The 60,948-nt window shown below is 43.1% G+C and overlaps 1 protein-coding gene across 1 annotated transcript; it reads left to right on the plus strand.

The window, feature by feature from the left end:
* Window positions 1-21,123: 21,123 nt before the first annotated feature.
* KCTD1 (potassium channel tetramerization domain containing 1) lies at window positions 21,124-55,102 on the plus strand. The gene is made up of 4 exons (XM_074146573.1): window positions 21,124-21,308; window positions 48,606-48,750; window positions 51,083-51,388; window positions 54,924-55,102. Exons 1-4 carry the CDS (start codon window positions 21,145-21,147, stop codon window positions 55,080-55,082), a joined length of 774 nt encoding a protein of 257 aa, XP_074002674.1. The 5' UTR covers window positions 21,124-21,144; the 3' UTR covers window positions 55,083-55,102.
* Window positions 55,103-60,948: the final 5,846 nt, after the last annotated feature.

Raw genomic sequence — 60,948 nt, forward strand, 5'->3', positions numbered from 1 at the left:
CCTACTTCATAAAAGTCTTGAGGAGAACCTCAGCGGGTTCCTGCTTTCAAAGACAGCTTCATCCCTCTTGGATGCAAAACAGAGCAAGAGCAGTTCCACTGCATGATGGGGGGGCACACAGGAGGTCTACAGGGTCTAGAGGAGAGGAGACAGTTGGAGAATCATGTTTTTTCCCGTCTTTATCTGATTTGCAGTTTCCTAGTGGAATTATAGTGTTGTTGAATTATTTCCATGAGTAGGTGTCTGCATCCAAAATGACTTGTGTATGCTCATCCATTCTGTGTGTTACTGCCTGTTTTTTTTGTTGGGTTGTCTGTTCTTGTTATATATGAGAACCTTAAACGCCTCAGTGGTGTCCTTGATCAACGCACATTTTTTTTCCCCTAAGGAAACAAATGTAGGGTCAAAGCTCTGAGAAGTCAGGAATTTCTCATTGGTTCTGGCAGTAGATGGCTGGATGCTACCTCTCAGCAACCCATTCTTGGGAAGAAGTTAAGCTGCTATCGTACGGTACTCCACTTTTTCATAAATATATTTCAAACTTCTGTACAGGTTCTTGTCAGATCTGTCTTCTATCAAGTTTCAACCTATGTATCTTAATGAGTAAAGACCTTAGATCAGTGTTTACAGCACGTGCTTCCATGCTTTATATACGCAGCTATATCAAGGCGCATGGTCATGCACTCTAAGAAACTTATTCAAGGACAGATGTTCACCTGATCAGCAATACCCACCTGTTGGCAATGATAGGGGGATGCTTTGAGTGGTCTTGTAAAAGCAGTGGTATTGGTGTTTTGGAGATGCTGTTGAATATGCTGGTTTTGTCTTCCTTGAAAATACGAGCTCTATGTTTGGCAGAAAAAAAAAATCATAGGAGAAGTGGCCATCAAAACGTGAGGCCTCCCTGGAGCAAGAAGCATGCTGGCTGTGTGCCAGCAGGACAGGGACATGAGAGTAAGAAGTTGGTGCTTGGAGAGATAGGAGATGGCAGTGTTGGAGATGGTGTACCAGCTGATTAAAGGCTGTAAGGAGGAGACAGGTTGGGAAGAGATGTTCATCTGGTTGCACCAGCAATCTAGCCCAAAGAGGAAGGGGGAAGAAAGGGCTCATCTGTAGTAATGGAAAGTCCTTAGCTGTTCATAAAGCAGGGGGGGTTTGTGACTTATGTGAAAACTATGGTCTCAGTTGGATCCTAGTGGACACGTATCCTCACAGAGGAGGAGGCCACCAGAACTGAGACTAATTGTCACTCCTGTTGGCAGCCTGAGTGCTGCAGTGGGGAAGAGCTGCCCTCACCTCGGAGGTGAGCTCCTGACCATCAGGATGGGCTGAGGCCGCATGAAAAAGCTTGCTCTGCTGGTGCTGCACTTGCTGTCTGGATGGTCTGCTGGGCTGTGAATGCAATGTTATCTAAAAGTAGCAAGACTCGTGTACCAATTTAAGTGGAAAACCAAGACTAATGGCCAAATTCGTACTCTCTGTGTTTCACTAATTGTGAAAAATAGCATTTCATTTCTCTATTCTCCTGGCTTTACCATCTTCTTCATATAACTGCTCTGACGTTTACTGATGGCTTCTTGTGTCTAACAATTTCTCAATGAAGCGGGCAAGTATATTTTATTTTATCTTGCATGGACTTCTTTTTGTCGCTGATTCTTTTTTTTTCCTCCACTCCATTTCCACTCCAGGCAAAAATTAGTTCCAGCTGAGAGGAGCTGGATGCATGTCATTCCAGAGCAATTGTAAATGACCCTACAGATTCGCTTGCAAAAAGCAGAACATACTTCCCATCGGTGCACACCCCCTTTTCTCACCTAGAGTGCATGCAATAAAGGTCATATGGGGGCACACCCGAGGGGCATCTGTCTCTGTAGCCCATCCCCAGAGCAGTGGCCAAGAGCAGATGTCTGTAGAAGAGAATAGGTACAGGCGAGTAGGTGATGCTTCTCACGTGGGTCTTACAAAGAAGTTTGCCAGGTCCCCCTCTGAGGTGTAAGTGACGTGGCAGAAGGACATTAATCATTAAAAAGCAGATATTAACACAGTCACGTTGGGTCTGTGGGATGAACAGACCCCTCTGTATTTTCATCTCAAAACGGCTTTGATGGGAATGTTGATTACAGACAAGGTAAACTTGTCTGTACTTTATTCATTAATAACAAACTATAAACTGCCCTGCCTCCCCTCCCCACAGGCAAGGCACTTGAGGAGATGCCAGGCAATTAAAGTACTTAAGACCATAATTATAGTCAAATATACAACAAAAATAAAATCACTGCACATTATTCTTTTTTATGCTTGGTTTTGTTCTCTGCATTTATTAAACCACAATTCTTGCCTCATGATTGAGCAGGAACCTCTCAACTGGCGATACCAAAGTGTGCGACAAGTTTGCTTTGGTTTTGGACCTCTTTGAAGGTCTTACTATTGAATTCTTCACAGCTCTGAAACTCCTACTTTTAAGATGCATCTTACTATATAGAGCTGGTGCACCTCTGAGTCTTAGCACTGATCAGTAGGGAGGTGATACCAATAGTCTCTTGAAACTTTTCCTTTCTTGCTACTTCTCTCATTGTAGAGGGAGTAGCATCTCTCTGGTTACTACGATACTTAGGAAGGGAAGACTGAAATAAGCTGTTGTTCAGTTCATAATTCATACTTGGCTGCAAATATTTAAATTTAGCTGATGCATTTTAAACTTCAGAAATAAGTGTCCGCAAACTTGACTTGTTGTGAATCTTTTTATTGAGTTAGTGTCCTGCAGTGTAAACTTGTGTGTATGCCAGCTCAGCGTATTTTCAAGTGAAATTCTTAGTGACTTCCATATTCCAGATAAAGTACACTTTAAAAAGAGAGAAACTTAACCATAATGAGATCCAGCTGGTGTGCATAAACCTTTCACATTACATTACATAATTAAGTTGGTAAGTAATGTATGGGGAAAAGTTCTTGTTGCTTATTCTTTTGTACTGGAGTTTTACAAGGCTATATAAATACTGTAAGTATTTAATGGGGGAAATGCAGGATTAAAAGCAAACAGCAGATGATGTATGGTACAAAAAATGTCATAAACCAAATGTGTAATATTACCCTTTCAGTATTTAACATTAAATGACTGAAACTTGACAGTGTTCTGAATGTCACCTATAAAATAGGTTAAAATCGATCTATAAGGAACAATTTCCAATTGATTGGCTTAATTAACATTTAAAGTTAGATCATTTAGAAGTTTAGGTAGATCAAAAAGTTTAAAGGTAGTTTGTCTTATGCTGGACGATATCAGAGTGTGGATTCCTTCTGAGTAATGTTTTGACCAGTCTTTTTAGTCGGTAAAATCTGCATTGCTGTGGTATTCAAAGCAGCATGCAGGCTCACGGACTCCTTACCATAACTTAACAACCTGTTCTCCTTTTAACAAACGGTAATTACAGAAACATAAACTACATCTTCATTTATTTCGATGGGAGAGGAATGTGGGAAGGTATTCTTTGTGCCACTGTCAATTTAGTTGCCTACCTTTGCAGTTGTTTCATAAACATCCTAGAAAGCTCCTGAAAATACTGAATGTGGAATGTGCCAAAAATGGCTAAAATGCAAGACTTCGTCCTCTGAGGGACAAGCCCTGGCAAATCGTAGCTTGATGTTACCGCCCTCGGCTGCCCTCCTCCTTTGTGGAAGGCTTTTGCTCCCTTGCGGAGTCAGCAGAAGGAACCATGTTCCTGGGCTTCAGCGGCTACAGCAAACCTTGGTCAAAGGATTGTTATTTCATGGGTGCCGTCGTCATCACCAGGAATTCGAGTTGCCGTCTTTTAGTCTGTGAACAGGAACACGGGAGGCTTGGGCATACAGTCTGTTTTGCCAGCTCTGCGACTGGGGTGGGAGCCCTGGGGAGAGCAGTGTTGTTGTTTTTTTTTAAAAAAAAAAAAAAAAAGCAGTCCTAAATTGCACAGCTGTTTGCTGTGTGATGGCGAGTCTGAGCCTTCAGCTAGCCGCATTTAAAGTGACTAGTCGGGCAGGTATCATAAAGTATATAAAGTTTAGGCTGTTCTTTTGTGAGGAGTGTAATTTACAGTCATTGCCACTTTTAATAATGAACCGATCTGTGTGAGATGTCTCAATGCCCACTAAACAGTTAAAATGATGATAACTTAATTTTGGGGTGCTGTTACCAATGTAGGTATAGTGACCTCAGGTTGTTCAGGGGGGTTATTGCGGGCTGACTTCCATATAAAAGGTGTATTACATTTAGGCTCCCTTTTGCAGAATCACACAGAATCACAGAATGGTAGGTGGTTGGAAGGGACTTCTGGAGATCATCTAGTCCAACCCCCCTGCCAAAGCAGGTCCACCTAGAGCAGGTTGCACAGGAACGTGTCCAGGCAGGTTTTGAATGTCTCCAGAGAAGGAGACTCCACCACCTCCCTGGGCAGCCTATTCCAATGCCCTGCCACCCTCAAAGTAAAGAACTTCTTCCTCGTGTTTTGGTGGAACTTCTTATATTCAATTTGTGCCTGTTTCCTCTTGTCCTATCCCTGGGCACCACTGAAAAAAGACCAGGGAAAAAAAGAAGGGAAACTGAATTTTGAACTAGAAATAAACTTTCACTTGCCCGAGAATTATTCAGCAAGAGGTGAAAGGAACATTCTGAATGTAAGTGAATAACAAATATCTTTTGGTTTTGTGGGTTTGTAAGTTCCCATAAATCAGTCAGCAAGTTCCCAGTCGTGACAACCACGTCCCATGCTCTGACATTACAGCCACCACAAAACTCTAGTGAAGGGTGCAATCAACCCGTAATAAGAGTAGCAAGTCAAATGAGTAGCATTAAAAAACCAGGGTGCTCTCTTGCAGACTTCTGACTTGGCTTTTTGCAGGCTGTTGGTACACTGACAGACTCTTTAAATTGTCCTCTCTTTCCTCTGCGGGCCCTCACCTTGCCCCTTGCTACTTGGATGAAGCAGCAAGCGAAAATCCATTATGGGGGAAAAATGGACTGAAGACCTTTAATGGCTTGTTCCGAAGGATTTGACATAGCTCAGTATTTTGTGATCCTTGTTTTTAGGGAAATGCTCATGTTAATGAGCAGTTATTGTAAAATATGGAAAAGAAACGTGTGAAAAGTCAAAGTGGTGAGGATGAGTGATTCTCTGTTTTTCTCTCCCTGCTCCGGGGGGGGCTGAGGTCCTCACTGCTCCTGGTGAAGCCAAGGTGGGGAACAGGGCCGCACCGCTGGGCAACTGGCCTATCTCAGGGTTCCCAGCAAGGGTGAGCTCTGGGCGCGCAGCCCAATGCCACCCAAATGTCCCCGATTAAAAACCGGGGCTAGGAAGCGGTGCCGCTTGGCAGGGCTCCCCTTCTCGACAGCTTCTTGCTGCGTGCAGGACTTGTGAACGGCCAGTGGACCTGCCAAAGCAGTGGTAGGTGCTGATGGGGATGTCCACGAGCGCCCAACACCTTGAGTGCTCCGACGGCGTGGAGCAGCCTCGCTGGGAGCGAGGTGCGAGCTGGCTTCAGCCTTGGAGCGGCCAATTCCAGAGCTCTGCCAGACTCCGGCCAAATGCCGGCTTGAACCGACCCTGCTTGGCCTGCGATCCGGTGGGATCATGGTTCGGCCAGGAATAAGAGGCGCTTTGTTCTCCATGGTAGATGCACGGCGATTAAACTGGGTAGTCATGAGGCTAGATTTACTGCTGTGCGCTCGCTGTTTTGCGTTGCACAACAGCACAAGCACCCACAGAGGGGGCGAATTTGATCCGCGTTTCCTAAGGATTGTGAAATTCTCCTTCTGTATAAATTTGCTGGCTGAATTTTAAGCATGATTTACAAAAGAGGCCTTTCCTCTTACGGTAAACATGATTTCCTTTTCTGTAGGGCTGTAAGACAAATGCTCTTCGTCTGCAAGGTAATGTTGTCAGTGTGCTATCTTTAACATGGTTTTGGCTCATCTTTCCTGCTGCACACTTACTTTCTGAAGCTATTTAAGTGAGACGCAAAAGAAAAATACTGTTTCTTCAGCGTTTGAACCTCATGTTGGCTTACGAGAAACATAAAGCAAGAAAGGCATTTGCTTTGCACCATTCAGAAGCTTTCTAAAATCCTCTGAAGTGTGCTGTAGTTCTTCTTTTTGGTCCGTTTCCTCAGTCTGCCATTGCAAGTAGACTTTCTCTTGCTAATCTGCTGCCTGAAATACTCTTTGTTCAGGAAAGCAAGTCTCTTTCTGTTGTAATCAGGGCTAGGAATTCAGCTGCAGGGTCACTCTTGGTGCTGTAGAGTTCACTGACCACGTTTTGCTTCTGGCAGTCCTAGCTTTGGCCCCTTTACACAGATCAATGCCAGGCTAACCCCATTTATTACTACTACTGAATCAAAACTCTGCTTCTCCTATTTAATTTAGCTCAAAATAGATGTAATGCAAACAAGCATCGGCATGGCAAAAGAGCCGGAAGAAGGAGAGGAAATAAAAAGGCGCTCGGGTTTTTTCTGAATTAAAGATACCAAATGGTACCAGGCTTCAGATGGGAGAAATGAGTTTGCACCTTATCATTAGACCCTTTATAAAAATCAATTGTCATCATTGGTTCTAATTTGCACGTGAGTATTAGAGTTTATCTGGTTGTCTTCAGTTTCCTTTTTGTGTTTAAAATCATTTCTAATGTAAATGCTACTGCTTAAGCTTAGCCACGTGTTCAGATTTCTTCTGGGTTTCATAGTCATGGGGATGAAGCTCCTGGTTTGCTTTGTTTTGCCCCCACTAGGTGAACCTCCATCCTTATTGCTTGATGCCTTCCACCAGTTTCCGTGGCTTCAGCCTCCTAGAAACTTCCAGACTTGCTTGTGGCCAAGTGAAGTTCCTTTGTAAGGGCTGATCACTGTGAGATGGGTTAAGAGGTTTTGTTAAAGCAAGCATGTGGCAGGTAAGACTCCTGTGGCTATAAAACCCTGTGACTGCAATATAATTTTTTTCTGTATCTGTGGCACACCTCAATATGAGAAAATGTCAGGATCCTCAGGACATGACTTGAAGTTTAGATGATGGGACCTTTATGGTGTGGTTGGCATTCAGCCACCATTCCCAACCAGGGCTGGAGTTAGGAATTCCACTCGCCACACCTCATTCCACACTGCTCATCAAATATGTGGAATAAAGCGCACACATACTCTCACCCATTGTTGTCTTCTGCATTGAAGCTTTGCAAGGCAGTGCTGGTAGAAATAATGATCTTTAGTGTTCCTGCTGAAAAACAAAACAATTTCACCATGCATCTGTCCACTGTACCCCTGTACCCCCTCTCCTGCCCCAGAAAAACCTCTCCCCAACCTAATCCCCTTCAGTTCTTCAGGGTGCTGTTTATCAGAAATCAAGTGCTCAGTCAAGTGTGTCTGTCATGGGATGGAGAATCTCTGCCATGAGACAAATCCATAGTTTAGGAATTGTTGCTGAAGTTAATTTCTGCTGCCCGCTACTAGATGATCGCCACGAGACTCCTGAAACTTCTCCTGTTTGTTTCAAATACTCTTTTCTTTCTGACATGACAAATCATCTGTTCTTGAAGGCAAGCTTTTCGAGTACTGGTTCCAGAGGGGAGACCAAAGCCTGTCAAATGTGTTTGGTTGGGTTTTGTTTTGTTGTTTTGGTTTTGTTTTTTTTCATCACCCTTCTCTACACCCTTACCGATCAAATGCCACCTCTTTCTTCTGCCTGCCCTTTTCTTTTTCTTGCAGGGCTTTTTTCCAATGGGGGATGCATTGGTTTCCCTCTCCCAACACACGCTTTATGTCTCTGCTGCCTCCCTTCCTGGCTTCTTGCAGGAATAGTGGTGCTTCAGCCTCTCTGCTTTCCTCCCCTTCCCTGCCAGGGAGGGAGCTGATGGTTTCCTTCACTGCTCCTCTGGGTTGGAGACAAGCCCCAAGTAAAATGACAGGAGACAAGCATCAGTTAAGACACAAGCTTTAAGGCCTTCCTGATGTTTCCCTCAAACTTTCCTGGTTCCAGATAAAATCTTTTGCAGACGTTATCTCCTAGACTTTATCTGGAATTGGTCTTTTAAAGACTCCAGATGTATCACTGTGTGCGACTTCACTTTATCTGCTTCTTTACCTGTCAAGTCCTTCACTTGTGATGGTTTCTTCCACTTTTCAGGTCTCTATTGCAATGTAGCGGGATTTTTGCTTGTGATTTTTAAAATTATTATTTCATCGTAGTTGGTGGTTGTCTCTACCTGACGCCTTCTCCTACCTTTGATGCTTAATCTGCTCTTTTAAAGTTTGGGGGGTGGGGAGTGTTTGTGTTTTTTTTTTTCTTTGATACTTCCAGATCTTTTATTCTTGATCCTTTTTAATTTTTTTTTTTCTCTATTGTAGAAGCTATGTGTACTTCAGAGTTGTCAGTTTGGACCTATAGAGGATGTTTTCCCTTGTTGGCATGGTCTTACTGGTTATTACCACTAAAGATATTTAGTGGGTTTGTTTTCTCTAACTTCTGTTAGTGACGTCTTCCCCCCCATCCAAACAAAAGATTTATTCAAGTGTTATTTTGTGTGAGGGTAGTTTCACATAAAGCTTACTGCCTCATCAGTGGATAAATTTGCTGAGCTGAGCCGCTTGGCAGGGGCCAGCTTCTCCAAGAGCCTTGTTACAGAACAGCCTACCAAAAGAGAAATTTCATACCTAAGTGCTTACTCCATGGTGGTTGGTCCAGCTTTGGCAAGCAATAGTGTGGCCTGGGTTGTCTCACTTAACTTCTGTATGTTTTAATAATAAAATAATTGTGTATTTTGTTTAGCTTTCGTTTTCTTGGTGAAGCTGCCTGTTGCCTTTTTAATTTTGAGCTGTCCCTCGGAATCATCTAATGATGGGATTCTTTGGTGTTGGCTTGTGTCATAACACTGCTATATGTACTATCCGTTTATGTTAATGTGTCTTTATTTTGTGCTTTTCAATTTTATTGAAATATGTTGTACATTGGAGGCAATAAAAGCCAATAGCTAGAAAAAGTGAGATAGGCATTTCTTGTTGATTGACAGGCATAGTCTTTTCTGCTTCTTTAAACGTTTTCAGGTCCTTTTGTTGTCCAAGCACTGGTGCTTTGTGTGTTAGTAATGACCGGAGAAGCACAAGGCAGACTGAGAAGCAGGCCACACCATCCAAAGAAATGTGTATTGTATAAGATTTCATCCACTGTTATAAGGTTATGTGCATGGTCTGTTGTGTCTGGTCAAGTGAAAGCCTTTTAATATAAAAACCAAGAGTTTTCTGAGCTAGTTAGCAGAGGTCATTCTGTCTCCACCTAGATAGTGGAGTGCTGCTTCATGAGGTTGGCAGTGATGGCTTCTGTTAGCATATAGCACATGGTTATATAGATTCGGGGTTAATCTACCCATGCGGTCTAATATTAGCTGCCAAATGGATGTTTTTATCATATGAGCTAGAATGACTACTTGGAGAAATCGCTACAGGTCTGAAAACAATAATAAATATTTCTTAGCCTTGGATCCTAACATATCTTTTACACATGATGGAATCAAATGAACCAAATCTAAAATATGCTTTGTTCATATGCCATATGGTTGTCGTCTTGCCAAGAACTCTTCCTGCCTTCCAGAGCAGACTCTGGTGTTCTCCTTTCCTCAAGTCCTGCCCTTCACACTAACCAAAACAATTGCCACTTGACCCCATAGTCATATACCTAGCATTCCTTTTCTCCCTTTGTCCCTAAATGCTTTCTTAGCATCTAAGAAAACCTCAAATACCAGAAAAGAGGTAAAATGAACTAAAAACTGTCATGCACTACTGCGTAGAAGGAGCCTTTTGGATTTAACCTGTATTTAGCTTAATTTGGGACTTCAGCCCCTTCCTACCAGCCACCAAAAAGCATACCTATTCCTCCAAGGGATTTAAAATCCAAAAATGGTCTGATTTTAGTATGGGGCGGGGGTAGGGAAGTATCTGGGTCACTGATGTTTTTCTGTTCAGGTTGTGTATGCCGAGTGCATAGCCCATTTTGGGAGCCCTGGGAAGGCCTCCATCGATGAATGCTGCCCCGTACACGTATTTTTTAGCAGGAGGCTGTTTCCTGTCCCCACACCGGGAGAAGCTCTTTGGTGTTGTGCCGCCTGTCCTGAGGTGTTAAGTAACCCACGTGTGTTTTGAAATAGCTAATGATAATACGATTTCTCTCGTGATAGTGTTCGGACTTTCTCATTCTCCTGCTTGTTATGAAATCTGTAGGCTGATAATTTTAATGGGAGTTACAGTAGGAGAGGAAAAAGTCCCAGCCAGCCTTGAAAATGCATGGGATTGTGGTAGAGCTGGGTAAACGCTCCCTCTTGCAATCTGTCTTAACAAGGACTTCCAAAAAGCCCGTCGTTTCAGTAAGTTCAGCTTTTATCCTTTCCTCGCACTGTCCTCCCTCTTGGCAGTCTCTGTCCCTCTGGTGGGGTGTCAGTAGATCATCGTTTTTGAGAGGAGAAGGTCATTGCTTTGCTAAGTTGAGCTTCGGAGAGCTGCTGGGAGGGGAGGTAGACGGGAGAGAGGAGAAAAACCCAGCAATGACATAGGGTTTCTAAAAGGTGGTCCTTTTTGTCTGTTGTGTTGCATTGATGCTCCAGCGAGGGATGTATAATTTAAGATTACAATTGCAGACCGTATTTCTGCAGCCTGAACTGTAACTGTCAAACCTGCAATTCTGTTTACATCTTCATCGTAAATTAGATAATTATGAATGTATGGCTTTAAAGCCCTTTCGTCCCTCTTTTTCTGCAGTTAGGTTATAGATGAAGCTATCTGTCTGTTTTATTGTCTGGTCTTGTAATTACTAAGTGGACGCGATGTCTTCAAAATTACGATTCTGTCTGAGAATATTTTATTATTAGTTGCTGCAAGAAACATCTGGAGAGTGCTTGGAGCTCTTGCGTGTTACAGCATTTCAAAGACACGGTTTTATTGGATCCTTATAATTTGCCCCTTTCCTTTTTCCTCTTCATATGGCAGGAAGAGCTAAAACAGGGTTTTTTTTGTGTTTTTCTTAAGTCTGGTGAGGTGACTCCAGATATAAAATTCTTCACATAGTCTGAAAGTGGGGGCTTTTTTTGGTTGTTTATATGTTCAGTCTGAAGTAGATAATGTTCTGTTGATATGTCCAACAACACATCTTCTCTAGATGGGTCAGTATTATCTCTTTCTGCTCCTAGGCAAATTAATAAACCAAATTTAAAAAGTGCTAAGGAAAGCAGGCGGCTGGCTGATTCAAAGGGAGAGGCTATGTTTTTCATCACCACCCTTTCAAAGCCTCTCTGAATCAAAAGAACCATTGGATTGCGAAGGCAAGACCTATGCCACACCAGAAGCTCCCAGTTCAGCAATTTTCCCAGGGTAAAATTATAACTCATGTTTCCTCAGCACAGGCTGTAACTGGCAGTGTTCCTTCTACTTCTAAGGGTGAAATTGCTGGGGGGGGAACAGACATCTAATGTGCCTCTGGAAGTTTTACAATGGGTGTTAGCCTCCCTTTGTGGAAAGGTAGACATTCTTCTGGAACATACCCAAGGGCAGGTGCTATTCAAACTGGAGTGTAAATTAACTTCAAATAAGGCGGTGCGGGCTTATTTTTGTTCAGTTTGAGAGTCAAATTTAAAGAAGAAAACCTCATTTCTCAAATTCTGACAGTTCATTATGATCTTCCAGTTATCCCACTGAAGTCTGCATTTTTATGGGTCTTTAAAATCTTCAGATATGACTGCAATTCAAGATGTTAATCTTTATTCATGTACTACTGATAGCATCTTAACTCGCAAACAAAACAGACAGATTTTAGCAATGCTTGTGTTTTGGTGTTGCTTCTCACCAGAAGATTATCGGACAAATTGCAAACTAGGTCCGAGAAGAATGTAACCACTTGGTTTCTTTCCCACTCAAATTTTGACACCATCTTTAAGGATTTGTTTAACTTTGCATTCAAATATACCAGCATGGTTCTGGCAAACAGAAGTCCTTTCCTTTTAAACCCAGGAGGGAGTGTTGTGTGGTGGTTTTTTCTTGTCCTTTTCTTATGTAAAGACTCTTACAAAATATGCACAGAGTGCCTGCTAGAAGTGGATAAAAGGCAACAACACTTGAGTGAGAATTCTGACAAAAAATTACATTATTAATATATCTCAACCTATGAGGCGTCCACCTGGGAACAGTTAGAAGACGGATTCCAGTATTCAGAGCTCCTCTGCCTCTTCCCATGTCTGTTCCTGGCCTGAACCCCGTGTGCATGGGGTGGAGGTGGCTGTTGCATGCCTGCCTCCACTGGTGCAGGGGATGAGCTGAGAGATCCTCCATCCCTCATGGAGGCAGCAGGAGCTGGGCTATTGCCAGCAACTGGGGAGAGCTGGCGCTCTCCTCAGGGAGGAGGTATGGACTCTGGACGGTGGCCCAGAGTACATAGGTGTGATACCTGCAAAGGCGCTGGCAGGCCACACACCTCCTGCAGCAGGGATGAAGTGGTCCAAGGCGTTTGGGTCAATGCTGCTGCTCGCCAGAATAAATGAAGCCTTGTATGGAGGAGAACTGGTCTCTTACCTCTGTCCTTCTCCAAAAGGTGAAACTCCCTTTGCGTGTTTGCTTTCCTATGAGGTACAGGTAAATTTACGTTGTCTCTGCTACCTGAGGTTTGATAGAGGTAAGAGAAGAAAAGCGACCTATTTTCCAGGTTTAAAGGAAAGTAAATGAAACTGTCCTCAGGGCAGCAGAAGCAAAGACTTTTGTCTTTGCTGTAGTGTTGTGGGCAGGGCTCCCGGGCTGCTAAAGGCTCTTCAGACCTGGCAGCCTCTTTCCCAGGGACTGTTCATCTTTTTAATAGCATTTGCCTTTTTTTAAAAAGTGTCTACAATGACTGTGGCCTTTCTCTGCTGAGACGGAGGGATCTGTTGGTGCTGACTGACTTGTAATAGTTTCTGCAGCATCTGGCAGGATCCCCCCCCTTTTTGCCTGTGAGAATAAAGAAGGCTGAGTGGAGGTCGCTGAGGTGCCTTGCTTTGCACCTCGTGAAATATTTTGAGCTGGGCATGTTTAGTTAGCAAAGGCTGAAGCTGGGGAATTACACCTCCTTTGGATCACTCTTAAATCAATTTTAGTGCCACTTTGAGTAGAAACCAGTTCAGAACAGGCAAGCTCCTGGTGAAGAAAGTGAATGCCAGGTATCCAGTCCAACCCTATCATAGGACACCATTAGAAGCAGCACAGGTGTGTTGACTCTTGATCTCATGTCCTCCTGCATCTAAAGACTGCGTCTGCCGGCATGGTTAGGGGATGTTTTTGCCAGCTGCATCCTGGGGTAAATACCCTGTGATTATACAGTGTTGGGTGGGCAGTGGTGTGCTGTGCAGTAATTGAGAGCAGCTTTCCAATCCGGTTTTGCTTGTAAATTAAGGGGCCGCTTTTACTGAGCGAGAATTGAATCAGCAGCATGCCTGAAGAGCGTAGAAGTCATCTACTTCCATTATGAAAACCAAAGTGGCTAGTGGAAGTGTGTGTGTGATTGGGGCGGGGGGGGGGCTAGTCACTCTGGGCTGGACCCCCAAGTTATATGTGGATTTTTGCAGTGGGTTGGATATATATGCCAAAGATCCTGCTTGCATTATGGGCTTAGGTCAAGCCCTGTGTCAGCCACGTTTACCGCTTGCTTGACCAAAGCATAGAGGGTGTGCAGAGCAAGAAACGGGTAGGCTTTGCAGAAGAACAGAACTTTACTTGCAGGTCATCCTGAATGTAATAAATGAACACATTTGGGCTGGCCTCAGCACTGCTTATCCAGACAAGCAACGGGCTGAGTTAATCTTCCATAAAGAGTACAAATTTATAGAATATCTTGAGGGGGGTATTAAACTTTTGTCTGCTGTTTCAAGGCTTAGGGGAATCTTCAGGGAAGTTTATAAGCGCTTGAGAAGATACATCCTGTCTCTGTAAACTTGACCTTTTCCAGATTTTGGCCTTGCCTTTACTGCTGTACTGGTATAAGCACAGGTCCTTATTTGACTCTTGCCCTTATTCCTAGGTCTTTTTTCTCCAGTTAGAGATTTTTTCTTAAACTCTTAGCAGCCAGTTTCTGATAAAGGGTTGGTTTGAGCTGTTCTGCTGAAGTTAAGTGTGTGCTGCAGATTCAGCTACTGGGCACTGGGATTCTCAAAGTATCTTCCGAGTTCTTGTCCAAGGGCAATTTTAACTGTCCTGCCTTTCCATGTAGGCAGCTCTCTCCATCCAGCACAAATACCTTGCTTCCCTCAGCCCCTGGCCTTGCATTTGGTTCTCTGCACCTGTGGCATTTATTCTAGGTCCCGATCAGCTCTGATGAAATCCCAGCAAGGCTTGTTCTACCAAGGAAATGCAACCACAATCTCTCCAGCACTCGCAGCTCTGAGCAGGTGTACGTGCTCAGCAGTGTCAGCATCGTGAGGAGGAGGAGGCAGCTGTGAGCAGCCAACGTGCGGGATGTAGAACAAGGGACCCTCATCTTGAGGGGCCAGATCAGTGCTCCACCCCAGGGCCAGTGCCTCTGGGACACGGAGGATGTAGCAGTTAAAATTATCCTGTCAGGTAAGTGCTCCAGTCACCACTGCTATAGCCACTCTGGTGCGACAAGAGGTCCATCATTGCCTTGGTAGGCTTGATCTGTATTTGGGCTATTGCGGGATACAGAAGACAGCCTAACACAGTTTGAAAAAATGTCATGGCACCTCCAGGAAAAGGTTTCAGCCAAGGCTTTGTTTCATGATGGCCTATACCTAACACCTTGGCTATGATGGACCCCTCTGGGTATCTGTGTCCCCTCTCTCAGGTAGCCCTCTGGCACCCACCTTTCTAAAATGCATTGCTGCACGTATTTCTGCAAATAATACTGAGTGCTGCAAGCATGGCACTGGTGGTGGGAGCTGCTTGGGATAGTAGCAGGTCTGCTGCTGTGCTTGGGTGCTTCAGCATCTCAAAACCTTCCGAACTTCTCAAGCTCTCCATTGTGTTTGACTGTCTCGTATAGGATAATTTGACCCTGTGTCACATGTTGACAGACATTCAGGATTTAAAATGAGACTTTTTCTCCAGAGGTCTAAAATAATAATTCTGATACTACTGCTGAGTCTCAGAGGACCTGGTATCTCTGCTTACGGTGGCACTAAACTGCAGCTGATAGTGTTTTGGGCCTGCTTCTCACACAGCACTCAAACACAATTGTTTTAGAGTTTTGCTTTATAAACATAATTCGTAATGTTCAGAGTCAGCATTCCTAAAGCTCGCAGCTGCAAGGGAAAGAGCACTTGGATTATATTGATGAAAGGCAAAACATAACAGTGCAATCGGCATATTTTCATTGGGGAAAACAATGCACTTTTCTTTGTTTTTCAGACCCAGTGGCAGCAGTACAGCCCAGCTATCTCCTCGGAGAGCTACCGATCATCAGTATCGGGTGAAGAAGCAGAAGAAAGGGCATGGATATGCTCATGTGTAAAGACTCTTAGCCAAACATCTGGGTAACTTCGTTGTGCTTATGGGCTCTTGGGAGCGAAGGTGGAGAGAGAAAGCACCACAACAGCATACACACCTTAAGAGACCAAAATGCAGCTTGCACGCTCTGCTCTGTGCACATGGTCATCTTTGACCACCTTGCAGGGCTCTCTCTGAGGCGTCAGCACAACCCAGTGTCATCTGTGGATATAGCGTACCGCTGCCATAGCCGGAGACTTCGGTGTGAGGACGTCACCAGCCCACGGAGGTGCCCAGGATGGGGCTTTCCGCTTCCAGCAAGAGGAGCACATGGGCTTCCTGAACACGTAGCTCTGTATCTCTGCTTGCTACACCTTCCAGAAGTGCTGTTTCTACTGTACTGATACTGTTTATGTTGAATAAATGCTTTCTCCATCCTCTTTGTTGTGGCGACTGTTTTTGCTGAATTGAGAAAAAGTGGGGGGTACTTGTTAAAGCATTGTGGCGAGACAAGATCATGATTATTTTTTTTTTTAATCTTTAATGAAATGTTTGTTTTGAAAAAGTACATCTTCAAAATGGGGCACACTTGTGCAGTAGCCAAATCTGAGAGTAGTCCTAATGTTCCTGATTAGGATGGGGGACTTGAACTAGGCTTTCCCACATCCCACAAGTGCCCCCAGGCATCAGCCTGCTGCTTATTTTGGAGCTGGGCACATAGCTATCCATGACACTTGAGAGATTTCTGCTTCGTACTGAAGGAAAAGGGATTTGTGCCTCTAGCTTCCAAAGTTAGTTCACTATTTGAGCTCATTCTCTGTACAGTGCGGGTGTTCAGAGGAGACTTTTCTGCCGGAGATGGGTGATGTTGGTGTGCTGACTGCTGTTACCAACTGTTCCTGGGCACCAGGCTTTTGTGAGGAAAAGGACCTTTCTTGTGGCTTGCTGTCGTGAAAAAAAATTATAATGAACACAGATGGATCTGATGCTTTACAATAAACTACTGCATGATTATGATTTCTGATGTCTGGAATAGATAAGACAAGCTTGTAACCTCACCTCCCCCCAAAAACTCCAAGAGAGTTTGAAATACGTAACTTTGAGTTTCTCAGGAGTGGTAATTGCTTGGGCTGTGACAGGGAGCATCCAATAATTTTATAATTTGATACAAAGTTTAGAGCTACAGTATATTGAGTAGCCGATATACACTCCTGCTTCAGCTGGGCTGGCTCACGGGGAATACGTTGGCTATGATAACCCTAGCCAGCAATGCTTTGGCCTGCACCCTAAAGTGATCCCCACAGTCCTGTGAGTCAAATGGATGTTTTGTATTTGAATGTTGGTCCTCTGGTAAGTGAGCTTGGCTTGTCTTGTTAGTGGTGTAGTTTTTTGTCAAGGTTTCTGGCTTAAGAAGGGAACTGGAATGACTTTACTCAAGACCACAGAGTGTAAATAACACTTCTGGAACCACTGCTAATCATAGCAGTCTAACGTGAGCAAATATTTTGAGGGGAGGAGGAAGCCTCCCATCTCTTTGATTTTTGTACACTTAGCAGCATGTTGTAATAACCGATGTTCTTCAGATAACTCTTATTTATTCCACTTACTGCCGGAAGATCAGCATGGTTCCTGTGTTGTTCTTTGGTAGACCAGTTGCATGGGTGTGCATCTCAGCTGTACAGCTACTGCCGTTTTTCAACCCAAATGTAAAGGCTTATTCTTTAACAATATTCTTGAATGGAATGGGGGAGAGGGTGGTATAGAGGAAAAAGGCAGGGAGAAGAGATCTGAAAGCCCTCCTCCATGACCCTCAACCCCCTTTGGCAGAAAGACTTCTAAATCCTAAGGATTTTTGTAAATCTCAGGGAGGAGGAGTTCAGAAAGGGCTGCTTTTGCTTCTGTTGAGCCTACAGGAAGGCTTCCCTAGGGCAGAAAATGAGAAGCAAGTTCAGATATACTCAAAAGATCTGGGCATACCAACTGCTTGTTGAAAGGCTCTTTCAAATATCAGCAAGAAAGTGGAGAAGCTCCAAACTGTTTAGAGTTCGCTCTAGTAGAGCAGAGTTTTTGCGTGCTGAACCAAAACTTAAAATGTTTTATAAGACCTAAAAGTCTTTAACCTGACTAGCACATAGATTTTAGCACTTTTGAGTACATAGTTTCAGTAATAAATTCATTCTGATTTAAAATCAGAAGTCGTTATTTTGAAAAGTTGTTGGTGAAAAAAAAACCTCTGCTAATAACGATAAATGTATTACAGGGCATTTCAAATATTTTCATCCAGGGGAAGCATTGTAAATCCTGGGATTTCCTGTTCTTAATTTTTTGTAGGGTAAATATTCAGATAATTGAGAAGAAAAGGTACAAAGTGAAAAACGGACTGTTGACAGATCGGAAAGGTTGCTGCCCATCCAGCCTGCGCAGGCTCTGGCTGTGCTTTGTGTCCTACTCGTGAATAAAGTTGGTGCGGTTCCTGAGGCAGACGGCAACCTCTGTCATCTCCTGTGTGGGAACAGCCACGGCTATAACCCTTCCTGGGTGCAGGTCTCACCTGCCTGACACCAAGGAAGGCTTCTAAAGAGCTTTTTCATCCTTTTTTGTCATCAGCTGTTCTAGATAGCGTGCTGGATCCCATTGAGTTTTCGTTTCTATGACTTCCTTCTTCCCTCCTGTATTTGTTTCTTGGGAATTATATTTGTAATCAGTTTAGGTAGTAGAAGCTTAATTTGCCAGCAGTGCCTTGCTGTAACCACTCTCATGGTTAACCTAAGCTCGTTCACTTCCATGTTTGCAATAATCCAATGCTAGCCGTGTATTTCTTCAGAGAGACTGTGTTATCCTGTCCATAGCTGAACGAATACAGTGATTTAACTAGTGCAATGACTTAACTTTGATCTGTTAAACAAATGTCGATGGTCTTAACGCTGTACCAATTGGATGGTGATCTTATGTGCTGTGGCTGCGCTAGTGGGTAGTGCCACATAAAAAGAAACTGGTTTTTAAGCACTCGGTTCTCTGAATCCCATTTCTGCTTTAATTTCTCTGGGGCAACTGCAGTAGAAATATGATTGCCTAATTTCAAAGTGGTCTCTAAAAACAGTGAACTGGTTTTATCCAGGGAAATGTGCTTTGTGAGCTAAGGCTGGAGCAAGGCTAGCATTATTGTATTTAATATCTAAACATTGAGCAGATGGGTGTTGTTTCTTGAGGCACAATAAATGCAGGTAACTTGAAGAGGGAATGTTGAAAAGGGGGAGGGTGAAATAAGACAGTAAATGGTTTTATTATAAATCATAGAATACCAGGTTGGAAGCGTTTTTACTTCTTGGGAGTTTTAGTAGGTAAACTGTGTAAATGGCACCTTGGTTATGTTTTGTTTTTGGAAACTGGTTCCCTTTTCTTATGGTTTTGAGTTTTTTTGGTTGTGTTTTTGTTTTTTCCTTGTAAAATGCCCACAGTCCTTCGACCCATCTCCCATCCTGGCAGTGATGTTTATACTACGCATTCTTCTGCCGTTTCATGCAGCCGGTGCTATCGCAGCTATGCTGAATGAGGTCCCAGCCTAACTACAATATTAACCCTGCAAATCTGTTCATTTTCTCCCGAGCAGCCCCAGGCTGGATATACAGGAGAATGTGTCCAATTGAAAAACTATTACAGGCTCGGTGGTGCTGCAGTGTGCTAAATTGCAACAGGGCTGTGTTTTTCTGCCAGAGAGGATCCTGCTAAGGGAGGTGGTGGTGTCTGTCTCATACAAGTTGCAGAAATGCATCAGCCTTTGTTGATGAATTTAAATTTTTTTTTCAAACCGTTTGTCTGCTTTTAAGCACTGAAATGTGTTCCCTTCCTTACGCCCGCTGCTCCCCCTCTCCCCCCCCCCAGGTTTGTATCACTCCTTGCCTTCTTACTTTCACCTTTCCAGTTGTTTTTAATTTTTTCTTCATTATTTTACTAAATATCATACTGCAGATCAGTAGCATCTTGGGTGGTGGTTGTACCACATAGCATTTATAGCAGACATTAGTTTTGCATAGCGTGTGTACCTTATTTTGTCTGGACTTGTCTTCATTGCGCTGCAGGCACCTCCTCAAGCAATTGTAGTGATTAAGCCTGGTATTTCTGCAGATTTATATTAACTTGCTTATAAAGAAAACAGAAGAAAACCCAACCCTCTCCCTCCCCCTCCTGCCCCCCCCCCAAATCTAAACTAGATGTTTTTCTTTATCCCCTTCGTTTTTATCAGTATTTGACCTAAGCTTGCTTTTGCGTATAAAAGAAAATTAGTTAAGTACTTTGTGGTTTATAGATGCCTTTTGTTACATATTACTTGGATTTATTGTGCAACACTGGCCTGTAAATCATTTCAGTTAGACATTTACCTGGCTCGTGTTGCCTTTATGGTTTGAATCTTTTAACAGCCATGAAAAATGGAGAAATTATGTTTTCGGTGGCGAAGGACTTTGCTGGTCCAAGTACCCCGTAACACTCTCTCACGGCCGTGCTGCGCTTCTGCAGGCTTTGCTGCCCAGCTCTGCAGAGATGTTTACAAGGAATCCATTACCTTTAAGGACTGAAAGACGTGTGGAAAGAACAAAGAGAGTTTTGTGACGAGGTGTATCTGACTTCTCGCTGCTTTGCTTACCTTTTAAATGTAAAACGTAGTAATTTGCAAAGGGCTTTTTTCCTTCTCAAGGCATCCGTCCCTGCGAGATGCTGCCCCGTATGGGGGCTCTGCTTCAGTCGCGAGCGGGGCTGTCTCCAAAACCCCTCTCGGATGCGTTTCTATTTTAATCCCCGGCTTTGGATGCAGCCTTGCCTTTACTGGCTCCAGCGCATCGCCCTGCCCTGCCCCGCCCGCCGCGCGCGCAGGCTGGGGCTGCTCTTCCCCCGGCCCTTCCGGATCTTCCTTTGTGACTAAAAGTTGGTTTCATCAGCAAAGCATCGGCTCCGGCTCCCGCTGGGCTCGGGGAGCTCGCCTGCCTTGGGGAAAGTCGCTCAGACCTGCAGCCTATGCGGGGCACGCGGGGGCATCTGTCGCCATACGTATAACTTTTTAAATGGAAAATGCCTCTCTCAAAGGCTGTCGATGTCCAGTGGTCTGCAGCCCATGAGCAGTTGACTAGCCCAGGTGTTTCTGCTTCTGTTTCCGTGCTATGTGAATTGGGAACTCGAGAGAAGAGTGTGCAGGATGGAGGAGTTGAGGGTTTGTATTTCTGTTCTGACTGTACGGCAGTGACGGAGGGCTTGGGAAGGAACAGAAAGTCTACCTGGGGTCGTCTTCGTTAAGGCAAATAGTAATTGTGCTCGGTCTTTCTCTCTGCGGCTCTTTCTATCAGAGCCTTTATCAGCTCTTAAATACGAGAATGAGCTTTTTTTTTTTTTTTTTTGGTACGGGTTGTCTGTCATGAGCAGTATTCAGGAAGAACTTGTTTCATTGAACGCGATTTCTACTTTGTGGGTTTTATCACTGCATTTTCCCCGCTTATTTAAAACGTAGCCAGTTAAGACTTTTAGAGCTGGATTGATTTTAAAAACTGCCAAATATTTGTCTGTGCTCAAATAAGATGAACATCAAAAGCTGAGACTATTGAGACAGTGCTATTGACTCGAGACTGTGGGTTTCTGTGAGGTTTTTAAGGAGATCATTAACCCAGGTCTATCTCTTCACAGGACAGTCGGCCCAATATGTCAAGACCTCTGATCACTAGATCCCCTGCATCTCCATTGAACAATCAAGGCATCCCCACTCCAGCACAGCTCACAAAATCCAACGCACCAGTTCACATTGATGTGGGTGGGCACATGTATACCAGCAGCTTGGCCACGCTTACAAAATACCCCGATTCCAGGTAACTTTAAAAAGCTTGTTCTGCATGTCTTCGGCAACTCCTTTTCTTCCGTTTCATGCTTGGACGTCCTGGGGCTGTCTCAGATTGATAAATTTAGTTTCTTTTGTTTCAAAATTAAATTAGGTTTCTTTGTTGGCAGGGGGTTAGAGACTGACTTTTCTTTCTCTGCTCCACTGTGTTTCAGACAAATGGCACTCCTGCAAATCCCTATGTGTATGTACTAGCATGAACTCAATGGTAAAGAGCACTTACTTTCTACCTCCTAGAATTCTGGTTTTATGCCAGGGCACCCGTTCTGTGGTTTATTACATTGGAAAACTGTAACAATACTGCATTTAAGTCCCAGGGTGGGGGTGTTAGGATATTTGTTTTGTTTCTTTTGGAGCAGTAACCGCTCTCCTGTAGTATCAACGTGTAATCTCGGATGTGTCACTTGAGGTAAAACCAAGGTTGTGTGTAACAAGATATAGGACAGCATTAACTGAATACTTTTTATAGAATCTTAGGACTTGTCAAATAATGAGACTCTTAAACTCTCATGTACCTTCTAAATGAAACATTTGTGACTGTGGTAGCTTACTGGTCTTAAACAGTTAGAAAACCTCCGCACGCATGAGCAAGTGGTGTATGTAGAGCAGATGAAACAAGAGAGTGCAGCTTTAAGAAAACAACCGTGCATTGAACACTGTGTGTGTGAATGATGGTGGTGATGGCAGATAAACACTGTAGTGATACTGTTATTCTAAGAGTTGGTTTATCAGTTAGCAGGTGTTGATTGTGTTCACAGTATTAGTCTATAGCTTGCCCTTCACTGCCTGATCCTGCTCGAGAGGGAAGGCGGTGTTACCTTCATGGTCTTTCCAGCATTTGAGGGGGGAGGTTTTGAGTTTCTTGATCCTGCAACTCTGACTTGCTTTTCCAAAGGATACAAGGCACACTTTGTGATACGTGATTTTGTTTCTAAGTATGGGTTTCACTGGTACTACTGCCTCTGCAGCGTTGCCTAGATAGTTTTAGGTGGGACAGGAGTAGTGCTGGTAACATGAACAGCTGACAGTGCTAGAGGAAGAGAACAGTAAATAAAGGCATATTGAAAGAGAAACAGCTGGGTACATGGCCTTTCTTATGACAGCCTCCTCAAGGAAAGCCAGACAGAGGGAAGTAATAGAAGCCATGCCAAAGCGCAGGCCTGCCAGGAGGGATTGAAGCAATGTTTGGAAAAAATTGAGCTGTTCTCCTAAAACCAAATCTTATAATTTTTGGGAACCTTGTTTAGGACCTGCTTGTACTCAGCTTGTAGGAGTTGTGATTACTTAGCGTTTTTTCAGTAGCTGGAGTAGTGATGGTGTCTGGAACTGTTGTGTGTGCAGTATGAGAGGCTGCTGCTATTAGTATGTGCAGCTTCTGTTTCCATGTCAAATTCACTGGGACAGCATATTACTTTAAGTGAAGAAACACTAAAATGTCTTTCATGAGTGTATATAGTGGCTGTGGAATTTAAGCTTAATGTATTCTGTGTTCAATTGAGCCATTGTAGCACTTGAAAGTGGAAGCTATGACTGTAGTATCAAAGCCGGTTTAATAAATTAAACATTTTAAAGCTCTTCAAACGTAATTTAAAGAAAACCCAAACTCTGAGTTATAGTCATTCTGTTTCAAGTCGTTCTGACATGCGTTTGTGTTTCAGTTCTGACATAAAGTGTCTTTTGAACCCCTTGATGAGTGAATATTTCCAGCGTAGCTGTTAGAACCTGGAATTCCCAGCCACTTCCAGAACTTGAGATTTATTTTTTTTAACATTAGCAACTTCAAAAGAGCAATTACTAAACTCATTTGAATGTCAAGACAATGGCATGAAGCAATAAGCTGGCTATCACAATATAGTTGTTTTGGTTTTGTCTGTGAGATTTTACCTTAATGTTTTTTTCCAGTGTGTATGTGTATCTATCTATCTATCTACTTGTATTTATATATAGGGTAAGCGCTGGATACAAATTATCCAGTAATATTTGAACCTTAATACAAATTGGAGCCTGACCCAATCAGTCTATATCTACAGTCTAACGTTGTTAGTGTTAGTTAATCCAAAGTTTTGACCAACGTTGCTTCTGTGTTCTCTTTTTCTACCAATATCACATGTGTGAATGAGATCAAAACTAAAGCAGGGTCTCATTGATATCTTTGGGCCAGTTGAAGCCTCCTGAGGCTTACTGTCATATGAAGTATTGTCTATGAAAAATAAGGTCTTGATTATCTTGCCTGAAAGAGCACTGCTGCAGGGATGAGTCAAGGCATAGGTTGCAGGCTCCAGCATCTAACAGGTTGAGACATGAAAGTCATTAGGCTTCTGACTCGTATTACATGTAGTCTAAGGGCCAGAAGCCTAATATGAACCTTTCATCTGTGGGCCAGGTACCAGAGTCATCTTTCTTTGTGAGATTGAAAGGGTGATATCCAAACCAGCAGCTTTGGAGTCACAGTGACTTGCTGATGTGAAGGCGACCTGTCCTGATAGAGCAGTTTCTGCTTTGGAGCAAGTGTATTTTTCCTTCTCCCTTTGGGTTCAGTAGCATCTCGTGCCTCTCTTTTTTTCTCCTTCTTGGGCAGTAGAGTAGGAATTGGAAAGAGTACTTTAAAAAGGGTTCCTTATATGATATCAGGTAAAGACTTGTAGCTTGCAGGGCTCATTTTCCATAATTCTTTTGTTAGATCCCCCAAACTGGTTTGTGACTTGATATGTAAAAAGCCTACTGACAGGTATCCATTCATTCTTCCAAAGAAACCTAGGTGAGACTATAAAAGCATCTTGCTACTGGTGCTGGGTCCCTGCCCTTTGCTATGGGAAGGCCATTGAGGGCTTATTGCAAATGCTCTTGTGATTGACGGACACAAGGAATTGAAGACTATCTGTGTTTTGGCCAAAGATTGACACAGTGAAGCAATCCAGCAGACAAGCACCTTATCTAACAGATGGTTTGAATTGAGTAATCCTACAATTTTAATTTCTGAAGCTAAAATAATCCTAAAAAAAACCCCACCCAAAATTCATTTAAAAATCGGTAGTGTAGAATTTAAAGGAGCCCAGATATCTTCCAGACCAGTGTGAACCTACTGTTTTCACAAGGAAGATCTCATATGATTATTTTATCTCATCAACAAGCTTCAGGTTCTTCCAAGCCACCAGTGAGACCATGCCTCAGACATGATCTCATGCAGCTGAATAATACAATTTGCCAGACTTAGGCTTCAAGAAGAGGCAATTTGAATTTGTATATCTACGAAGAAGACCTAACGTAAGGTCAGTCTACTGAAAGAAATAGGAATTTCCTTTAAATGCCTGAGGAGGGGGCAGGTGTCCTTTTGTGCAGCTCTCTCCACCAAGATGGTAGACCTTGATGCGTTCATCCATATTGTTCTTCCTGCTTTTGAGCTGTTGACTGATGGTTTGTTATTCATATGTCCATGTGAGTGGACCAAACTTACTGTTTTGGAATTTCTTCTGTTTTGAACTAGATCATGCCCTCCTCTTCTCAAAAAACTTTCGTTTGCTTGAACTTACTAGATCTGCAGGATGCTATTTGGCAACACAAAGTTGTCTGTTAAAGATTTGGGTGCACTAATTTTTTTTATTATTTTGTTTTTGCAAGTGAAGATTTAAAAAAATAGGTGTGCTTTCCACTGCCCAGAAAGAAAACCCTCAATGTTTTTATTCCAGCAAAGATGGATAGAAGATGAGGGTCTGCTAAAGCAGCCTTTCTCAGCTGAGAGCTGAGGCACATGCATGCTGTCCCATTGTTCCTTGTGGTCACTGGAGAGTCTGAGGAAAATGAGTTGAGTCTTTAGGATTTATGACTATGAGTAGAGGAAGGACAGGCCTGTTAGTTCTGATATTTGAACGTGAGCAGCCCTACTTTCCTTCTTTCAGTACGTTATCATCTTGCAGTAGGGTTGAACCCTTTGCTTGGAGTTGGCATTCCTACATCTCTTAGCCTTAAAGCTGTCTGTATGGTATCTACCAAAAGTTATTGTGCACCAGCTAAGACAATCTCAACTGACTATCAGAACTAAATGGGAAGATGTTTAACTTTGATCATATGAGCATCAGCTGTCTGATATCTTGGATATCAGCAATATCAGCAGTGTTGTCTATCTCAGAAGGTTCAAAGCATCTGGACTTTTAATTAGTTCTGTCCAAGTCATCTGGTACAAATATTTGCATAACACCATGACACTGGATTGCCACATCCTGTAGGCAGATGGGAAATTCCCACAGAATGGGAAGATTTCTTTAAAAACCCTTGTGTATATTTCTTTGTAGAACCTTTTGGGGTATCTGTTTGCATTGGTACACCTCCTGTCTTGAGTTAGTCCCTGCATATGAAGATGGATTCTTCTTATATGGTATTTCACAATACTTCCAAATTTCTGCCCAGGGCTGTTTCAGGTTTTCATATGTACCAATCCATTCGTGTCCCAGTTTTCTTACCCAATCTTCACTCTCAGCCCTCAGGGAAATCAAATTTCACACACTTGGATCCAGTTAGGACACTGGCATTTTTTTCGTTGGTAAGGGTTTCTTTTGCATCAGAACACAGAAATAGTTAGGAGAATGCCCAGACTGTCCTTGTCCTTTTTTGACAGTTTGCGAGCAAGACTTACCCTTCATAGGTTATGTAGGTGGACCTCCAAGGACATGCTATGAATTAGGCAGGTTAGCGCTGTTTGCCTGTTTCAGAGCTTTGGCAGTTTCTGTTGTCTGTAGACTGTCCCCAGTTCCAAAATAAGACACCAGTGTGACCCTTAATTCAAACCTCTGCAGGTTGCAATGCCATGCTGGAGACTTCTGGTTCGGTAGGAAGTCTGTTGTGGTGGAGGTGTTCTGCACTTTGTGTAGGTCTCCCTCTGTAACACCTCCGTGAGAGCAGCCCCGTCACACGATTCCTACCCGCCTTGGATAGTACTTCTGAAACTGCTGTACGTGATGCCAATGGTTTAAAGAAATAAATCCAAAGTTTTCTAATTAATGAGCATTTGGGGATTTATTTTTTTTTTTTAAGGACGTACTGTCAGAGTGAGTGTTACTACATCCTTATTTCCGCTCTCTGTGTTTCCTGAAAGGCACATCTCTATCTGTGGAGGTATTAGGTGATCTTTGTAGAGTAGCAGCATCAAAGCCTGTTGAGGTGGTAGCTCTTAAATCACTGTGACACTACAGTAGCCAGACTATAGTAGGCTTCCACATTTTGAGAACAAATGTTGTGTTGCAAGCTGTGAAGAGCAAGCTTCCTTGAGAGTTCTCAATATTGCTATACATTAACTCAGTGTGCTGTGTTAGCCTGAATGGTCTAGGTTGCAGATTTTTAATATTTTGTAACATTCCTGGCAGGGGGGGAGTAGGCAGAAGAAGTTGACAGAGGCTCAGTTTAATCTTTGTTACCTATCCTGGCTTGCTCGTCTAGTTATTCACCTTCTATATTTCATCATTTGATTGCTGCATGGTCATGTGGCAAAGGGAAGAGAGGGCTTGGGGTAGGGAAGTACATTGACACTCTCACTGACCCATTCTGTAACCCAAGATAACCAATTTAACTTGTGAGTTTTCGTTGCTTCCCACCAAGCTTCACAAAAAAGCAATTTGTAAAATGCTTTGGGATGATGACTGAAAGTGTAAAAGATTACTATCTCTAAGCGTAAATATTTATAGATGCCAGTAACTGAGATAAAAACACTTGATGATGTTGGTATCATCAGTTACATGTATAATAAAAAATGAAGTGTTGATTCATGAGGACCAGACTACAGTTAGGTAGTACAGTTGTTTTGGTTGGTGTAACCACATATACAAACTTGGGGGGAAAATAGAAACAGAACTGTGAATCATAATATACTTTATGCCTATTCCAAGAAATTCAGAGAATTTACGCAACTGATGTTGTAAAGAAAAATCTTTGGTAACACACTTCTGTCAATAAAGAGCTCAGAGGGGTGTTTTCTGGTCCTGGCTGAACCAAGATTAATTGTATCTCTGGGTACGTCTATTGAACTTAGGGTATATATTGACCTCATTTTGCCTGAATTAATGATCACCACAGGTCAGTCATCACTGTCGCCTCAGTAGAAATGACTATTTTCTGAATCTTAGTCTTGTAGTATGTCTCACTTGCGAGGTCAGCAAGTCGTTGCTGTTGCTTGTGGCTGGTGACTAGGTGAAAGAAATAGCACGATCAGATTAGCAGGTTCTCACATCATGTGGTCAGTAGCTGGTGGTGAGTCATCACTGGAAGGGGCCACGGAGATGATGTCTTCCTGTTCTAAGTGTCAGTAGAAGTGGTTTTGTGTATTATTTATTCGGAGGATAAAAAGCAGTGTTTTCTACTTATTCAATGCTTTTGCATTCAAGTGTGTAAAATGACAGCGAAATCAAGATAGTGGATTGTTAGAGTACTCTTTGCACATATACAGACCCAGAGAAAGTAGATGTGCAGCCTTGCTGTCGCAGGGGCTCACACCATGCTTAGCTAGGGCTACATAGCTACGACAGCGTGGATGGAAATATTTAGGGGAATAAACTTCTGTGTTCAGGAGTGTTACAAAGCTAAAGGCTTCAGCTCCTTATTTCTGAGGCTAGTAGTCCTCTGAAGTAACAAACATTTTTCTTGAGGGGAAAGAAGAAAATCCATATCCATATTGTCAGTATGGCTCATAGATCCTTCTCCCAGTAGGCTCGTGTGAGGTTGTATGGGTTGGACCAGCCTGTAAGTCAGGGAGAAGGGAGGTTGCCAATAACTAGCTGAAGGGTTTGTGCTCTGAGAAATCCTTTCATTGCAAAGGCTGCTTGATATCAGCTCCATGGATGGAAATTTGTCAGTGAGAAACAGTTTGTTGTTGTAGTGTTTGCACTTTTCTACCCAGGAGCATGGCTGAAGGCACCCAAACAGTATTTCTCATTCTAACTGACCATGAAAGTACTCAGGGGGGAGGAAAAAAAGGAGTGCTGAGTCTATGGGTCTTGCTGGTCTGATAAGGAAAAGCCCTTTAGAAACTGAGGTGGCACTGGAGTATCCTGCTTCTCGGTCTTTTCTGATAGGGTCCAGGTTTGAACTGTGGTCCTCAGGCACAGTGATTTGTTTTGCCTTTTGCTGTTCTGTCCTCGCACTCAGGAACCTCTGTGTGTTAGCACTGGGTTCTCCTCCTGCTCCCGCATAAACAGTTTGTACTTCAGTGGTCTTTCATAAATTGCAATGTAGTTTCTAAGCAAATTGGCATCTAGTACGTAACTAATTGCAGAAGTATAAACATTTGGCTTCCAGTTTTACCGTCAACACCCGGCCACCTCTTGGGTGTGTTTGAAGCTTTAGGATATAGATTCCAATTTCTGGCTTACTTCTTTCTGGTAATGATCAACCTTCTGGCTGGGTTTCACGTATACAAGTCTGTTTGCTGTTTGGGGATATATTTGCAAAGGTTGCACAGAAAATGGTGAAAACTGCTTAAGACCCAGTGGTTATCTGTACTCATTTTATTGCAAATAACACATAAATGCTGTGTTGGCCAGGGGAACGTCACCAGTTCCTGTTACATGGACATGTCCTCTGACTTAACTGGTTTGCTGTTTATTCAAATGTGGTCATGTCATAACCAGACAACTGTCATCCGGCAAGCTTTGTCATTTGTTTTCAATCTTTCTTTCTTCTTAGCTTACTGCTCTCAGGATGTTGCTATCTCTTTGAATCCTGCCCTTCAGTACCTTTTTTTCTGTCCCAATTCTGCTCTGAGCGTCGATCCTACTTCAGTCATTTTAATTCCCCCATTGCTTTGGGTTCACTGCTTTTTTCATCTACACTTTTGTATCTCTGTTGGAAGTAGTTGGAGCTCATAAAGGTCACAAGTGATCTTTACCTGACCGGATTAAGGCATATTGCTTGCTTCTTGTCCCTTTCTCCCCACACATCCTTGGTTTTCTGGCTGCTGTTAAGGGTGAGCTTCCTTTGAGTAGTTAAGCGGCCAGCGAATTTTATAGATAGCTCAGATGATGCTTTTGCTGTTAGTGACATCAGTTGAAAGGATGCTCTGAGACTCATTGATATTGATCTCTTTCATTGAGTCTTTGAACCAGTAGTCAAATAAAGTATTTCCAGCTGTGATGTATACACTAGCTAGGATCTGGAGGACTCTTCCAGCACAGTTCTCTCTACACCTCATTTGGACAATTTTCTAAGCACTTTCAAGGCACTTGCTGCCTGCTTTAGTGAACCAAGGACTCCTGTGACAGTTTGAAAGCATTTTAGCTGAGCTTGTAGCTACTTCTTGTGGCATACTTTGTAGGGGCACTGCCTTGAGGAAAGCAGTGGTCTCACTGTCACCTTCCCACCTGGTCCTTCTGCAGTGCAGTGTGTGTACACACTTGGGCTAGCTCAGATGCTCAGAGCAATATAGCGCAGTGCTCCACCTGGACTCGTTTATCCTGCTTCCAGCTAACTCAGCTGTGCTGCGTCTGGTACCCAAGCTAATTACTGAAGACCTATCTTTTATATTTCTACACGCCGCTGCATTTTGCAGAACAGGCACTCGGTGGAGGAGGGCAATGCTGGCAAGTCAGTTTCCATGAATTATCCTTCTGTTTGTGAAGGATTAAAAAGGGGAAAGGGGAACGTAATAGAAAGGGAAAGAAATAGAAAGATTATAGGGGTTTTGCTCATAAGATGAGGTGGTTGAGCATAGTAGTATTAAATGCAACGGGGTACACCTCAGTAGTTCATCAATTTATAAAGATAAAGATTAATTCTACCTCTTAAGCCCCAGTGGGGTTTTCACGTTAGAATGTGACATGCCTGTCAGTCAAATGGTAGACATAATTGTTCTTTAGGTGACCTTTTAAAATCCCATCCCTCTTAATTAAAGATTGTATTTGTGTTCTGGCGCAGGCTGTATTCGAAGGGTAAAAGCTCTTTTCATAGGCGGCGCGTTGCAGGTGGAGAGCTGTCACCAGCTGTGTGACGCACACCTGAAACGGGAGGAGTGACTGAAGTCCCAGTGCAGCAACATGTGGCTTGCCTTCGGCTCCCGCTGACAGGGGAGGAGGGAGATGGAGGGATAAGCAGCATCTCCCAGGAACACACCCAAACCCTGTGCATTCCTTGCCTAAGTAACTACAAGGAATGCTTGTAGTTACTTATTGTGGCATAGAAAGTTATAATACACAGCATTTGCCATAAGTGTGTCACTTCAGAGCAAATGATGGATTAGGTCCTTCCACACCCCAAAAAGTCTTCTTTGTGCTGTAATTAAAAAATAAATGTTGCAATGTTGAATTGGAAATATTTTTCTCCCATACAATGAATTTGTTTTGTTAGGTTGCCTGGATGTAATTGCAACAATGTCAGTGTGTTAAACCCTTGTCACGGGGTAATGGTTTCCTGCCGCTACACCCGTGCCAAGGACTGCTTTGCTTCGCGGCTCCTACCGCTGTTTATCTCCAATCAGCAGCACTGATTATTTTGCTTCTGCGAAACTTCCCCCCTCCCTCGTGTCCGTCCCGTCCCCCCTTCTCCTCCCCCCCCCCCCCATTTTGCTCCCTGTATGCGTACTGTAAATTATAGTTCTGTGCGAATGCTAAACCACAAATCCTAAACAGTAGGAAGCGCTGCCCTGCCGGAGAGCGGCTCCGTTGGGAGATGGGTTTAGGTTCGCCCCAACTTGTCGGCGTTCCGAGGGGAAAGGCGTTCCAAACCGGGAAGCTCTGCCGGGCCCCTTCTAACCATCTGAAAATTGATCCCTCTTAAACAGTTTAGAGGGCCCTCGGGGTCTTACAGCTTACATAAAAAATGAAAGCCCTTCCTGTCTGAGAGCGGCGCAAGCAGTCAATACAAAAGAGAAAAATGATCTTTTAAGTGTATCCCGTTGAATCCATTATCTCGAGGGCCCGCGTGTGATGCTTCATCAAAACATCATCGGCTCGGTGATACGTGCAGGGGGGAGGGTGAGGTGGCATTCGGGGGATTTCAGAGAAAAGGCTGCAGTACTCTCAGTGCCACAGGACAGGCTAAATATGATACAAGCCAGAAAATGAGCGCTGCAGAAAAACTAATATGTTCGTCCTGATAACAAATTGATTTCATATTTTACATGTTTGAAACAAGCAATTCGTTCAGGAGAAGTTTTGAGTGTTTCTTTTGTGGGTATGATAGTCCTGTTGGGCATCTCGTACAATAATTGCTTTGCTTTTGATCCGAATACAAGCTTTCTTTCAGATTTTTTATATTACATTGATAAATAAAATAAGGGAAGAAAGAAAAATCAGTGTTTGTAACATCAGTGCATTCTAGCCTTGTTTTGGGAGGTTTTGAAAGGATTGGACTGCGCTGTCATGAGCTGAATTAAGTGTTGAATTTCTGGTTCTTGTGAGCAAGTGTGTCAGAACTTTTAGTTTTTCAACACTGAAGATTTTCAAGTCTCTTGCATGTCTGTTTTAGTGATTTGTATGCTTTTCTTAGACCAGCATGAGAGAAAGATCTTTGATTTCTGCTTTTCTGAGTTTGCAGTATTTACCTAATGGCATAGTGGTGTTATTTTACCAGATTATGTGGTTAGGAGCTGATCTTTTGCTGTTTCCTTACTGCAAATAATAAGGATGTTGCTCTTTGGTAGATTATATGCAATAAAACAGAGAAGAAACCAGTTTTATTTTCAATAATCAGTAGTATCAATAATTCAAAGTGTTATAAAAAAAAAAAAAGGCATTTTTGGAGGGCAAAGGGAAGAATGAAGAAGTATTTTAGAATGCAACTGAGCTGTCAAACTTGCATCCTTTGGGGTGTCCTCCATTTCCTTTGGTGAAAGGTTTGCTTAAATAAACTGAGTAGTAGGCAGTGGGTGTGTGCTTTTGCACAACAACATACACCCAGGTGCTTTGTTGGCCGGGGTGATCCTAAAGGCAGAGCGCTCTCAACATTCCTAATTGGTTATTACCCAATAACGCACACCCTCCAGTGTCTTGGGACTACAAAACACTTTTTACCTAGCCTTCCTACATGAATAATGAAGCACTTCAAATATTCATCCAATTATGGCCAGCCTCTCTCTTGACTAAGGGTTGCCAAATGCAATTGGACATACTTCTGACATAGAATTTCAGGCTATATCTAAGTTGGAAGGGTTTAGTCATAATTCTTGACTTCTGGGGAGAGATTAGATAACACCATGATGGTAATTTCTGCAGCCTCAAAAGCTGTTGTTTATTCACTTTTGCTGTTAAATTCTAGTTCACTAGCAATATAATTTCAGAGTTTTAGAATAATGTTTGGGGTTTGGGGTTTTTTTTTTATTATTTTTAATTTTTTGCTTGGAGTTTGTCACATGGAACTGCTCATGTTCTGTTTGAAACAATAAGATGATTTGCCTTGTCTCCAAATGCTGTGGATATAGCTGCATATGACTGAAGCCACCATCAAGCATATGAAAAGCAGGCAGTTAGCATGTGTACTTTTCAAACATGTGGACTGTGTTTATTTTCCTCTTCTACTTTTTCAAAACATTTTGCTGGCCATTATGATTGGCTCCTGATATGCCAGTGTCTGACTTCTAGGTGGATTTTTCTCATGTCTGCTGATGTTCTCAAGAACAATGTCCTCATCCTTAGCAGAATACGAAGGTTTCATTTCACTGCACTACCTTCTTCTGTGAATAAGCTCCCCTGAAAGTTAATCTTCCCTCTGGCCTTCCAAAATCTGATGAAGATGTTGTGCCATAGCCATGGCTCATGGCATTTTCCAGCCCCGCTGCCGTAATGCCGTAGGGAGTACCTTGGCTCCAACATGCTGCCGCAGAGGAAAACCCCGTCACAGTGTCCATCTTCTTGGTGCAGAGGAGAGACACAAGCAGGGAAGTGGTGGTAAATGTTATTCTAGGAAGATGTGAGCTGGGGGAATGGTGGCAGCAAAGATGCCTCCATGCTTGTATTTCCCCCATGAAAGACTTAATTCACAGGAAAGGAAGAGGAGAAAAATGTCTGCTTTTCTGTAGCTAAATAATGTTTGGAGGCTCCACTTTTTATCAGGCATTCTCATTTTCCCAGCTTCTAATATTGTTGTCTCACAAAGCTGGGCCTTGGGCCATGCCTTTCATACCAGCCTTTTCTTGCTTAGAAGCTAACCCAAATAAACTCATCAGCAGAGCTACAATTGCGCTTTCCCGCTTCTGCTTTGGATTAATGATGTAGCTCTCTGAAAATGAATGGATGCTGCTCTCTGGACCACAGAGGTCTGGTTCCAAGTGAGCATTTAATTCCTCGCTTGGGAAGTAGAAATAAAAGCCCTAATCAGGTATGTTTCATGCTTCCATTTTCAGTAGGCTCAACAAAAGGAAGGGTGAAAAGGATGCTACTGGAAGTCGCTGCTTGTCTGGGTTCGTTATAAGGCACAGAGCATTGGTTTGAAGATAGAAACAGCTGTATGCCTGTGACTTTCAATTGCATTTAGCTTCCACGTGGGTCACTTTATTTTCTATCAAAATGCTAAGTAGTTAAATCAGAAGTGTGAGTCCTTCTTCCTTCTCTTCATTAACGAAGTCCTGAAAACATGAAGGGCCCTAGGAGTGATGAAGAACATATAACAGGCTTGTGTACCAAGCAAAAAGCATAAAGCTAGTAGTGCAGTTCTTTTTTGTAGAAGAAAAATTAATCGTGGTGTTCTCCAAACCCGTCCCTGAGCTTGCAGAAAGAGCTTCTGCAGGGCTGTTCCCGAGTTGGACAGCTTGGCTGTGGTTCCTCCAGGACCGTTTCTTCCAAGGGCCCTTTCTGTTGCTATGAAGGGACTATGGGAAGGAATCCGTCCCTTGGTCTTGCATATCTGATTATTTTAGTTTGCAGCACGCTTCTGCTGGGAAAGGTGAGCGCTGATGATAGCTTTATCAACTGGAAATTGCAGAGGCTGCAGACAAAATGAAGGGGGTGAGGTCCTGAAAAAAAACAGGGTTAGTGAAATCTAGTCCCCATAAAGGTCAAGTTTGTAGCACGTTGCTGACTAAATATACATATGAAATGAGGGCACATCCGTCATAGCAGAGAGTGTTTATTTTCCTTATTGCTGTCCTAATATTATTCTGCCGTAGTAACAAAACACTGGCGGTGGCATGGCAAGGGCAGTGAGGGAGCGGGTAGCGCAGGAGAGAGCCGGTCCCCCTGGTAAGAAGTGACTGCACAGTTCAGACGGCAGGAATGCGTTCCTGTCAGCTTTCCCTGCTTCAGAGGCTAAGGTGAAACCCCTTCTTTGTCTTTTGTAAGTGTGCAGTGATAATCATAGAATGGGTTGGGTTGGAAGGGACCTTAAAGGTCATCTAGTTCCAACCCCCCTGACATGGGCAGGGACACCTCCCACTAGAGCAGGTTGCTCAAATGATAAATAGTAAGCCGGTGATGTGCTCCCAAAATTAGGTATGGAATTTAATTTTGCCTGTGTTCACAGACTCTAAGGAGCAAACGTGTCTTGTCTGACTTCGATCCTGCAAAGAAGCCTGAGCTGCTATCTGCAGTCATACAGGGGGTGTTTCTATACCCCTCAGTATTGTTTAGCAGAGGATTTTCCACGATGATCAACCAGCCCTTGAAGCGTAGTGGAGAAACATCCCTTCCTTTTGACAGTCTGTTATGAGGCTCAAGTCTTAGTCAACACTCCTCACTGATCCCTGCAAAGCCATCGCTAACTGCCTTTGCATTAACACCGTAGATGTGGCGGACTCCTCCCTCCCTCCCTCTCTCCTTCCCTCCCTTCCCTCTTTCCCTTCCTCCCTTCCCTCTTTGCCTCCCTCCCTTCCTTCCAGCAGTGTAAATCCCTGGGGCATACCCCTCCCAGAGGTCTTTTAACATCAAAGCGGGTAGGTATCAGCTGGTGGCAATTAAGAGGCAGCAAAGATCACTCTTGTGTGCTTGTGCTGCTGCTGCCCACTGCGGCTGGAGCTCTGCCTGGGCAGCTGGATGCAGGGGTGGAGTGGGGCTTTATGGGCGCAGCAGGGCTCGGGGTAAGGATCTCACAGGGGAAGCTGCGAGCAAATCTCAGCCCTCTTTCTGCTTTTCTCTTGACTACATCACCGCAATATCAGTGGTAAATACCACAGAGCCCAATCTGACCTCGGGTGCCTTCTCCCTCCTGTTAAAACCCATCACGAAGCTGGTGCTCAGCAGCAGGTTCCGCCTTCTGCTTCACAACTGGGCACCTGGGACCAGTCTGTCTCCTGTGCTTCAGGGTTTGTTTTTTTTTTTGGTAGGTATCTTGAAATCTTCCCTTCTGAGGGAAGAAAAGCTGTGCAAAAGTTAATGGCTGAGGACTGTACCATAGGTTTCCTCCAGAAACAGAGGGCTGCTTCGTCAATGCAAATAAATACAGACTTCTGTGCATGCGGTGGTTAGCAAGAGAATACAGTTTGATGGTCTGGCTTCATAGTTGGAGTTAGTTGCTTTAAGACTTTCTTTCTCCGGACCCCTTCCTTTCATTGCACTAATTGGCTTCTGCTTGCCTCCAAACGCTAAAAAAGTAGCTTTTTAGGAAGTAATGGAAAATAATCAGAATAATCCTGTAGCCCCAAACTGTTTATTGTAGCACCAGTGGCTTCTGGAGAAGTAAGGGTGGAGAGCTTTGATGAAACAGTGCAGCTCTTGATTACTCCAAACTATTTTCAGGCTTCTGCACCTTTCGAGAATGTGGTTCTGTAGATCTTCTGTAAAGATAGTAGAAAACAATTATATCTGTGCCTTGTGGTGATGCAAGAGAGAAAAAAAAAATCAGAAATCTTCCAAAACACCTGGATTTCTGATAAATTAAGATTTTATTACATTCAGATATAGAGCAAAAAATATCGGTATTAAGTAGCTATATGAGTGGCGGGGGTAATGCTGTTGTAACATGTTTTATTTTCAGCAAGCACAGAGAGGAAGAGAACTTCTTGAAACGTTTTTCTGTTCCTAAGAATTATTGGAACTTGCATTATTCTAAAAAGCTGTTGGTTTGGAATTCAGGATTTTTCTCACTAAATTGTTAGCTTTTTTTCTTCTTGTTGGTAAGGGAGCCATAGCCTTTTGGCATACATACCCGTGTTGGTTGTTGATCAGTTCTTTTGCTATACCAGGCATTAGTGCAAGCTGCAACTTAATCTATTGATACGAGAGTTCTGCAGTTGTACCGGTATCTGGGGGCGAGGGCAGATGCAGTATAGAAAGACCCTTAGGCGATGGCTTTTTTTTTTTTTTAGTTTCCTTTATTAATCCAAGTATAGTTAAATTTGGTTCTGTGTGTTTAAAGAAAGGCTTCAAAGCTAAGTGAATGCAATAATGAAGATGTGCGAACTCAAGCAGTAGGCTGCTCTGTGATCAACGTTTTTTCTGCTCGTTTGAAAGCAGCGCTTGGCCTGGTCGGCAGCTTCTTGTTTATGAGCTGCCTGGAATTGCCACAGGGAAATTTTGGCTGTTTGAGTTGTGCTGGTTTCTATCAGGAAGATCACAGCAGATGCGCGATCTATATCCTCACGCCAGTAAATCCTCCAGACTGATGGAGTTACGCTTATTTGACTGTTTCCCAACAGATCGTTTCCCACTTGCTTGCCCGCATTCAGAATTTATTAGTTGCTACGTTGGAGTTGTCACAAGTTTTCAGCTGTGTGATCCTAACACTCTTGGAGTGTCATACGACGTCGGATGGCACTCCTTTCTGTATTTCCTCTGGTGTAAAGCTGCAGCTCGGGGAGAAGCTAGAGAACAGGCAGCTCCTCTGTGTGAGGCTAACATGAACTGCAGGGTAAAATAGCACTAAAGGCGTTACAAATTCCTGTGCGTTTTAGGAGCACTGCAAACTATCGCTCACAACTTCATGTCATATCAATGTTATTTTATATTTAATAAAGACTGGTTTTCTACGGAAATTAATATCTGGGAAGGACGGTGTTAAACTGTGTTTAAATATGGATTTCAGTACGGTTAGTTTCTGGTGATTTTGTGAGAGGAGCTATGCGCTAGCTGCCCATGGTTCGGTTCAGTTCCTGCCTGGGCTTCTGCGGCTGCTGCAGGAGGGCACGAGTCTGCACTAGTGTCCCTGTGCCATCCCCCAGCCCTTCAGGAGTCCCAGAGATGCCCTAGAGCATCTCGAGTGGCACCAGACACCTGTGTTTAGGCAGCTGAATCACATCCTGGCTGCCGTGTATTGAAGGCACCGTGATGTAACACTTAGTTTTGTCATGTGGTATTTTTGAGGATTTCACTGGCTGCAATTATAGTGTCTGTTTTCGCATATGTGGATAAATTATTCCTTACGCCACTATTTATGGGGCTGTATTGCTTCTGTACTGTATCTCAGCTCTCTTCCTTTCTTCTCTTGTTACCTCCTCCACAGAAGTACATCTGACGTACCGTTGGGTTTGGTATGGCTGCAGGGATGATTACACCATGACAGCATCTAATTTAATAAACAATAAAGCCACTGTTTTGTATATGTAAAGTTTGTCAATGGAAATAATGTTATCTGTGTGGTTTGTTTTTTTTTTATCACCCCCCCCACCAGCAGAATTTTCAGGCGTGGCTTTGGCATTTCTAACCTATGCATTAAGCATTATTTATTGCTCAGAGCCACTGTCTAAGCTGTTTTAGGTGGACTTTCCTGTCCTATTAACTGATTAGCGCACAGGTTTTGTATTAACTGATTTGGTTAATGGTGCGATTTTCCTAGTTACTGAAATGCTTAAATCATTACAACCTCTAGCATGGAAGCAGTTAAACATGTAAATGTATGGGAATGAGTTATACGGGCATAAACACGTCTCTCTATGTAGGCACATGTCTGTGTCTGCACTAGGAATCACAGCAATGTAATTGTAATGTATATAAGTTAGAGTTAATCAAAACAAGAGCAGGGCATGGTCCTGTGTTTCTCCCTCAGTTCTATGCTGGTAATATCCACGTCTTCCTTGCCGCTGTTGCGTATGCTCTCATGCCATCCCGATTGCCTTTCTCAAAGAATTTATAATCTAGGATGTTAACCTGGAAGTACCATTTTTGGTCTAGGTGAGCAGATGAGCTAAGTAGTAAAGCAAAGCACAAATGTTCAAGAGAAGTATAATAAATGTGTTATTGTGTAGCTGGCCTTGCAGCTTTTCTCGTTACAACTAAAGTCAGCTTTATGGGCAAAGAGTGTCATTAGGGCAGCCAGGGCAACCTTAGTTTCTCATCTTCATGGTGTATATATGTAATACCATCTCCAATACTTGATTGTCTGCTGCTGTGCACAGAGAAATGTGGTTCTTAATTAATAAACAGGTCATCAGCATCTTCTGTTCCTCCTCAGTTCAGCATGTGTCCTTGGGCTGTATTTTCTGCGCATTATTCGAGCCCTGTTCTGAAGCGTCATTCTTGAATGCTTTCTTTGCAGCATTCTTTAGCCTAGTACCTTCTTGCTTCACTGAAAGGAGCTCAAAAAAATGAGGCAGGCGTACTTAGTGGTACCATCATGCAGGAAATCTGGCACACGCTTGAATAGCATTCATTTCTCCTGGGCAGCGTCTGTCTGCCTTACCTGTGTTCCCTTCCTGCAACCCCATCCTCATCCATTAGACCTTCTCCTGCTTCGCCAGCAGATGAAGCAGGGGTGCCATGGGCAACAGTCTGCGATGTTCTACAACCCTGGCTTCTCCCCAGATTGTGTGTTGCCTGGATGGAGGGTGCTGTGGGAAAACAGGAGGTCATTAAAGACCAAGTCTAAAGTGCAGGGGGAACTTTGCAAATGAAAGTTGCAGGAGCATCTCTAATATTCGACATATCTTAACTTGTGAAGCTTGTTTTGACTACCTTAATAATGTGCTTTGTATGTGGGTTTGTTTTTTTTTTTTCCTTTGTCTATACCTGTAGGGCTTTAAAAAATCAGGCTGAACATCCTTTCCACCTTCCCTGGCAGATCTGTCTTGTGACACTCCGAACCCAAGTTCAGCAGCAGGGCTGAGACCTGTTAATCTGTTTTACAGGCTTCTGCTGCCCAAGGTAGCAGTAGCAAATTGTTGTCCTCTGCGTGAACCGCGCTTGAGAAGGATGTTACAAACTTTGCAAGTGACTTCCACGGGTATTTATTGAGAGCAGAGGAGCGAGGATGCTTGGGAATACTTTATTCTCTTCTAGGCTCTGGAGGACAGTGTTTTCTGGGGACACAGGGTTGCTATAGTTAACAGCTGAAGGTTTTAGAAGCGCTTTCTCTCTCTGAATTTTATTCGTTAATGAGGAGCTTTAACTTAGGCTTTAATATAGAAGTGGCCTCTTTTTCTCTGGAGAAGCAGTCCCCGTAGGATCCCCCGTGCAGCACGCAGAGGTTACTTGTACAGTCTCTTGCCTTTATGGGCTGCAATGCAGGAGGAGTTTGTGCAACTCTTGCAAAGGCGAGGGCAAGTGTGTTCTTGTCCCGTCTATGGAAACGTGTTGTCCTTTCTCTGAGAGGAGGCAGCAGGTAACAAAACAACATAGACGGGATTTCTGGCTAAGGAGCCAAAGTTGTGAAGATCTTGGAAAGCTTAATTTGTTATGGTTGCATTGCAATGATTGTTGTTTACAGGGGCACAGGCTCCAGGTGTATGAAGTGTGATGCTTGCTTCCCAAAGCAGTTGGCAATAACATAGCACTTCTTACATAGCATATACGTGCTTAACTAGGGTATCAATCTGTGGGGTTTGGATCCAGGACTCATTTTGCTGATAGCTCTCTAAGGGATTTCATGGAGAATCTCAGAGCATTTCCTAATTTCCAGTGATATGTACGTGGAATTTTGATGCTGAGCCTTCTCGAGGGTACAGAGGAAATACTGAGAGCTAACAGTGGTTTGAATGAAATTCATGAAAGCTGAGGGGCAAACTTGATGTATGAAGAAATACATCAAAGAATTGCTGCCATTCTGAGAAGATTTTGTTGTTGGGTGTTTTGAAGGGGTTTTGCTGTTTGTTTGTTGTTTGGGGTTGTTTTTTTTTTTTCCAATGTCCAGATTTTTGAAAGGGCTCTGGTAGCTTTTTAACAGTGTTCTCTTTGTGGAATCTGCATTTACAGATTTATCAATGGGACTTTGAAGATGGGTTGCTAACATGTCTTTTCCTTTTTAAGAAAAATTGGCAGACTTAAAGGAGAGTGGGTTGGAGCGAATATATTTTTGCTTTTTACTTAAACATGATCCCAAGACACAAGTTCTACTTTATTGCATTGCTGCCTGTGAAAGGGTTCAGTGTTCTGGATAGATTATCATGGCCTTTGGGATGTTGTGCATTCACCAGTTTAGCTACTTTCTGGCTTTTGGTATTGAATGATAAGCACTCTGGTTCTGCTCCTATCCTCCATTATCTGTACTCACAGCAAACCTGACCATCTTAAACATGATTAAAATATAATTCAAAAGTTATTAGCTAATTATGACGCAAAGTACTTAATTTGCCATTGCACCCTAATAACTTAAAGGTACTCCTGATAACTTGGTAATAACCATATCATAAGCAAAAGGACACGGTTGCTACTAACTTAATAGGCAGCTTCCCTCAAGATAAAACATAAATAACGTACCTCAATGAAATCGGATTTGAGCTTAGTAAAATTATCTTGGCAAGCAAAGAGAATATTTGTTAATTTTTCTGTGAAATGTTATCATTGCCAAGAAAACTTGGTTACAAAAAAACAGAGATGGAAAAAGTATTTGCATGAATAATTGATTTAACATTTCATTGGTTTAGATGATTTTAGGAAAAGTGGTTTTGATATGCAGTGGAAAACTAAAAAGTTTTTAAGGACTTATTTGCAAGATACCAAACACTGTAGGAGATGTGGGCTTAAAGGCTTGCGGTCTGCTCTTCAGCAGATTGAACACATGAGTGAGCCTGAAAAAAGGAACAAGGAGACATGGTGTTGTAAAACATAAAATACTGGTGGTCAGGCTGTGGCAATGGAGCTGTGGGTGTGCAGGTGAGCTGTTGCACGTCGCTGCTCTTTGCCTGATGTCCTGACAAACAGCTGAAGCAGAACGCCTGTCGTGATGAGAGAGGGATGGCAGCAGATATCTGCAGTCCCTGCTTCTGCTCCGGGTCTCCTTGACTTGGCACGTGGGGTGGGTCGATCAGAGAGCTGGCCAGTTGGAGAGGTGTCTCAGGGTCCTAGAGGAAAAGGGGGCCTGTGGTGCTGGTCTGTAGACAGTGGTTTAGCTGAAGGAACAGCCTATTTGGGGATTGCAAGACTTAAGTTTTCTGGAGATGGGTCTATCCCATCTCCAGAAGGTCTATCCCATCCTCCCAAAAGGGCTTGAAGGAGTGCTTGGTATCTGGAGATAAGCAAAACTGTGAGGGTCAGGGATAGACAGGATGTCTTGGGAAGTGTCAGCAATTTCAGTGTCTGTCAGATGGAGGAACCTCACTTTGTCAAAAGTGATGGGGATTGTGGGGATGAGGATCCTGGTTTGGGGTGGGGGAACAGCTGGAGAGCAGAGAACAGACCCCTCTCAGCCACATCTGAAGCCTGTAATGCAACCTAGAGGTTCAGGAGGTTTGGCTGCCACACGATTGAAATTGCTTTTAAAACATTGACCTGCCCAACCTCGTGTGAAAAGATGCAGATTTGGGTTGCAGCTGGTTCCTCTTATCTGTCTGTATCTCTCCGGTGTACCAGAGCAGAGAGAGAAGGTATATGGTAAACAGAAACTCCCTGGCCCATCATCTGCAGTCTGGGGATAGTGCTCTCCTGGCCTCACCCTTGCTGCCATCGTGCGATGTGGGAGATGGTTTCCATCTGCCCACATATATAGGTTTTCTAGCTCTGAGTCACCAGCTTTTGACATCCCATCCCAAGTTTTTATTCCTTTCTCTTCTAAAATGACCGTGTTTCTACAAGTGCCATTTGGGTCTGGGGGAATGGTGGTCCTGAATTTGGAAATGGGGGGTTTGAACATTCCAGGAGGAGGCTGTGACAGAGCCTATTTCTGTTGGACATTCAGGACCTTGCACCCACCATAAGGCTGTCAACCAGTATGTTATCTACATCGGAGGAGTTCCTGTATTAGCTGTGTTTCATACTGTAATTATCGCTTCTGGTGTGAATCTCCTAGGTAGCTAGATCACCTGTTTAGTGGGGAAAATACAGGTTTTAATTGTTCGTGGAAGAAATTTCTTTTCAGACAAACGGAGATTAGGGTATTTCTTTGACTTCTGGAGCCTTAACCATCCATTTTCTAGTTCACCCCAATGTTTTCTGTGACCTCTTTTGCTCAGCTGTCATTTAGTTACACATCTCATCATCTCTCTGTTCGTCTGTGGTGTAGAAAGCTGTAGTTCACTCTCTTGTAAGTAGCATTCCTGCAACATGACTGCACAGCGTTGTGCAACTTATTCTTTTCCAGTTAACGTGTCGGTTTGTCCATGTGGGTTAGATCCAATGACTATTAGTTCATTTTGTAATATGTCTGATTTGCTTTCATCTCTGCTCCTGGTGCTGCCTCTGATCAGGCAGGTTATAGCAAATCCCATGTTTCTTTCTTTTTTATATTTTTATTTTTGTCTCCGATGCGTTCCCTGATGATACCACCTCATTCGTCATTTCAGATCCTTCCCATCTGCTTCTCACATGCTTTACTCCGCATTTAAGACTATTCACCACTTCTTGTCTATCTCAATTTCTTCTAAATGTTTTATTAGCCCTCTGAGCTTGCCCTTAACTTTTTGTTCACTTCCATGCTCGAATAACAATCTTAAGATGTTTGAAATGATCTCCATGTAAAGATTCAGTTCTTCAATCTTTAGCAAATATTTCTACAAAGCTTTGACATTCTTCCACTCAGTATCTGGGATTTATCTGTTCTTTAAAATGCAATGTAACATTTTCTTTTAAATCTCATAAGAACTGGTGTTTTAATACCTCCTCCAGTACATCCTCCTTGCTCTGTCATTTTGGCTCCTGTATAAATACCTTTTCTATGGAAGGTTTAATGAGATTTTAGGTATTAATACATTTTTCCCCTGTTACCTTTGCTTTATAATCATTGTATTCATGCCTCTTCTGATAATATAGGAACTGCCTGTGCCAAGGAATTCCTGAGACTCATGGACATGAAACCTTAAATTAAATGTAAGGAGGAAGAGATAAGAACAAATTATAATAGCACTGAGAGTAAGAGATTACAACAGGGTATTTGGTTAAAATGTGGTTTTCATAATATATGTTCCTGAAAATTGCAAATGTATTCTGTTATATCATGTTTATGAGCCAACTTTTGTTATGCAGAGTTATAAAGATTGCTAGGTATTCAGTCGCTGTGGATCCAAATGACGTGAGGTATTCAAAAAAGAGAAGCTGGTTGTTACTGTTAAAGTGGTCCTCAGAAAAAAAGAGTAGAAACCTCATCATTCTCCAGTTGGGTGCGTTTCTCCCTGGCATTGGATACCTCTTCAAACGTACTAGCTTCTAGGGGACAGTGCAAAATTATATAATTTAGACATACGAGGAAGTAAAATTAAATAGCCATGAGATGAGCATACCATTAAACAGATCTAATTTATAATGGGCTCTTATGCAAATTGCCTTTGAGCACTTAAAAGAAAATGAAAAGAAATTAATAAGAACGATGTGGACTAAAAAGTCACAGAAAAAAAAAAGTAAAAGCCTATTCCAGCTCAGTCTCCGCACACCCCAGAGTGTTAAATAAGCAATTCCCATTAGCCACATAAATGTAATGATGTGATAGTAAAATTTGCATTCACTTATCCTTTTAAGGGCCAAACCCCTACTCACTTTGCCACAGTGGCTTCACCCAGGTGAGTCAGATTTCAACTAAAATACTTTTTTTATGCCATGTGATTCATCATTGGAGGGAGAGAGATGTGTTTTCATGAGTGCTTTTCCCTTGCCAGCCACTGAATACCTGACGTCGGTGGAGTCCCCGGCAGTTTCTTGCCCTGCCATTAGCATGGGATTGCGGGTGCCAGGGCATCGCTGATGCTCCTCCTGCTGCACGGTTCCCTCTGCCGGGTTATTATACACCAGGAGTTTTCCTCCCTTTTTGTTGTTCTGCAAAAGATGCAGAGAGCGCTGACAACTTCGAACTCCTGAAAATAGCTTATTGCAAAAAAAAAAACAATCTCAGTTTTGAGATTTTTTTCCTCTGGTAATTATAATAAAATGAGAAATAATATACTTGAATATATTAAAAAATGAGGATTCTGTGTTTTCTCAGAAAAAAAAAAAATCTGTTTATTTCTACCTTAGATTGAAAGTAATGCAATATTCTGCATGCTTGCAGACACCAAGGCTTGCTGCTTATCCGTGTTCCTTGTATCCCTTTGATGACAAAAGAGAAGAATTTTAGCTCTGTCCACTGAAGCTTCTAAAACAATCTGCGGAACCGTGTCATTTTTCTTAGTGTTAAGTTGTGCAATAGTTGACTTATTTAATTAGTATTAGCCATCTTGTGCCTAATAATTGCTGCTTTCCTAAATTCTCAACTGAGGCAGAATATTAAAGGGAAGTCTTTCTCTTTATGTGTATAATAATATATATAAATAGTTATACACTGAGAGAGCAAGGTTATAAACATTTACACTATGTATACAGTTTTGCTGCAGACAGTATATTTTTATACTTGACAAACAGGACTTGTTTCTGAAGAATGTGAAAAATCCTGTAAGCAGTATCTTCTTCCCGTGCTAGCTTTTTGGTCTAGAAACGCTGGTATGGGAGTGCTGGTCTGTGGGGAGAAGGATCCCTATAGTATTTTATGGAAGCAGAACGTCTCTTCTGTATCCCGTTGTTTTCTCCCCATTAAAACCAGGCTTGTGGCTGTACCTGTTTTGTGTCCTTAAAGTAAAACCAAATTCTGTGACGGAAGCTGAGTTTTCTACTGGTTGTATTTTCAGTCCTTGAAGCATTCAGTTTCTGACAGTGGAATATGATACTTAAAGCCATAGACATTAATTATTACCCATTGGAGGTCGTACTTTTAACCCATGGGACGTTAATTTTCCTGATATACAGAAAATTCCAGCCTGTTAGTTTTAATTAAATATTTCTGAAGTACATTTTCTTGTAAATGGACTACATTTTCTTATCCTTTACCCTTGATATTTGGCTAATTCTGCATATAATTATCAGCTTGCTTTGCAAGCCTCCTGTAAAGCACTTTCCTGTTTGGAAGTCCATTCAGCTGTTACGTATTTGTCATTTAGAAAGAAAAAAGTTGTCTTTGCTGATCATCAGCCAATGTTGTCAAGGAGGAGATGGGGGAGAAAAACATCTTTCAGGTTTTCTTAGGAAGTGAAATTATAATAAATGTGATTTAACAGTCCCTTCTTGTGCCAGCAGATTGGTGTCTCTTAAGCGCTTATAATTGCAGTGTGAGACCGAGCAGGAGTAACAGTGGAGCTATAGGTGACATTGAGGATGGTTACTCAAATGTTATTGTATAGAAAAGCTGCCAAGCGAGGCATGGCCGAGAGCTTGCCACTGTGCTTCCAGGGACCCAAGCGTAGAGGGGGAGGCTGGAGGGTGAAGGTGTTGGTCCTTCCCCCGGTCCTGGCATAGCCCAGTCTCCTCTCCTGATGAGTGTAGAAAATGCAGCTTAGAAGGACAATGCCACCAGATTTGGGTCCCATATTATCTCAAGTCTTTCCCTGGAGGCCACGTGAAAGAAGCTGGAATCTACGTTTTTTCCATCTGAAAAGGAAAAAGGCTTTAATTTTGTTTACAGAGGTCTTTCTGCTGGGGGTCTGCCCTTCCAAAGCTGTTTTAACTTGTGGAAGTGCAGTTGTGTATTGCAAAGTGATCCTGGGGGGGCAATAGGAGGGGAATTGGGATTTGGCAATTCCTTGTTTTTCTCTGCAGCTGCAAAGCAGGAGTGCACTAAGGCAGCGCTTTCTGGTCATCCTTCCAGCCCAGACCCAAGGGCTTTCAGGTCCCAGGTAGCACTCCTGCTGGCTGTGCGCGCTTGTCAGCATTATGGTTTTGTCAGAAGGCTCCATCCTCTGATACTATCTTGTTCTTTTCCTATACAATTAATAAAATGAAGACAAAAAGCCTAGAGGTTTAAAATATGTAATTATAGCAGTAATTTAGAACTAGGAAAATGCTGCAGAAACCAATTACCATTATACGTTTCAGTAATGACTGACTTGGCCAAATATATATGTTTTGTGTGTGAGTTCCATGACAGATTCCAAGATGACACGTTTGAGTATAGGGGAAAATTAATTCTAAATGCCAAGTGCATCCATATTAGACATAAATGTTGCTCATCCACCTAGTGAGCAGGAACCTGTATTATATGGCCTGTCACAGCTTAAATTTTGAGCAGCAGGGCAGGCAGCAACAAGTATCCAAGGAAGAAAGCCTGAATTGTTCTACGGGATGGCTTTGAAAAAAATATTTTGTACCTAATTCTGCAAAACATATTCAATTCCTTATATGTTACAGATTTCATGCGACTTAAATGGATTCAGGCATTTCCTACAGAATTGTAAATGGCCAGCTGAGGTTAATGGGGTTTTATGTCTTTCCTGGTCTTCATCTCTCCCCGCTGATGAGAAAGAATAGATGAAACTTGTATTCTAGTCACAGCTTATTACTAAGTGTACTACCGGGTCCCTGCTGCAGGCACAGACACCACTTTAAACTCCATTTGGGTTGGCTGTGCCATTTTCAAAGAGAGGGTGTACGGCTGTGGGTGTGGTGTGTGGTCGCCTGGAGCCCCATCCCTCTGCAGTTCCCCAGGACCCTGCTGCAAGTCCTGCTGTGTCTCCCCTTCTTTGGAATCACAGAATCATATGGGATTGGAAGGGACCTCTGGAGATCATCTAGTCCAACCCCCTCGCCAAAGCAGGTCCAGGGAAACCGCTTTGGTCTTTTGCTTCTTGAACTTTTGCTGGAGATCCCCTTCTGCTGGCTGATGGATGGGGCATCTCAGCCTGGGACACCTCATGCAGCCACGAGGGCGGATCACCTCTGAGTTTTTTGTGTTTTTTTTTCCTCCTGACGATGGGGAATAGTTGTTTCTTCACTTCTTTTAAAACAAAAATAGTGTGTCTTTACCGTTCATTGTGCTTGCTCTGTGCTTTTCGTGAGGAGACAGACTTGTACCTTACCTATGCCACAAACTGAGTGTGGTCAGGGAATAAAAGTGCCTATCGGTCCCCTAGCTCCACCCTGACCTATGGTGATACTCTTGTGTGCTCTTTAGTAACCTGCAGAGGTTTTATTGTGCTGGTTCCCAAAACGGATTGATTATAGTGAGACAAAAACTACCTACAAATGAGCCTTTTCATTAAAAAAAGGAAAATGTGGTATCTGCAGAATATTGCAGAAAGTAACAGGTTGTGAAAAGGCTCTGAAATCGCATCCCAGACGGTCAGTAGTATTTCACGCAGAGTGTCCGTGTGTGACGTTCAGCAAGCGAGCTATTTTGAGACCGTTTTGTTTGCAGTTCTGGTGTCGGAAAGAATCACAAAGTACTTCCACATCGCCCATGCGGAGGCATAAACAGGAACACAATCTCAAGCCTACCCGCCGCTCCTGGCAATTTCGCTGGGAAACCGCCAGTGACTCAGGAGCCTTTTGCAAACGCCCCGGTGCAGAAGCACAACGTAACATGTATTTCATGGTGCTCTGGCAAGGGTTTTGTTCAGAGTTCTCAGTCCTTCCTGCTGCTCTAACAAAAACAGGTTTGTGGGGCACCCGTGTGTGCGCCCAGCGGTTGATGTTGCAAGCACTGTTGGCAAGGGGAGGAGGCTCTCTTAGGTGGCTGCGTGGTTCTGGTGGTCGATGGGCGGTCTCTATAAACTGAGGCGTTTTTCCTGATGGTTTTAGCGTGGGCTAATTGATACCTGCTACAAACAGTTAATTTTTACTGTGAAATTGTTGCCTCGCGTTGAAATGTTATAAAGTTGGTACCCCCAGCTTCAGATTCCCACAACGTGCTGCCCCCTCAGCTGGGCCTGTCCAAGCGTTGGTTGCAGTAAATGGCATCCAAAAAATGAACTGGGTTTAAAAGCAAACAAAACCCAAGCAAACAACCAAAAAAACCCCACCGCCCCACCCCCGATTTCCCAAGTGCAATTTCCAAACTAAATCAGGTTCGCCGTGCAGTCCTCAGGAAAGCAGAATGAAGTCAATCCAAGGGGGTTGGTGCATCTTGGGGGGACGGGGTCTGCAGGTGGGGGCTGTTGAGAGAGATGTTTTGTAGCGTGGAGCTGTTTGAGCGTGCTCAGCTGTTTGAGCGGCCGCTGAGCCGAGCTTGGTCTGACCCTGCCGTTCGCCTCTTGTTTCCTCTCCAGGATCGGCCGGCTGTTCGATGGCACGGAGCCCATTGTCCTCGACAGTCTCAAGCAGCATTATTTCATCGACAGAGATGGGCAGATGTTCAGATATATCTTGAATTTTTTAAGGACATCAAAACTCCTCATTCCTGATGATTTCAAGGTGAGATTTCAAGGGACTTGGGTGCTTTGCATATACTTGGTAAATCAAGTATCTGATGTGTAGTCACAACAGAGCCCTAGATGGTGGGGACTTGCAGGTTATAGTGTTTGATTTCAGGTACGTGGCAAAAGTAAGCATGGGGTTGCTAAAGTGGCATCTCTCAGCCTTTCCTAGAGTGGCATTAATTATTAAATCTTCCTGTCCTGGCTATAGTGTTACGGAGCAACCTCACCACGTTTGACCTGAGGAAGTTAAATATTGTAGGATGCTGATGGAGACAGAAAGGATGTCACAATTTGGAACTGACTGCTTGTGAGCTTGGCTGCTTACTTGTCCTCTCATCTGCTTTTATGCTTCCCCTCTAATTGCAGCAGCTCCAGCTTCCACTCCCACGCTGAAATTCAGAGAATGGTGTGGGAATCACAGTATTGACAAAATAAACTGCACACGTGGTAATATTTGAGTATTAAGTCATAGAATATTTTCTCCCTCAGACTCTTGAATGCATGCTGCAAGTTTAATTTTGGAGTTTTGGAGAAGTCAGGGATGAGTAGCTCCATGTTTGTTATTTAAACTTCATTAAAGAGCCTGCTTTTTTTTTTTTTGCTTTTTAATAACAAACTGCATTTGTGGTAGTTCACCACACTAGACACTAGCCTACAGAGGTAGAGCTTCAGACTCCATGTGATGTTCTGTGTTTATCCTCCTGTAGATGTGTGGGTGTGTATGTGGTGTCAGCGGAGAGAGCACTGGAGACCGTGCTTGCAATCAGAACAGATCTTTATCGCTCCTTAATAAAGGCGTATCAGCGTAGCTGACTGTGCCATTAGTTCACCGTAGGAAACACAGCAATTCAGATTGAACAGGAGAGGTGATGGGGAAGGGTTAGAGCAGTTGGCGCTGGTGTGGAGTCTTTTATCCCTCGCATCTGAGACAGATTTTCAGGTGTTTGGGGCATAATAGGTGTGAGGTTGAGTTCCAGAGCTGTATTGCAGCAACCTTTGAATCATCTGCTGTAAACTCATACTTACTTCTCCCATGCGTGACAAGGGTAGACCTCCCTGAATAATGTGGAGGTTTGGAACTGGCCAATAAGCATCACATCCCTCTTTTGAAGCCTTGGCATGGCTTTGTGCTGCTCTTGGCGTTTGTCCTGAAGGCAATCAGAAATACAGAAAAAGGAAAAGCCACGTTCCATGCAATTTTAAGAAGTTATATATGCAGAGCCTTTTAAACACATAAATACACTGTAGCTGTGCTGAAATTAAAAATGTAACTCCTGGCAAGTTTGCCCAACCAACATGATGTTCAAAGGGGTGTCCTTTCCAGTTATGCTTTAAGGCATCCAGAAGATCAGAGCTTAAAATGAACAGCAGTCCTTGTCATCTAATCTATATATTTCTAAGAAACACTTTTGTTACATTAAATGTAAGCAGTAGTTTGGACATGATGTAGGTGTCCCATTCTCATAAAGCATTCTGTCTGTATCTCAAATTCAGGGGCCATACTGAGTGTTAGCAGTCTTCCTTTGTTGTCATTCTGTTCCTCTGTCTTCCCTAATTCTCATGTATTGCTTTTCTCTGTATAAATATTTTCCGAATGGTCTTATGCTGTTAAACCTAGAAAAATAAGATTTTTTTTATTTTTATTTTTTACTTTAAAAAATGGCAGCAGACAGATTCCAGATCATCAGTTCTAAATTACTTCTGTACTGGGTATGCTTAGAAATGTGTTCTCTCTGCTCTGGCATTTGAGATGATATAGTAAACAATACTGTTGGCAAAATGAGGAGGTATTAAAAAATACTTAATTTTTAAAATGCAGTAATATATGCAATTCATTATGCAAATATCTGAATCATTTTACACTTAGAACCATCACAGGCTCCCTCATTTACATTCTTATACCTGTTACAATGCCTGCTAGTATTGCTGTAAGACGCGATGGATCCTAGTGATGAATTCTCTGAATCCTGATTGAATTCTGTTCCATCTGTTCAATGAGGTCATTATTCTATGACATCACTATGGGGATAAAATATGGGGGAAAAGGGGGAATTTTTTGCCTGGATTATTCCATAGCAGAAGGGAGTTGAGCAAGCAGAGCCTCCCTTCCCCTTCCAAACGCTGCTATACCCAGTCTGTCTCACGTGGCTGATGGTTATTTTTTGCTTGCACTGTTATTTTATTACACCTTCCTACACAGTAATTATGAGCTACGTCTGAAGGGTTCCAGATCCAGAGCAGCGTTAGCCTGAATAACCGTGTACATTAAGTGGTACATTAGCAATGCCTCTTCCTTAATTGTGCACAGTAACGTATGTGTCTTCCAGGACTACAGTTTGTTATATGAAGAAGCAAAGTATTTCCAGCTTCAGCCCATGCTAGGGGAGATGGAAAGGTGGAAACAGGACCGCGAGAGTGGCCGCTTCTCAAAGTCTTGTGAATGCCTGGTGGTGCGAGTTGCCCCAGATCTTGGAGAGAGGATTACACTGAGTGGCGATAAGTCATTGATAGAAGAAGTGTTTCCAGAGATCGGTGACGTGATGTGTAATTCTGTCAATGCCGGCTGGAATCACGACTCGACGCACGTCATCCGATTTCCACTGAACGGATACTGTCACCTCAACTCAGTTCAGGTAGGAAGTCATGTATGTATTTTTTTGGAAGGGAGCCTGCTGACCAGGACCAGTGGGTTGACCCTCTTCCCTGTCACTGGAGCATTTTGATCAACAAAATCAGCTGGAAGCTTTGAGTTAGTTATTTACTTCTGTGGGTCAGGGCTGCTTTCTCCAATTAATTCACACATATCACCACCAAATCTCTTTGCAAGCAAACTACAGTAGTGTTAAAAACCTGCTTTAGGGGGTAAATGTTTGCCTCAATATAAAGATATTGTATATTTAGAGAAATACTTTTTGCCATTTGAATATAGGGCGACCATTTAAGCCTCCTTCCAGTCTCTTGCCCTGCTTGTTATAAATTGTTTTCTGGATTGATGAGGGGGCACAAGGACATCTCAAGCCAGGGAGGGAAGATGCCACATCTCCAGAGAGCTCTTGAGAGCATTGTTCTCTGTCCCTTCACCTAAGTGAAGTTGTGAAGATGCTCTGATTTGCTAGAGTCCACAAGAGCTCTGAAACTAAATAGGAAGAACGGAGGAGCAAAAAGATGAAGCCTTGGTCTCTTGTTCTGTGTCTAACAAGTGAGAAGTGAGGGGAAAGAGAAATCAATGTGAGAAGGACAGAACTGGACAGTAGTATTGGCCAAATACTGAAAGGAGGGACACCCTTCCACAGAGGGAGAACACAGCTAGCCACCTTCCTCTTCCTTCCTCCTGAAATGATACCCAGTATTTCTGGAGAAGGGAGCAGCCTGCAGCCACAGGAGAAGGCAAGGCGTGTAATGTGGAGGGTACGGTATGGTGGAAGTTATCACAGATGTGGTTTAAAAACAAGTGTATCGTTTTTTCCAGGTCTTTTGCATTTGATAAAGACCTCCCTAATACTTCTTGAATAAATCACCATATACGTTTTACTTTGGATGAAGACAACATGTTCAGTCTTCCTCCTTGCTGAGGTAACAAAAACAAAGGCACATCTGCTTTATTGCAAATAGGGACCCATCTGTTCCTGGGGTCTCAGGGAAGACCCTTTTCTTTCACTTTCAGCAGTTTTTCCTAATTTATTGTAGCATAGCAGAGGATGTAGCAATATCTAAAATGAGTAGCTGTTATGAAATAGATAAGGAAAAATCTGGGAGACAAATGCAGGTAATTTCTGGAACAATTATAATAAACTTATAAATTATAGTGTTATCTGGTTTATCCTCTATTGGTTAAAAACAACCAACCTCACACACCTGTCTCCACCTAGTTAGCACATCCTGCACAGCCAGCACTTTGGAGTGAAAGCACTTTTTCACATCTGGAATTGTCATTAGCACTATTGATGCTGTTTGGTTTAGAAACACCTCCTAAATGCTCCAGGCTCACGAGTGAGTCCTTACAGAGAAGACACTTGGAAGCTGAGCTGGGCATCTGTCCATCTGCTGGGTTCTGCTGTCCAGGTGGAGAAGCTCTGCTCTGCTCCCTCCCCAGAGGGACGCATGGAGGGCTCACCAGGCACTGCGTGTGAGCTAGCGCTTAACACAGGAGTCTGGAGAGACCTATCTAGACCTATCGAGATACGGTTAACCCATGTTATGCTTGAACAGTTGTGTCTTACTGGCCTTCACTGTCATGCTGGAATGAAAGTTGTTTTGTCCTAGTGACTAATGCAAATTTAGAACAGCCTTACATGTAAGATTACAACTGGAAAGAGATAGGACTTTCAAGGAGGGTTATTTAGCCACACGTCATACAATAGTTGTCAAAGCAGCTGTATCCTTCAGAAGTTTCTCTCTTACCCTGATATTCACATTTTTGTCACTAAATAAGAATTGCCAAGCGTATTTACTGATGCGAAAAACCCGAGTCAGAGTGGCAAAATATGCCCAGGCTTCAAGAGAGATGATGATCCCATGTTTCTAATGCTGCATCTTTCATTTCTGGGGGACATAAGCACCTTCCAGTCCTAATAACAATGTGAGGAGGAACAGGGACTACCAGTAGACCTGGAGAATGAGGTTGTAGACTAAATGATTTTCCCAGGGCTGGACTAGTTTCCTAATAATTGCCACCATTTTTCCATGACCTAAGTTATCCTGCTCTGTTTTTCAGTGGCTTGCACTGAGGCATATTTGGGGGATTTTGGCTAATATTGTTAAAAGCTAAAAATCAGAATAAACAAAAATTGCACAGATGTTTTATGGTGCAATTGCTTCTGAGTCTCTTTTCCCACCCTCTTCTTTTTGACATTTGTCTGCTGTGCAATTAGCCGTGCTCAGGTATTTTGGAAAGACTTTTGCCGACCTGAAGCAATACATGTAAAGACGTGGCGTGTCTTGTTTCAGGCGTTTTTAAACCACAGCTCGCTTCTCTCCCCACCCCAGTCCTCTGCAGCCTTCTGCCGCTCTGCTTGCCCTTGCTGTCCCAGCACTCCTGCAAGCCAATTTGCTAATTGGTGAAATAGCTGGGAAAGGCTCGGTAGGCACCCACTCCCAACACAACCCCAGTGAGATCCGATCACAGTGGACAAAGAGGGTCCCACCTCCTGTGGGGTGCAGGGGTGTCCACCTCCCCTTGGGGCTGGTCGCCATCACAGCTGACCCTGGTGGAGTCCTGGAAGGGTCTCCCTCACAGGTGAGGCGAAGGAAGCCCAGGTATCAGAACACAGGTAAAGAAGATAAAAGTAACAAAGAGTATAAACAAGGGAAAGAACGCCTCAGCCCTGCAGTTACAGTAGAACAGCATGAATACAAGCAATTAAAATAAAATAGTGGAATAGTGGTATGGAAGGAGACCGTGCTTATAGCTGTAGCAGCCTGGAGCTGGTGCTGGGAGCCGAGGTCTTTGTACCATCGCTTGCTGGGTGAGCTGCGTGGATGCATCCCTCTGCCACTCCGGGAGCACTGCCTGACTCTTATTTTTAATTTTTTTTTCTTGTTGCCATTGTATTTCCCACTGGAAGCAACACTCGGGTTGTGAAAAGGGAGGAAAGAAGGTGAATAGGCAGAACTCGTTTGTCCCATAATTAAAGTTAAAAGGTTGGTGGTTTTACCACAGGTAACTGTAGCCACAGATCTTTGTGATCACGGTTGGGTTTTAAGTGTCTAGAAAATACAATGGCAACTTTTCTGAAATTCTGAGCACAGTATCTGCGTTATCACCGTTTACTTGAGGTGTTTGCTCAGCATCTCCCAATGGCTGCTATGGAATCCTGTATTTGCCCTGTTGTACTGTAAATCTTGTGAAGCAGAGAATGTTTTTCCAGGCATGTTCTGTGGACAGAAGAAATCTGTATTTAACACTACTAAAAAAAAAAAAAAAAGAAAAGAAACCCAAAAAAAAACCCCAAATGTATTTTCTTTCATTTTATCTCTTATTGCTCAGTGACCAAAGTCAGCAGAAAACAGTCCAATACAACGAAGCTGAGGAAACCAGTTAGTGGGTCTGTGTAACCACTTCTGTGTCCTAGCTGGATCCATTTAAAAACAGCAGTTAGCATCCTGGGACAGCAAATAGTCTGTGTAATTACTTATACACTGGTGTTTGTTTCCTCTTGTTTTTTGCAGGTACTTGAGAGGTTACAGCAAAGAGGGTTTGAGATTGTTGGCTCATGTGGAGGTGGGGTGGACTCTTCCCAATTCAGTGAATACGTACTGAGACGAGAACTCAGAAGGACATCTCGTGCACCCTCCGTCATTCGAATAAAGCAAGAGCCTCTGGACTAAAATGGACATGTTTCTTTATGCAAAAAAAAAAAAAAAAAAAAGGCAAAGAGAGAGGAAAAAAAAAAAAAAGGGGGACATTTCATGTGCAGTTTGGACTCCAAACAAGTCCTGGAACTAAAATTGAATAAAAGACACATTTATATCAAATATAGAGACCACACCTGAATTCATATGGGAACATTTGGAATAGTAGTAATAATAATAATAACCTCAAGGTGTAAAAAAAACCACACAAACACACATATATATAAAAAAATATGTATGTATATGTATGTATGTACATATATATATGTATGTATATGTCAAAGGGTAGGAAATGCAACAACAAAAAAAGTGGTAGATGAGGTTGGTGCTGTGATGGCCATTAAGTGTCCTAGGCCTTTCTGGGGCCCACTTAACGGTGTACAAGCCATTACCATTGGGGGATACATAGACAACTCTCCACCCATTTTCCATTGCCAAACAGCCATCCACTTTTTAATGTGTACACACCTTGACTCAACTTTATTTGCAGATGGAGGTTTATGTCTGTCTTTTTTAGAGGTGGATGGGCAGGTGTTCAGGAGACGACCACCCATTGCATTGGAAAGCTAGTCGACTGAAATTTTAAATGTAGTTTGTACAGAAGTCGCACACTTTTTGTCTGCCCTCACAGATGTGAAAGGTTAACTTTTCTTTTGAATGAGGTTTTTTTTTTTGTTGTTGTTTTTGTTTTGTTTTGTGTTTTTTCAAAGGGGGCCAGAATAATTAATATTTGGTAGAGATGCTCTGGTTTGAATCTGCTGCTTTCCTACAATTTTTTCAAATTTTATAATGTATTAAATACAATAAACTCTGTTTAAAATAACGAGGGTCTGGTTTAAGCCAACAGAAGCAGAGAGGTGGGGTTTAGCTCGCCCACTACACTCAGGCAGGCAGCGCTGCCCACGCACGGGGGAGTGAGTTAAAGGCAGCAGAGGCCGTTGCGGCATCTGTCTGGCGTGCCACAGGTTGCTCGTCTTCCTTCAGCGCTGACCTTTTTAAGAAGCTTTGTCCCGGTTTGAAGAGAGGCTGTTGGTCAGACTGAAAAAAAATATCACCAGCTCAGCCCAGGGAAACCCATCAAAAAAACAATGACGCCTGGTTCTTGTAACCTTCAATGTAACAGTGGGTAGTTGCATCCTTCCCTCTTGACTAAGGAGTCGGCAGCTTCAGCTCTCCAAGCCCTTGCCCTGCTGAGTGTTAGTCAGCCAGTTTGTTTTTAATCATCTTGTTCATTTCCCTCGTTTAGAGCTAGTGTTCTTCTGCCTAGAGAGTGAGATGGTCAGCCCCTCGCCTTACGCCATCGGCTGCCGAGCGGTGAGTCGATGATGTCCTGCGAGTTGTGTTCTCTTGCGGAGTCTCACCGAGGCCACCCCTGCAGCCGCCTGGTTCGGTTCCGGCCGGTGAGATTTTGCAAAGGTGCCACTGCACGATACCGCTGCACGGACCGTTCACGGGTTGAGGCTTTCACCACCTAAAACGCACCAGCAACCACCACCTTTCCTCCAAAGTATCTTTTTATGCAATATTCCAGAATATGACTGTGTATTCATCCTAGTATGGAAGTTTCTATTGACGCAATGGTGCCGGCGTTCCGTTCATTTTGGTGACACTTTGCTATTTATTTAAGAAAAGGAAAAAAAAAAAAAGACATTGTTAAATACATGTAACAAGGTTTTTAATATAGTCTGATAACTCGGAAAAAAAAAAAGCTACCATTTTTCTGTTTTTTATTAAAATATGTCAGAGGGCACACAAATAACTCTCTGGCAGCACATATCAATGGTTTTGAAATTATTGAAATGTGGAAATGGGGGGGGGATACAGGGGCTCCAAAAATTAAGGTTCATTAGCGGGTTATTAGATCTTCAGTGTGACACTGATCTGTCTATTCACGGTACTGGAACAGCTTCGCCGTTGGAAATGCTTGTTTTCAATTAGCAGCAAGTAGTCCTCTTAAAAAATAAACAAATGCTTGCTCTTACTGCCCACAATTTGGTTGTTAGTTTGCATAGAAGTCGGAAAGCTAAAACCCTGGGAAATAAATATTTTTAACAGATCTTCAAGCTGTTGGAAGTGGTATGAAACTTGCGATGTTGAAAAAGATGCTGGTCCCTGTGGGTTGAGAGCACATGGGTGTTGGTCCCCCTGGGTTGAGAGTATACGGGTACCGGTATGGGTTGAAAGTACACAGGTAGTGGTACAAGGCAATGTGATGTTCCAGAGACTGTTCACTGCCGAAACCTTCCCTGAGCTTCCAGGTGGATCCTCACTTTCTGGGGCCTCCACAGCATATCTGGGAATATGTTTACACTGTCCATTAAGCCTAAAGGTACTCTCACTTCCAGATCTGCCCTGCCAGGCGCCGTGTTTTACGTACAGGCATATGCTCCCAAAGCCGGCAGGTTGTGCTCAGCCGGTGGTTTTGCTTGCTCAGCCCGTACTTGTCCAACTCGATAACACCTCTGTGCTCCTCCTAAATCTCTAACTGGCCGGTCGTCCTCCCACCAAGCCCACGTTCCTTGTTGATGGGGTCAAGAATCACCCCAAGACCCTGAATGTAAATGTTGCTGCAAGTACAGTGTGGTCATGAAGTAAGAGGTCATGACTGAAAAAAGCAATGGCTGATGAAAAATGTGTGCAGGAATAAGCTAGATGTAGATTTTTAGAGAGCAAATCTGATTAGTCCTGTTTGTAATTGAGGCTTTTAACCATGTGTTTTTACAATGTTCTTTAGAAAAACTGATCAACAGACAAATGAGCAATATATCCAGGAAGGGGGGAAGTAGGGGGAACCAAGAAGGACCAGATTGTGGTCAGCTCTCTTCTGGAGGTTAGTAATTTTGACATGTACAATAGTTTAAATTTATCTAATTTTTTTATTAAAAAGTATGACTCCATTTTATGCTATCAGTGGTGCTGTATTTAATAACAAGAGGAAGAGCTGCAGTGAACAGTAGCTGCCAACGTTGTACTTCAGCAACTTGGTTAAGCAGCTGCCAGGAGAAGCTGCATGCTGTGGGCACACAGAGATTGCAGATGCCACCTAGCACGCCTTCCCACAATGAGACACAGGCAGAGGAACTGAGTCTTCACCCTTTCTTTTGGCAACATGAATGCTGGATTTCTGTGATAACCATCCACCCAGGGTTTAACTCTTCCCCTATTGTCTCCTTAATGTACCAAACAGCTACATAACGTAAGTATGGATCCTGGCACCTTGGATGAACCTTCACACTGTGAGCGTCCCATTGAAGACTTGAGTTAATTTATCCTGCTCCGGAGAAAGTGAACTCCCGCTTAGTCACTAGCTTAATCTCTCTTTCCAGAAGCACTATTTGTAAATAAGTGCTGCTAATTTATTGTATTGGCCAAGTAGCCTGACCCAGCAAATGTTTTTCCTCTCCATTGCCACATATCTAGAAGCAAGCTGATCACGTCTGCGATTGAGTGGCACAAGCAGGTGTACCTGAGGTATTGGGGTTTGATGCCCAATAGACTCTGTAACAAAATCCAATGGTGACAACCTACCACCCTCTGAAAAAACATGGAAGTTGAGCCACCCATTCAGTTATTTTTCTTCATGCTAAACAGGCACTGCTTTCAATTTGAAGAGAAACATTTTGTTCATGAGCATAATTTTTTGCAGCAACCTTTAAAAATTGATTGCTATACTAATTACAGGGTTTTTACTGTCACCCAAATGACTTGTCAAGTGTGTTTTTCTTTAGCGTTCACATTTTTGGTAACTTCGTGGAGGAAGGATTTGATTTTGGGAGGTGAGAAAAGAATTTTTATTGACCAATGGTTAATTTTTCAGAGAAATAAAAGCATTTATTTCCATCTGTCATTTCTTGACTGTGGAATTCTATATTATGAATTATTTCTAGGGACAACTGGTATTTGTATGTAGGCATTCTTGCTGCCTGAGGTTTATTTACAGTGGAAATGAAACCAAGACATCCTCAGGGCTTGTAGACCAGTTGCTTTTTCTCAGACTTCAGTTTGAGTGGTTTATTATTTCTTGAGGGTCTGGAGGGATCGCCACCACCAAAAATCAATACACTGCATCAGGTCCCTATGTTGGCTTTGGCTGCTACCTCATTGATCTAGTTATTGAAGACCCCCAAACTGACAGCATTTGGGATTCTTTATTTGACACTGAAACTGCTAAAATTACATCCCTACCCCATTTCCAAAGAAAGATGCAGGCACATAGCACAAAAGTTCATCCCCTTGTAAGCTGAGCTAGCGCTGCTAGCTGGTAACCAGGCTGATAACGTCCATGGCTGGGGGGAGAACCCTAGAGCCAACCTGCCAAAGCATCCTCTCTTTGTACAAGGGTGAGCTCCAGAAATGGAGGTGTCCTCCGACAGTTGGGGAGGAATCCACTTTTCCTTGAATCTCTGCAGTTCTCCACGTTTCCTTAGTTTTCCACTAAGGCTAGGGGCTTAGTATGTTGTTGTGTCCCCTAAAATAATGAAGAGTATATTGTTTTTCAATTGATGTCAGATATTATGGGCCGGATCCCATCTTCTGCCCTCTGTATTCATGGTGAACTTGCCCCACATCCAAGTTATGAACTGATTACAGATTAGTGTAATTGGGGGATTATGAGAAGATGCATGGCTGTCGGTATTCTTGCATTGACAGCAATTGTTCCTCATCTCTGTTGCGCGTTGCTTTTAAAAATACAGGTTTTTTCCATTGCAGGTTAGAGGAAATGGGGTTTGATCAGACTCTTCTCTCTCAGCCCCCTTGAAACTGTATGTCCATGAGCTCTTCTCTTTGGAGAGTCCATTGCTGGTGTGAACGGGCTGGGTTTGTGCCCCTCAGGGAGCGTGGGGTGTCCGTGCCCTCACACAGCCCAGCAAGCCCCATCTCCTGATATTTGGAGCACAGCTCTGGCTTGCTGGTCCGGGGAGAGAGAGAGAGGAGAGGAGATTTGTCTCTCTGCTCTGGAGTTTGGACTGATAAATGATCTCATCTATAACCCCAAATGGTATTCTAGTTTCTGTTCTATTATGTAGCTTGTCAGTGGTGTTATTAATTTTCCTGAGGAAAGCACGTCGTGTGGGATGGCTGGCCTTGCCTGCTCACCATTAGGATGCAGTCTAAAGGGCAGGGCAGTGACCTGTCGAGTGCACACCTCACTTCGGGCATTGACTTAAAATAAAAACTCCGCATGCCGAAGTCCCTGGAACTCATTCTGGCTTTAGTGCAAACTGGGGAGCTTAGCAGGGATCACCAATGGATGGTTGATACTTTGTTTGATTAACTGCCAAGCAATTACACTCAATGCAAAAACAGAAGACAAATCAACCAGAGTTGTGAAGAACACTAGTTCTGAAGATCTGTAGCCATGATTTCACTAATCCTTGCTGCTTCTGAATCAATACTTAGGCTCAAGGTGGCTCACGTTAAACACTTTTTTTTGTCAGATAAGTAACAAAAGTAGCTGTGCAATTCTTCCCCTCACTTTCTCCAGTTCAGGAGGTTTGTTTTTCTTCTGGTTGGGGCTGTGCCTGGGCAGCTCAAGACTAATAGTTTTGGCCCTAACATCGTGCTTGGTCTCTTCAAAGCATTGTACAAACCTTCAATTAAGCATCCCTCTACCTGTAAGAGAAGAAGGTGGCAATAAGCTCATCTTGCAGCTGGGGAGGCTGCAGAGGCTTGGCTTCCAACCGCCCGGGTGGCAAGCTGCTCTTCGAGAGTCACGCGCTGCGGCCACCCTCTTTCACAAGCCCTCCTGCAGTACAGAAAGAGGCTGGAATCGGTGAGGTGCTATGACACGTGTTTTTTTAAAACTGAGAGTTGCAAGCTATTCAAGCATCCCTGAGATGTC

Source organism: Numenius arquata, chromosome 4 (genome assembly GCF_964106895.1).
Source record: "Numenius arquata chromosome 4, bNumArq3.hap1.1, whole genome shotgun sequence".
In the NCBI taxonomy this organism is placed as follows: domain Eukaryota; kingdom Metazoa; phylum Chordata; class Aves; order Charadriiformes; family Scolopacidae; genus Numenius; species Numenius arquata.

Excerpts from the sequence above, each read along its gene's own strand:
- KCTD1 (XM_074146573.1), top strand. The coding sequence starts at position 21,145 with ATGTCAAGACCTCTGATCACTAGATCCCCTGCATCTCCATTGAACAAT. Across the intron at positions 21,309-48,605 it reads ACAAAATACCCCGATTCCAG|GATCGGCCGGCTGTTCGATG; the intron begins GTAACTTTAAAA and ends TTTCCTCTCCAG. Across the intron at positions 51,389-54,923 it reads GTCACCTCAACTCAGTTCAG|GTACTTGAGAGGTTACAGCA; the intron begins GTAGGAAGTCAT and ends TGTTTTTTGCAG.